We start from the raw sequence: 72089 nt of genomic DNA, 5'->3' as shown, positions 1-72089 counted from the left end.
TTAAGTCCTTTTTCCCAGCCACAGATAAATGCAGAAATAAATAAACTATCCTAACAAAGTTTCTTATAGCACTTCCATTAACCAAACAAAAAATTTAAAGTTTCAAAATAATTGAAAATTGTAGCAGTAATTCAGAACATCTAGCTCACTTGCACTGTTCCTGAATGTGTACCACAAGCTGGGACAAACAATTCATTTATGCAGCAATTATCAATTTCAAAAAAGAGGACTCAAGAACTAATAACATCAAAGTCAGCCAGATTTTAAACTATTATACCCAATTTTCAACCTGATATATTATGAGCTTTAGCCAAGGTTCAGTAATCAAGTAATCCCATATGATAACAACCAGATTTGAAACTACTAAAACCAATTTTAACCTGACATAGTACGAGCTTTAGCCAAGGTTTAGTAATCAAGTAGAGTAATCACATATAAATCTATAATATCAACATGATGTCATTTAAAGATCTATATATTCATGTATAACTCTGCCTGCAGAGGTTACAGTTTCAAAATATTCACTTCGATCTGTACTAGCTAATAAGTCTCCAACTTTATCCTCAACTCCACAAGTACCACAGCAAAGTATGAAATCTAAAGAATGATTCAAAAACCACATAATAGGGTTATTGTTGTTTAACAGACACACACCACTTTGCAAACTCAAAGCTTCAGCTGGCAAGATTGTGAATATTGAAATTCACTTCCAAACTAGCTGACAAGTTTCAACCACATCCTGACCTTGCTAAAACCTACAATGAAACCATATAACGCTCATGGTACAGAAAATTCACATAGTGCAACCATTATTTTTAAAAATACAGTCAAACAACACTTAAAACTTATAATTCACCTATCAGTATAATGAGTTGTCAAAGAAATTTCCTTCCCAAGTAAAGTCCATAATACTACGAGAGTAACATACTACCTCTGATTTTTTTTAGTTGCAACTTTGGGGTATAATTTGAAAGATATAAAATATTCCAAAGTTGCAACTAAAAAAAATCAGAGGTAGTATAATTTTGAGTGTCACATCCAATGTTGCCAGTAATCTACCTTAAACTATATTGAGAGAATAGTTAAAACTAGATAGTATTCCTATATTACAATAAAGAGTACATCACATGACAAGACATTTTCGCAAGATTTGGGGGAAAATGTAATAAATTCTATGTGTCAATTAATAAACATTGTCACCTTTGGTCGGAATCCCAAAGTTTTGCTAGGTCTCATTCTGAAACATGATAAAAATCCAATTGGTAATGGGACTGAAGTCTTCTTGTATGACAGCAAATAAATCAATGAATAATGCTTAAATGAAACCTCTGAATACTTAATCAATTACAATGGCAATCATGAAATAGAACCTAAAATATTGGTGACAAAGCATTGTTTGGATTACATAAATTATTATCGATTAATTTTTATGTTACTCAACTCTTCATTTTACCTCAAGTACCCTTATTGATCCCTCAACACTCGGACATGGATATGGCAATTCATTTTAGTTAAAAAAATATAATTTATTCACGAGTCAAACACTTACACACGTACCCGTGTTGAACATGGGTACCTCAGTCCGATTAACATATATTAATTTTGTTACCAATAAGGAAGTTAGAGAAATCTGATAGATCTGTGAATCATGGTTTATGGAAGCTCAATAAACGATTACGAAGACTTTGATTGGAGAAAAGAAAAATCCATTTCATAGTTTTCCTTATGTTTATCAGATACATTTCTCCATGAAATTGTTAAAAATTCAATTTTGGCAGGTAATGGCTAAATTTTGAGCAACTTTATAAGACTAGAAGGGTGACCACTTCTGAAAAATCAGAGTCAAGGATTTTTAACTTAGGGAAGGCAATTCAATTATCACTGATGGCTTTTTATCAAATGCCACGGATCTGCACGATATGGATGATGAAGATTTGGCTATTACTTTTGCATCCTACATGTTTGAAAGTTTCGATATTGGAGTTATATTAAAGATAAACAGTGTAGGTATTAGATTTATTGGAGCAGGACCATTTAATTATACATACTAAAGGTGGTACTCAGGTATGTGAATTTGCCCCTTTATGATCTCGGTCTAAGGAATAAATTAATTTCTCTAGGTATAAACAATGGTAGCATATTCTGTGTTAAAGTTGGCATTCTCGAGGTGATCAAAGTTTGCTTTTAAAACTATAAAAGCTTGGAAGATTTTAAGTATTTGTAAATTTACTAGGAAGTAATTGATTTGATCACCCAACTCGGTACTAAATTTCATTGATAGGTTCAGTTTTGGGCAAGGAAAAACTTTGGGGACACAGGAAGCAAGGGAATCTTTCCAATTCTGTGATCTTGATTTTTATGGCATTGGATCTGTTGTGGCTGAATTTTCGTAAAAAAAAAAAAAGAAAAGAAAAAAAAAACAATCCGTCGTATCAAACTATTAACATTTCAATTTTCATGTGATTTATTTTCAATCCCAGGGTATTCAGGTCACCAAGCGTCAAACATGGATGAGGAAGCATACATAAAACCTTTCAGATCTTAAGACTACAGCCTTCACAGGAGGAAGAAAAAGAATTTAGGGGTTTTCCTTAGTTTTGCACTCACCATGATATGTGGAAGCCTGAGTACCAACATTTCTCTTGCAATAATTTTTACTGATTTTCTTAGACCATTCAGAATAATTAGAGAAAATTTTTACTTGCACCAGCTCCTCCACATCTTTCCATACAGCAGTATCATCAAATTTCTCTACAAATGGGCTTCTCTATTACAGTTCAGTTGTCTACCAAAGGTGATATGAGCAATAAACAAACTCATATGCACCATATAGCTTCTTCCATGCTGCTTATAAGTTTTTCTCAGAATATGTTGTTGTTTTAATGATATGATTGTTTTTCACACAAGGTGATGCACTAATTCATACTTTTAGATTAATAAACTCTAATAGATTATGAAATATGGGAACAGTAGGGTTTCTCAAATGAGTTACAGGAAAAAATATCCAAAGGTTTTAAACTATAATTATGAATTCACCCGTAAAGCCAATAGATAATGACAGCCAAATGGATTATGGTTGCATCGCAAGAAGAATCAGAAGAATAATCCCAAATTATAAGGTTACAGATAGCAGTGAACCCAGGTCCCAGGTCCCAGCTCCAAACTCTATCCTTGAGTTCCCACATATTTGACAATTTTACAATACCCTAACAACAAATTTGAGGATCGCATAAGAAACTGCACTATATGATAAACATACCTGACAGGGCTGACACTAAAGCGATCATTAGCTGGAGGTGCAAACGGAAATTAGATTAAGGCAATCCTTAGTGAACATCAGTACTCAATTCACATACTCTGGAATATTTAACCAGAATAACCTCAGTACTGTTACCCTCCCAGATTATCTACACCAATTCACCAGTTTAACAAGCCTGTCTTCACCTTTCATTCATAGCATAGCTATAATTCACCAAGAGCTATCTTTCTATCACAAAAGACTAATTTGATTGAAGCAATATTGATGACATAGTAGATCATCTGATATAACTTGGTTCATAAATCATAATTACACAGAGGATCCTTTGAATCTTTGCTACTTCTTTGAGCTTTTGGCACCTCGGCTTTTCCTTCCCCCTCCCCTCTCTAGTCTGACACAGGATGTATATGATGATTTTGATTCATTAGCAGGCTTCACAAATTTTATAGACCCAACTTTCCAATGATGACTACCTTCTTCTGGCCCTTGTAACAATTTCTGGAGTGTTGAATCATCTACAAAGCCATTTGAAAGCATCTCAGTGTAAAATTCCTTAGCCTTCATCAAACAGCCGCAATTTGCCAAGCCATGCACAACAGACTGGTAGTGTCCTGATTCAGGATCTACTCCAAAGTGTCTCATTTCAACCCACACCTTCAACACATTTCTGGGTTCTCTTAATTTAAAAAACCTATCAAAAATTAGTAGAAATGTACAATTGTCTGGACCAACTTTATCGTTTTTCATCTGACTCAGAATTTTAAAAGTGCTTTCCAAATCAGCATCTTTCAAGAATGCTTGATATGTCTCAATAGTTGGAAGGACTTGCTCTTGTGTCATAATGGACAACAGATTTTTTTGCCTCCTTGAATTTCCCAGCTTCACATAGAGGACAAATCAAGCAATTGTATGACTTAGAATCTGGTTTTAAACCCATCTCTTTGATTTTCTCAAGAATTTTAAGAGCTTCACTCAAACAGTTTTCATGAGCCATAACATAAATCAGTGAATTATAGACATCAAGGCCAGGGATCCAGCCCCTTTTCTTCATCTCATCATAGAGTCTCAGAGAATCAAAAAGGTTTCCAACCTTCGAGAAGCAGGAAATCATGTGTGTGTAAGACATTGCATCAGGTGTAACACAGCAACTTGCCATCTCTCCAGACTCTCTTTGCTTCAACAACATCAACAATAATATCGCACCAACCATGAAGAATGATATTAAAGCCCTCAGTCTCAAGAGGAAATAGCTCCTTATTTTTTAGCATGAATTCCTCAGCCTCTTCAATATTGCCATATCTGCATAGGGCACTAATGACAATATATAATGCATTCTGAACTGGATGCAGTGTCAATTTCTCCATGAATTGAAATGTTTTAATGGCCTTCTCATGATTATTTGCTGCTGCATATCTGGAAAGGAGCTATTTAATATGATATATCTCTATCGAGCTCAAGACTTAGTATAATTACAGAAGCAGGGAGATAACTTAGATATTGAAGGGTGGTGTAGGCAGGTAGAACTAGACCAAGCACAGAGGCAACTAGGCAAGCATGGCAGACAGGCAGATACATCAATTAGTTTCAATTACTGAAGAGAAGTAGCATGATTAGTATCATGTAGGATTCTTTAAGTGTTCGCCTTCTTTTTCAAAGATATCTTATCACAGAATCACAGGTAGACTTCCTATAATTTTTTTTTTAAAAAAAAAATAAATAAATAAATATAATAAAATAAAAGCATCATATATTGAATTTTGTAGTTGCTAAAATCTAACACTAAGCAATTAGATTTTTGTGTCATCTATAAAACTTGACATCATTTATCAAATGGATCATTTCTCTTTGTTAATATCTTTATCACGCATAATCAAGTCTAGATATCATTAATTAAATATTGTTCCTATTAATTGAATTGAAAGTCGGCTTCCATCACTAACCCTAGGCACTTTCGTGTGTCAACACACTGTGTAAGAACCACACCCACTTGCAAACCCATAAAAACTCTGCAGAACTAACATTCAGAAGCACCTCAGTTGGATTTGGAAGGCATCAGCCAACTATTGATTTTACTTCAAACCAAACTGCACTAATTTGACCACCAGAGGAGCAGGCTACTTGCTACTAAACAAAAATTAACGCAATTTTCATATAGAAGCTGGTGAAAAAAGAGCATTAGATGAAAAACACATAAATGATAAAGGAAAAAGTAAAACTTTGCAGCATCATTGGTCTTTAAGACCTCTAAGACTTATCAGTCACAATCTCTAACACTTTGTTTGGACAGAAGGAAATGGAAGGAAAAGAAGGGAAGAGAAAGGGAGGGGGGACAAACACTCTTGTTTGGGTAAAGGATTGGGGGAAGGAAGGGAAAGGACAGGGAGGGATCCATTTTCCCTCTCTCTTTAATAAGCATAATCCCTCCAAATTTGGAGAGATTTGGAGGGAAAATGGAGCTCACCTCCCCCTCCCTTTCTTTTCCCTTCCCTTCCTCCTTTTTCCCTCCCCTTCCTTTCCTTCCTTCTTTGCTATCCAAACAAAGCGTTATATACAGTTTTTGACAGGCAATTACGAGTTCAAACCATTCAATCTTAAAGTAGTATTTGCAATAAAGAATCAACTCGGTCATATGACAAGATAAGTCATGTCATTGTACTTATGACCAAAATCTTAGATAAGTATACGCTTACATATCACATGTACGCATATACTTATCTAAGATAATATATCAAGCTATCAATGCTTATAGGAATGTAATACTAAAATCCGATCACATATTTGACTTAATCAATCTCTTGATCTCATCCCTTACATTAACATTAACAAAAAAACCAGAATGTAACAATTTGCACAGCATAATAGGTTCTGCTATCGTAAAAACAAAGTATTCGCCTATTGCTGAACATAAACATAAACATAATCACAAACATATTGGCAGTAAACATAAACCTCTATTCTCAAAAACTAGTTACCAGCAAAGAACTACGAGTTAAACTCACCTCTCTATGATAGCAAGCATTGCTTGTCGAGTATCCGCCGACCCGTGCAAATCACGAATCAAAGACCAAGCTATAAGATAATAGAGTATGTGAGAAGTTGATAATATTCTCATTATGTTTAACGTGTATTTATACACCCAAGAAGTATTGTAACCTAGGTTTACAAAAGATAATAACAAGCTAAGAGGATATACATACAAGCTATTAAAAGAGATAGATATTAGTGAATATTCACAAATGATAATTAAGAGAAGATTTCTTCTCTAACTACTTTTGACTTGGTCATCGTTATCATGCCCCCGCAAGATGGACGGCCGGAGAGAAAGTCCAATCTTGGCAAGTAACATTCGAAGTCGAGGGCGAGAAAGCGGCTTAGTCAAGGCGTCGGCTAGTTGGTCATCATTAGCCACCGTTGTAACTCGTAAAATTCCAGCTTGAACCCGTTCACGAATAAAATGATAGTCAACACCAAGGTGTTTCATTCGAGATTGGAAGACTGGATTTGCACTTAGTTTAGTTGCTCCTATATTGTCACAATAGATGACTGGTTGTTTTGAGCTAGACACACCAAGTTCACCAAGAAGATGACTGATCCAATCTAAGCTAGTTCAGATGCAGTTTGAGCAATGGAGCGATATTCAGCCTCAGTTGAAGATTTTGCCACTAACTTTTGCTTCTTAGAGCTCCAAGATATTGGGTTCTTCCCTAAATAAACAATATAAGCTCCAGTAGATACAAAATCATCATGATCACCCGCCCAATCCGCATCGGAGAAGGCATGAAGTCGGAGAGGAGAGTCATGATAGAGATTTAAGCCAATGTCAATGGTTCCTTTGAGATACCGAAGCAAACGTTTTAAGGCTTGCCAGTGGATTGAAGTTGGACGATGCATGAATTGGGACAATTTGTTTACGGCAAAGGCAATATCCAACCGAGTGAGTGAGAGGTATTGTAAGCCACCAACAAGAGCACGGTATTGAGTAGGATCATCAAGAGAGGTACCTGCACCTAAGGTGAGCTTGACATTGAGATCTAATGGAGTGTTTACCGGTTTGGTGTCCGACATGGATGCTCGGTGTAATAAGTCAGAGATATACTTGCGTTGACTTAGGAATAAACCATGAGAACAATGTTGTACTTCAACTCCCAAGAAATAATTTAACTCACCGAGGTCTTTGAGTGAAAAGCGCATGGCGAGTCGAGAGATGAACTTGGATATTGATGTGGAACAAGGTCCTGTGATAATTATGTCATCAACATAGACAAGTACATATATGGGTGTTGGAGTACCTTTTGTAAAAAAAGAGTGATGTGTCCATAACCGAGTTGGTAAAACCAGCTTCAAGTAAAAAATTTCGTAGCTCGTTGTACCATGCGCGAGGTGCTTGCTTGAGGCCATAGAGAGCTTTACGCAAGCGACAAACATGGTGAGGACGGTCTTTGTCAACAAAGCCTTGAGGTTGAGCCATGTAAACTTCTTCGGTCAAGGTACCTTGAAGAAAGGCATCATTGATATCAAGTTGCCGGAGTTGCCACCCATTAGTGACGGCAAGAGTGAGGATCAAACGAACTGTTGATGGCTTAATAACTGGGCTAAAAGTTTCTGAGTAGTCAAGCCCGGGCCTTTGATGAAACCCCTTAGCCACTAAGCGAGCCTTAAATCGATCAATAGAGCCATCTTTCTTGTATTTTATACGAAACACCCACTTACAACCAACCATATTGTAAGTAGAAGATGGTGGTACAAGTTCCCAAGTACCATTGCTAACAAGAGAATTATATTGAATAGTCATAGCTTGTTGCCAGTTCGGATCGGTAAGGGCTTGTTTAACAGTTGTGGGTTCAGTTGGGGTAAGTTGGGCAGAAAGGTTCAACTTATTTATGGGCTTGAATATATTATTTTTGGCTCTAGTTGTGAAAGAGTGAGATGGAGGGGGTGGAGGTGGGTTTATTATGGGCGTTTGTTGGGTGGAGGGTTCATTTGTTTGAGAATTAGGTGAAGGTGGGGTCTGTATGGAGGGTTGGTCAGTAGTAGGAATTTGAGGAATGGCATGGTTGAGTGTGCACCATTCACTTAGTGTATCTTGATTATTAATAGGGGCGGAAGCATTGTTTATAGTAGCAAAAGGATAAGTATCCTCCACAAACTTGACATGTCGTGATGAATAAACTTTTAAAGTAGTAGGATCAAGACATAAAAATGCATGTTGTGTAGGGGAGTAACCAATAAAAACACAAGCAATAGACTTCGGAGCCAATTTGTGAGGTGTGTATGGTCGGAGCCATGGATAACATAGACAACCAAAATTGTGGAGATTGTCATACTTGGGTTTGCTACCAAATAACTTTTGATAGGGTGACAGGTTTTGAAGAGTGGGAGTTGGCATACGATTTATGAGATATACTGCCGTTTGAATAGCCTTAGACCAATAGGTAAGAGGCATGGAAGCATGAGTAAGGAGAGCTAGACTAGTTTCCACTATGTGTAAATGACGACGTTCGGCATACCCGTTGTGTTCAGGTGTGTGAGGGGGACTCGTAAGATGAGAAATACCATGTTGAGCTAGGAAGGGATCTAACTTTTGGTATTCTCCACCATTGTCAGAGTATAAAGTTTTTATTGGTTTACCAAAGTGTTTTTCAACTAGTGCTTTGAAGGTGGGAAATATAGTGGATGTGTCTGACTTATTTTTCATTGGATAAAGCCATATATATTTAGTATAGTGGTCTACAAAGACTACATAATATTTGAAGTTATCGAAAGAATAAACTGGGGAAGACCAAACATCACTAAAAATTACTTCAAGGGGAGAGGATGTAGTGAGAGTAGATAAACCAAAAGGGAGTTTATGACTTTTATTAATTGAACATGAATTACAATGAGAATCATGAACATGAGAATCGGAAAAATTAGAAAGTAATTGCTTTAAAATGGAAATGGAAGGGTGTCCTAGACGATGATGCCAATCGACTTGTTTGGTGGTGGTGTAGACTCTAGGTGGAAGGGACTTTGGCCACTCATAAACTCTGTCCTTAGATGGTCCTTTGAGGAGAATTGACCCCGAGCTACGCTCCTTGACACAAAAAAAAGAAGATGAGAACCCAATGGTGACATTATTATCAAGACAAAATTGATGAATGGAAATAATATTTTTGTGCATGGAGGGAACACATAAGACATTAGTTAAGGAAAAAGATTTAGAGGAAGAGGGGAGAAGAGTAGAACCAATATGTGAGATGGGGAGTCCGGAGCCATCACCAATTACAATCTCATCTGTACCATCATAATGGGAGTGGAGAGACAAATTCTCCAAGTCTGATGTAACATGGTGACTTGCACCACTGTCAAGCAGCCATTGTGGTGATTTTTGTGAAGAGGATGGTGGTTGGGCAGCAGTAAATAGTTGAGCAGTGGCTGCATTTTCTTGGGGAGAGTTGAGTCGATTGTTGTTGCGGGGGTGGAAGAGAGATAGATGGGTGTACCTCTCAAAAGTTTGGGCAGTATGCAAGCACATGACCCTTGACATTGCACCATTGACATTTGCCCTCAAAAGGCTTGAAGTGCTTAGGAGGTTGAGGAGTGTTTGAGTTAACTGAAGTAGGAGGGCGATTAGATGCACGTTGTTGTCCATTTTTGGTATTCCACCTAGTGTTGGTTGGATTTGCCATGGGTGGAATAGCAAGAGAAGAGTCACGAGCCAAGGAAGCATCATTGAGAAGCTCCTTATTAATGAGTTTTTCATGGAGCTCTTCAAAGGAGATAGGAGTGTCACGAGCATGAACGCCATCGATGACAGATTGAAAACTTGAGTCAAGTCCTTCAAGAACACGATCAAGGACATCTTCATGAGGGATGATAGTACCCAAAAGAGTAAGCTCATCCACAATACGCTTTATTTTCTGCATAAAATCAGAGACACAAAGAGTACCCTTGGAGATATGACGGAGTTGGGCTTTAAGTTGTTTGACATGACCACGAGATGGGTTTGCATAAGTGCTTGCAAGGATGTCCCAAGCAGCCTTTGAGGTCGAAGCACGAGTGATAAGAGGACTGATGGAGGAGGAGAGAGTACCCGAAAGAGCCCCGAACAGGAGTTTATCCTAACGAAACCAAGTGGTATACGCCGGATTGGGTTCAGTAGTATCACCTTTAGTTATTGTTTTAGGAGGAGGGGAACACGTACCATCAACAAAATGATACAAATCATAACCAATAAGAAGAGCCTCCACTTGGGATTTCCAAGTGAGGTAGGTGGAGGGCGTGAGTTTTTGCACAGAGTGAACATTCACAATCACAAAGGGTTTGGTGGGATCATTGCCATTGGGAATTGTGTTGACGTTGTCAGGAGCCATAGAAGGAGGATTAGAAAGAAATAATAGGAGGAAAAAAAATCAGAGAAGGATCACTAAGCTCTAGATACCATATAAGATAATAGAGTATGTGAGAAGTTGATAATATTCTCATTATGTTTAACGTGTATTTATACACCCAAGAAGTATTGTAACCTAGGTTTACAAAAGATAATAACAAGCTAAGAGGATAGACATACAAGCTATTAAAAGAGATAGATATTAGTGAATATTCACAAATGATAATTAAGAGAAGATTTCTTCTCTAACTACTTTTGACTTGGTCATCGTTATCATAAGCAACATCAAACTTCTAATGAGTACCCAATACCCAAACTATCAAACCTAATGATTTCTCATTTTCAAAACCCCATTTTAAATTCAATTCAAATGCCAATAAAGCCAACTTCCAATCATTCCTCAATTCCCAGATAGCTAAATAAACCTTGTTGGCATCAGGATTAATACTAGAACCAGCATCAAAATCAATAGCTTCCTTCCTAGAAGTAAAATCCTTGGTTTTCTGCACTAATTCTACTAATTCAACAACACCCAATTCATCTTTCTGGTTGTTTTCGGTTACAATTGCATTGAAATCAATAGGGTTATAAAAAGATTGTATTAAATATGGTTGTAATGTTGAGGAATACAGTGAATGTTGTTTGTGTAAGGGAGTATGAAAGTGCATTGAAAGTGTTCGACGAAATGTCTGAGAGAAGATGTACAAATACCCATTTGAAGAAGAGGGAAACTGGGGGCGAAGAATAAGTGTTGATAGCAAAGAACAAAACTGAATTTGATGGGAAATCAGCTGCCTTTTAGCTAATACAAAGAATGCCATGATTTAAGGATCAACCTAACAAAGCTTGTATAAAAGTTTAAGAGTTCAAGTGTTAATACATTGCAATTTTGGGGTGGAGCACTGGAGTTGGCTCTCAGATACTTGGCGCGGACCAAACTATTGATCTTAAGGAGGTTCACTGTTCCAAGACCGGACCGAATGGGACTGGACCGAATATCAGAATTTTAAAATTCAAGATTGGGAGTACGGATTGGTTAAATCTTACGTGGACCTGGTCCACAATACTATTATTGTAGACCTAAGGTTTATATACACACGTAATCGGCATTATATTCAACATAGTGACCATTAATTTTAATATACTAACCTTATTTTTAACATAGTATCCTTTTTAAAAACTTGTGTGACCTTTAATGTTAGGATTTTTTGTAAATTACCACCCTAAAATGTACCATGTGTTGAAATAACCACCCATTTTTGTTGAAATTAAAAATAACCACCCATATTTTACAAAAATGTAGGTTTTACCACCTCGACCTATACTCCGGCCAGTTTTCTGAGCATGTGCCCTACAATTTCATTATGAACAACCCTAATTTCCAATTCAAGTCAAATTGAATGAATCAAACAATGATTACATCATTAAATTCCTAATAAAACACATTCCAAACAACAAATATCGTATAACTTGAATTTTATTTCATAAAACATTGCAATATAACCAATAAATAAATAAAAATTAAGTGCGTTCTTCAATTACCTTGCTGTACAAATTGTTGCAAAAAATTTAAGTGCGTTCTTCAGAGGATTCGCTTGTCAATTTGCAAAACTTGGTGTAAAAATTGGTCCTAGCAGAGGGCCCCAGATAGATAAGGGCCTCATAAACCAAAAGCCCAAATTTTCAAATTTTCTTTAGCTTTCTGTCTTTCTCATTCAAAGCTGCTAATAAATTACCCTATAAATCAATGCTTTAAATATCTGTTGAATTTACCCAAAAATGTGCTTGATTACTTATTCTCTTTCCAATTCAGATTTTAATTACAAACCTTTTGTATTCTAACTTCCTTAATTGTACTCGTAAAAAATATTTTCTTCTTATAGCCAAAATTACCAATAAAGGCGTACTCTCATCTAATTATTCTCAATCAATTTGCTACAAATTTGAATAATATTTTCTCATTTCCTTTTTTTTAAAAAAAAAAAACGTTTATATCTTTAAATTTTTTCAATCCTTGAATTACTATGAACTGAAATATTTTTCTATGCTTTTGGATTGTTTGGAAAAAGAAAGCCACCACTCCAATGTACCAAGTAAGCAAACAAATTGCATACATTTTTTTTCTTCTGATTCTTTTTTAAAGGGGTTGTTAAACATCGCTCCCTTTTTACTAGGCATCGCTTGCATTTTTTTTTAGGATTTTCCATTTTTACCCCTATCAAATAAATACCCACTACTCACTCCACGGCACTCACAACTCTCATACTCTCATTTACTCTCATTTTATCTCTCTAAAAATAAAAATAAAAATTAAATAAAATCAGAGGGGAAAAAAAGCCACAACATTGATCAGAACAACAATAAAAGTACTAATACTAAACTCAATTAATCACAAAATTAATAATAATCATAATAAGAATTATAATAATAATACAAAGTTTACAATAATAAATTTGATTAATTAATCAACTAAAAAAAACAAACAAACTACATACTTCCGCCCAAAAATTTTGGATCCACCTAGGTGGATTCACTTAAAATTTCCGGATCCACCAAGGAAGATCCGGAAATTAGATCCGCCTAAAATTTCCAGATCATCCTTGGTGGATTCGGAAATTTTAAGTGAATCCACCTAGGTGGATCCTAATTTTTTAGGCGGATGTTTTATTTCAAAAAAAAAATTTTAAAAAGTACGACGACTTAGAATCCTCCGACGAAGCTTCCGGTGTCCGAACGTTGTCATCATCCATCGTCCTAAACCCGTTGCTAATGCTTAATAATTTCTTTTTAAAAAAAAAAACTCGGATTTTTAGTGGTAGATCGAATGTGGTGGGGTCGGATGTGGTGAGCCGGGGTCGATTGTAGTAGTGTCGGGATATTTTTTTTACCACGTGGTAGTAAGTGGAGGGGTCGGGAATGATATTATACCATTATTCACAACAACTTACATAAAAGAGCAATATCGTCCTTACATGTCAAAAAGGGAGCGATGCCCTGTAAAATGGGAGCGTTGTTTAGCAGTTCACTTTTTCAAAGATTGAGATCAATGGAAAAATTTTAAGCTTCAAAATTATGAGCTTTTTGGAACTTCATTCATTTGGCAGATATAATAATAATAATGATAATAATTTGAGTATTCTATTGTTTTATTAGGGCCCAATATTCAAGTTTAGAACAGGGCCTCCAAAATGTATAAGACGACCCTGCCCCCACCAACCAACCTCCATCGCCGAACCGACCCCTCCCTTTCCCCCTTTATCCTCGCCTCGACCACCCTCCTAAAATCTAACCCAAAAATTCCACCCAAAGAAACCACCAACACTAGATCTTCTTCTCTCTCTCTTAAACTTGATTTGTTGATTTGCTATAGTTGTGATGACATTGTTGAGTTTTATTAGCTTTTTGGTTGATAAAGATTCATGAGCAATCCTTCGGGGAGTTGGAGCGTGATGCGTGGTGAAGGGGTGGAGAGAGAGAGGATTCGATGGACGAACTTGTGGATTTCGAAGTTGTAATTAGATGGGAGGAGAGAGATTGCGGCATTTAAGAAGGGATTGTTGAAGATTGAGGAGGGGATTTGGTTGCATATGAAGCGTTTTGGTTGGGGGTTTTGGGGTGGTTTTCTGGGTTGTGGTTATGGCAAAATGTGGTATTGGTGGGTGGTTTTTTCAGAGGAGGGTGGTCGGCGAGGGTAAAGAGGAAATGGAGGAGGTCGGTTTGAGGTTACAGGCATTGGCTAGGGATAGGGGAGGGGGAGAAGGAGAGGGTGGCTGACTGGTGGTGGTGAGGGTGGGTTTTTTTTTATTATTTTTATAAATCAACTTAATTATTAAATAGTTAGTGTTTCGGGTATTTTTGTGTCCCTTGGGAGAGTTACAACTCGAAGACTGGATCCAACGAAGCCGCCTGTACCTGCAAAAGAACAGAGCTCTGGATGTTCGGAGGTCCGCCTCCGAAGATTAAGTTAGTACGGATTCGGAGTAAAACGTGCGGAAAGTAAGTATCTTCTCGGATTCCGAGATCAAGTGTTCTCTGTTTTCGAGAGCAATAAATGATGTAGTGATTAAGACGTGCCCCAATAAATGGAGGGAATCTCCCTATTTATAGGGTCCTAGAAAGGTGTGCCTTGTCCTAAGGTTTGGTGACCTAGGATTTAGGGCAACGTCGTTTTGCGGGTCGATTTGGGCCTTGAAGGCCATCACTCCCAGGGGCCATATCTGCATGACACGTGTCATCATCTGGGTAGTCCATTTGGATGCCTCTTTTTGTGACATGTGTCGCACTCTCATTGGGCCACTTGGCGGGGTATAAATACCCAAATCATTTGCCCCTCACAGGGGTGACGTGGCTCGCCACGTGACACCTGTGACAGGTGTCCGCCTCTCATTAGAGCGGCTTTTTACCGTTTACCATGGGAGAATCTAGGGTTTTTACCCTAAGACTTTTCACCCTTTCTATAAATAGGGGCTGACCTCTTCATTGCGTTCACACGTTTGCGTGAATCTTGAGAGAGAATCTTGAATCTTTGACTTCTGAGAATTTGTTTTCTTTTGTGATAGCATCTGACACCCGGCCTCTTATCCGCCTGTAAGCAGATTTCCAAACCAAGCGGCTCTCGTATCTTCATTTAAGGTACCGTCTGATCTTCTCTTTCCTTATTTTTGTTTTTTCTTTTTTCAAAAATGGTTTCCCAAATGCACCCGGCACGGCCTAGGTTAGCGATCAGCCAGTCACCAGGGACGGCTGAATCTAGAACTAAGAGTGTCGAATGCTCGTTCGAGGACTCCCCTTTGAGAACTTCTCCAAATCCGACTGTGTCTATGCCTCTGCAGGACACCATGGCCAGAACAAAGCAAACCAGTCGGACGTATAGGACGGATGGTTCTTGGTACCATTCGGAGAGTTCAACCGCATACTCGGAAGGCTCCGTTAGGGCGCCTTTTGCCGAGATTCGTGATCACTCGCCCAGCACCGTTAGCACCCCAAGCTCCTCGATTCTGGAGGAGCCAAATGATGAACAACAAATCCCCGGACCGAATGATTCGGTGCCAGGTGAGGAAATGGGGGAAGACACTGCTGGAACTAGCCAGCAGGCCCCCAACTTGGATGACACTCCGATGATGACTCTGAATCATCATCTTCTGACAGCGCCTCCACTGACTCGGAGGAGGCGCGCTCAAAATTAAACGCTACTAGAGAATCCCTGTCAGCCGACAAGGGAGAAGGATGGGCGGAGCCGTCTGCTTCGCGCCGGCTGGAACGTGCTCCTTATTATTTGCACGTTCCCAAAGGCAGGCGGAAGAAAATGACGGAGGATTTTGGGAAGTTCATTTCCAACCATGTCATGGGACATGGATTTCTTCTTTCTGTGCCGGACGCTGAGGATACATTCGTCTGGCCAGAGAAGGCCAGCTACGAAGACCAATGTTTTGGCTGCTATGAGGCGGCCATTCTAGCTAGTCTTCGCTTCCCTCTCCATCCGGCAGAGGAGAGAATTCTAGAGGGATGCCAACTGGGTATCTGGCAACTAGCCCCCAACTCTTGGGTCAATATCTTGGGCTACGTTGCCGCCTGTGAAATGCTGGAGGTGGATCCCAGCTTTGAAGCATTCGCTCATATGCATTATTTGAGAAAAACCCCCCAATCAAGCAGAGCCGGATGGTTCACCCTTACTAGTCATAAGGGTTTTATGATGACGGTGGGGAAGGAGAACAAATGGAAGGACTAGAGGATGAAATTCTACATAGTCTCCTCCTCCGACCGCCTGCGCAACCAAAGATACAACCGGTGGAACCGGGGCCCTCCTCCCCTTGCTGGGAAGAAAGCTCTGCCGCCTATCCCAAGGCAGGCGCAGGAGCAAATACTGGATCGAAGCCTTTTTACGGTGGGCGTTCGAACCAATGAAGAGACTAGGGAGAAGGAGGTCACCCCGCAAAGCTATATTCCCCGTCATGAGTGGCTATTTGACGGGACATATTTGACCGCTTGCGGTCTTAGTACTGAGAGACCGAGAGGTAGTAGGCCGCTTGGATTTATTTTACTTTGCTGATCTTGATTCTTTCTTTAGTTTCTAACTCTACTTTTTGTGCAGACAAAGCAATGGAGAAGTTCTCAGCCACCAAGAAGCCGGCTGCACATTCTGCAGCGTATTACCGTTCCTCCATCTTGGGCAAACGGACTAATGAGGAGCAGCCGACAGGCGGAAATCCTAAGGTAAGATACTTTCCCACTATACTTGGATTGAGATTCCTTGAGATCACAGGTATACTAACTTGTGTATTCTATGCAGGGTGGTTCGTCCAAACCTTCTCCCTCCAAACAGCCGGACTCGAAGCTTCAAAAGCAGTCGGGTGGTGATGTTGGCACTTCTGGGAAGCTTAGGAAGCACATCGCCCATAGGCCTTGGAAGTCTCATGACGGCTCCACCCCCAACAGGACGACCCTGAAGTCGGATGCCCCCAGGGTATCAAAGAGTGGCAAGCCACTCAATGCTGCTGTCGGCTCAGCAGCAGGCGGAAGTAAAGCCGCCCGGGAGGAAGAGGCGGAAGGTATAACCCCTTAAACCATTTCTCGATGTGGTTGGATTAAATAACAATTGCCAAAAAGGGCACTGGACCATTCGGAAAGTTACTTAATTCATGATGTTTGATCTGGCAGAGATTCCGCAGAGGCCAACTGTCCTACAGCTGGCCAAATAGATGATGAGGGCGCTTGAGCCTGAAGATAAAGCGTCTGTCAGAGGAGTCGGCTCCCTCAACCTCGGCGCCATCTTGGCGCTTCTTTGTGAGGTAGGATACTTGTGATTTTTATCCCGAATATGAGCATAGCCGCTTGATACCGATCATTTTCACTGTTGGCCGAATGTAGGCTATGCTGCGCTTGAACGGGCTTAAAAAGCCAATCCTTGAAAAGTCCAAAGAGGTAACGGATGCTAAAGCTCGGGTCGCCTCCTCCTTAGACACTGCTCAATTTGAGATTGCCCAAATTGAACTACTGACACTTGATATGATGTATTCCCAGGCGTCGGCCAATCTGTAGGTCAAGAAAGACTTGGATGCAGCGAGGGGGCGGAAAACCGAGCTCCAAGATGAGGTCAAGGCCCTCAAGGCTAAGCTGGAGCCCCTCGAGGAGGCAGACAAGAAAGCTGACCGCCTACAGGGGCAGGTTGATAAGCTCAAGGGTCGGCTGCAGAACCAAGAGACCCAGCTCAAGTCTAAATACAAGTCCTTGGCTGAGGAAGAGAAAAAGGCCCTAGTCCAACAAATGATGGAGGACTATGAATCCATCACGCGGATGGCTAGGGAATCATTGCAGCCGGGCTCTGACTACCAAATTTGGAAAGCCAAGTTTGATGTAGCCAATGATGAGTTTAACAACCGGCTCATGAAGGAGGCGGAAGAGGAGGCGGCCAAGGGCATCGAGGAATCTGACTCCTCGGACGAGTCGTCCTCGGAGGATGATGAGGATCAGGAAGAGGATAGGAACGACGATGAGCAGTCGCTAGGGAACAACAAGGATGATGCGGCTGTTAATGCTGAAGACCTCCCCTGATCCTTTTAAGCTTTTTAGGTATCTTTCTACGGCCGGATGGCCAAGTATTTTCATTTCCGGCCTGCGTGCTGAGTAACTATGTATCTTTACCGACCAGGGGGTTGGGTAAATCAACAATTTCTTCCGATTTTACTGGCTAACTTCTCCAGTCACCCACTGGGACGACTGTTTTTAATTTGAATGAAGCATTCGGCCATTCTGACCGGTTTTGATTATATTGGCGTTTTGCTTAAAAAATTTTGAAGCTCTTAATTTTATTTGATCTGCATAGATTTTGGCTAAGTATTTAACTTACTGTATACTATGCGATTGTTTGTTATACCGGATGTCGATTGGTTTCAAAGATGGGTTAATTAACTTAGAAGTTATTGATACTTTAAAGAGTATGATTGGTTTCTAAGTCAATCAATCACTATGGTGATTGCCCCAAATCAAGCGACAAATGGCCATTTTGAGCAGACGGATAGGCACTTGAGAGTATCCGTCCAAAGGTCTCGATTGGGCGTTTTGACGCTATTAAGCCGCTAAGTCCTTGAACTTAGCTTATTATTATAAGTATAGTTTGTCCGCCTGTATTGCCCCAGAGCAATAAAAGGCGGTGATACATGAATAGCGTAGCCTCTAAAATGAAACAGTAGCCGCTTTCCGTCTGCATTAGAACAGTTGAAAAACTTAACGCTTTTAAGATTTTAGATTAGATTAAGTCAAACGGCCGCGAGCGTCATCTTAATCCAGACAGTCGGTAGGGCCGTTTGTTTTTGATTTATAGAGCAATGTACCACCCAAATGGGAGATGCTCTCTTCGATGAATTCGCCCGAATGGACGTCGTCGGTTGTCTGACTCATATTGGAGCAGACGGTCGTACTCATGTTGGAGCAGACAACGTTATTTATAAAACATATCCAGCCTTCGGCCTCTTTTAAAAAAGTAGTTAGCCGCTACGTCTTTGGCACTTAGCTTATAAATGGTAAGTAGATTTAGGCCGTCTGCATATTGTGCAGGCGGTGCTTATAAGTATTCGGGCCGACTGCTTATGGTGCAGGCGGTCCTTATTGATGCATTTTACAAAATGCTAAGTGAGTTGGGCCACCTGCATATTGTGCAGGTGGTTCTCACGATCATGGTAGAATGGTTGGGTTTAGGTCGTCTGCACATTGTGCAGGCGGCACCCTATGATGTAACAAAATTTTGAGCTTGGTTCATCTGCACATTGTGCAAGTGGTGCTCTTGAAAATAAATAAACAGTCTGGGAAAGAAGGAAGATTTTTCATTAATGAGTTTGAATCAAAAATTTACAAAATTTCAGAAGTAGTACTTTTTCAAGTTATCTACATTCCAGGTTATGGGTAGCTGCTTGCCGTCTGGTGTCTCCAGGCGGTAGGTTCCGCCTCTTAATTCTTCATAGATTCGGTAAGGGCCTTCTTAATTTGGGGTTAGCTTCCCTTGTTCATTCGCCCTACCGACTACCTCCATTTTCCGTAGCACAAAGTCCCCAACCTTAAGGGGGCGCTTGTGCACTCTCTTGTTGTAGGCTCTAGTCATTCTCAGACGATAGATCTCATGGCGTAGGGCGGCATTGCCCATGCGTTCTGGAAGCGAGTCCAATGCTAGCCGTATGGCCTCCCAATTTGCCTCTTCGTCATACAACATGATTCGAAGAGTCGGCTCATGGTGTTCGATAGGCAAGACGGCCTCTACACCGTACACCATGAGGAATGGGGTCTCTCCAGTTGCCCCTTTTACTGTTATTCTAATGGCCCATAGGACGTGTGGTATTTCATCCGCCCATAGGCCGCCGGCTTTTTCAATCTTCTTTTTTATACCATCTGAGATTAACTTGTTGAAGGCTTCAACCTGGCCGTTTGCTTGGGGTCGGCCAACTTATGCAAAACAGTGTGAGATCCCTTGATCCCCCAACCAAGTCTTGAGTTGAGGCGTCTCAAACTGAGGACCATTGTCAAAAACCATAGACATAGGCACCCCGAACCGGGTGATGATATTCTTCCAGATGAAGGAGATAAAGTCCTTAGTCTTGATGTTTTTGACCGCCTCTGCCTCTACCCATTTGGTAAAATAATCTACGGCAACAAAGATATACCGTCGTTCGCCTGACGCAGAAGTATATGGCCCCAGGATGTCCATGCCCCACTTGGCAAATGGAACTAGGCTATGAATGGCCGTCAGATCTATGGCCGGACTATGTATAAGTTTGTCGAATTTTGGGCATTTATTGCACTTTTTCACCAATGTCATGGCGTCTTTCTCCAAGGTAGGCCAGAAGTAACCCTGTCGCCTGGTCCTTTCTTCTAGAGACCTGCCGCCTATATGTGAGGCACAAAAGCCCGCATGTAGGTCTTCCAGAATTTCTTGCCCCTTTTCGGGGGTGATGCATTTTAAGAGTGGTTGAAGGAACCCTTTCTTAAAATTCTCTCCTTTATGAATTTCAAAATTGGCCACACGTTTTTTCAATGCTGCTTCTTCTGGAGTTGAATCCGGCAGCGTTCCATCTAGCAGATACGCCCGGATGCTATCCATCCAAGTAGAAGTTCGATCAAGTACTCCAATGGGATCTTTTTCAATGCTTCATTTTTTCATTACTTCCTAGAAGACTGACCGAGGAGTATCACATGAGGCGGATGATGCCAGCTTAGACAGAGCATCCGCCTGATTGTTTTCGGACCGAGACACTTGACTTAGATTGAATTCTTCAAGTGTCTCGGCCTCAGCTTTGACCGCCTGTAAGTATTTGATCATAGATGGATGGGTGGCTTCATAATCACCATGGTATTGGCTCACGACCAACTGAGAGTCAAAACAGGCGTCAATCTTGGTTGCCCCTGCCGTCTTGCACATACGGATGCTGGCTAGCAGGGCTTCATACTCTGCCTCATTATTTGAGGCCTGGAACTTGAACCGTAGTGCATGCTCGTACTTATCCCCATCATGGGACTGATATATAACTCCTGCACCACAGTCGTTCATAATGGAGCTCCCGTCCACGTACACTTTCCAAAACTGATCAGTGTTATCCGGTGATATGTCTATTTTATATAGTGATTTACCCCCGTCCCTTGGTCATAATTAGTACTGCTTTTGGCTCTTTAGAACCACTTTTATTACTAATTTGTGTTTTCTAGTGTTTTCGTAGTTTTGGTTGAGTTTTGTAGGGAATTGCACATTTGGAGCATTTTTTCCCGAGATTATTTAGAGCAACTACGAGCATTGGAGGAGCACGACCACCTTTCGTAGCCCAAGGCCAGTTAGAGTCATCAAACCGGTGATTAAGGGCTCGACATATGAGATACCGAGGCATTGGACCGAGTTATCAAGTCCCAAAAGAAGTGTAGGGAATATTTCAAGCATCCCACACTTGAGCCCCACTGTGATCATACACTTAAGCATGGTGGCGTCCAAAGGGAAGGAAGCTAGAGTAAAAGAGTCGCCAACAAGTTTTAGGAACTTGTAAACCGTTCACAGGGTGAAGGTTACACCCCTTCACGATCCATGAGATCGCTAAATATATAGTGGTCCTGAACCATGACTGGATATTAGGGGATGAAGGTACAAATCCAACCTAAAAGAGATTGAACCTGCCCTAAAAATAGGCCTCTACTTTATTCTTCTCATATTCATGTGCGCTTTCTGACTAACATACAATCAATGTATTAATCCTAAACCTGTTTAATCTATGTTGGTTGAATATTAATGCATAAACAAATCTATTATTGGCGATCACTTGAATTATAATCATATTAGCCTAAACAAGATTATTGATTATCTTATTAAGTGTGATTACAAGTACAAATTCCCTTTAAACCTACAAAAGAGGGCGTGATCAAGCAACATAATAACAACAATCATCATCATCAAAATATTCTCAATAAAGCATAATAATAATAATAGCAAGATCCTAGGCATGATACTAACAAGATTAATGACAAATCCTAGCATGTCACTAAACAATAAAGATCAAAGCTTTATCCCTAACATGATACTAACATGATAGAAGAGATAGGAAGCAACCTAAGCATGATACTAGAAACATACGTGATATTAGGAATTAATATAATCTAAGCATGATTCCTAAATCAAAAGAATAATTAAGCAATTAAATTACTTGCTTCAATGCTTCGTATCTCTTTCTAATAACAAAATACACGCTTTAGTAACTTGAAGGAAAATATTAAATCAAACAATTAAATTAAATAATTGAAATAGGGATTTGGGACTAAACCCTCAGAAATTATCAACCTTTCACGTCGATGGCGAAGGCAACTTCGAACTTGGCTAGGTGTGTCTAGAACTCGTGAATGCGGAATTTTGTAAAAGGGAAGGCTTAGAAAGAAGGAGAAGAATAAGCTACTGCTTAAGAAAGAGAGAAAGATGATTGTTCGTTGATTATTGTGAATGATTGTTGATGATTGAAAACTGGGAAATACGACCCTGTTTATTAATTTTAAATCAGATTTGTCATAATAACACACCTGTTTTATTTCAAATCAAATTCATTATTTTTCTAAAAATATATAATTATTAATCCTAACTCTATTAAAACTCAAAATAACCTTCTAGATTATTCTAGAATATTAAAATCAATCCTAATAATTTTAGGAATAATAATTAATGGGCCCTCCACTAGATCATTGGGCCATAAAACCATTTCAAGCCCAATTTAGTATTTTGGCCATAACTTCCTCATTATTCATCGAAATTGGGCTTATAATATATCATTGGAAATCTCTTTGCGAAACCGATCCATCTACACCATCATTGGACCCTTATCATAGACCAAGCTAAATTGGACTGGCTATTTTCATAAAATAGAGTAGATTTTTTAAAAACAGAAAGAAAGATTTTGCATTAAAACAACCACATCACAAGACTTTTCACACTTTCACTTCGTTCGATTAATCAAGTGACGTGAAAGGTACTCATCAGTGGGTTTGGTTTTTGGGGAGACACATTTGGGTGTCTACAAGAGGAAATCCGAATTGGGCTAAGGTTCGAAGCCCAATCAAGAGTGCATGAGCCTCGCCCGTCCGGATAGGGCCTCGCCCGAAGGCGCGCCCGACCGGGCGGGGCGGATGAAGAAGAGAAACACTCTTCGCTCGAGCTTGCGCCGGACCGGCGCGAGAGAAGCTTCGAAGACAAAAAGGCGCGCCCAGCCGGGCGGTGCTTCGCCCGACCGGGCATGTGTTTTGGAGAGGCGTTTTCGACGTTTTTCACTTAGTTTCTAATTAGGATTTTTAGGAGTTTGTATAAATACGTTTTAATAGCTTTAGATATAATTATCTCTCTCTTTCATTAGTTTTAATCTTCTCTTTAGCTTAAACTTCTCTCTTGTTTTTCTCTCTCGACAACTTTGTTCCTTAATTCAACTCATTATTTCCGTTAACTTTGGTAACGATTTCTTCCTTATTAATTTCAGTAATTTAATTTCTTTAATTCATCATGTCTTGTTTATTTGCTTTGATTAGTTTAGATTTAATTATGTGTGAGTACTTTTCTTTCTAGGATTTGTGGGGATCCATAAATAATATGAAGGGGTAATTTATTATTGTTCATTATCAATGCTTGATTAATTTCCTATTGATTGATTTAATGCTATGCAATTAGATTAGATCTGGTTTAATTGTATGAGTTTAGCAATATTGATTCGAGATTCGAGAGATGAGAATTGATGTTTAGGCTTAGTTTCAATAGGCAGACTAATTTATAAATGGTTAAGTCGAGATTCGAGAGATGAGATTTAATACCGGTAAATTAACTATGTGATTGTAGTACGTAGCGAAAGCCCTTTATGATCTGATTAATTGATGCATTGATGATTGATTATTATGTTTTACCCTGAAATATTATTTATTAGTGAACCTATAACCTAGGCTTTTATTCATTGATTTCTCCCTACTTTTATCTCCCTTAGCTTACTTCATCATATCTATAATTTAGTTACTCTATAATTTAGACTATATTAATTAATTAGGAATAGGAAGACTTGTTTCCCTGTGGATCGACCCTTCTTCCCTATCTGCATAGTTAGAGGAACTTAGGAATTATTTTTTACTAGGTGATACGACTTTATCCTGTCATCCGGCACAGTCGGCCTTGTCATTTCGACAATAAAGTCGGCGAATGCCTACCCCTTTACTGCCTTCCTTGGTTCGTAAGTGATTTCCAGACCTTGTAATTCAATAGCCCACTTGAGCATTCGGCCTGATGATTCCAAGGTCGTCATCGCTTGATCGGTTGGTTAGTGTAGACCACTACCGGATGTGCCAAGAAGTAAGGTTTCAAATTCTTAACAGCCATGTAAAGAGCGAGGCCAAATTTTTCAACCATGGGGTACCGAAGCTCTGCGTTTCTAAGAACGTGGCTAATGAAATAGACTGGGAGCTGGGTGCCGTCTTTTTCAGCAAGGAGAACGGCACTGAGGGCATGATCTGAGACATCTAGGTACATGTAGAGCGTCTCTTTGGGCAGAGGGTTGACCATCCTTATCAAAGAGTACAAATGTTGCTTCAATTTTTAGAAGGCCGCCTCAGCATCATCCCCCCATTCAAACATAGTCTTCTTCCTGATCACCTGGAAGAAGTAGATGAGGCACTTGTCACCTGAGCGGCTAAGGAATCTCCCCAGGTCCGCCAGACAACCTATTAACTTTTGTACTTCTTTGACAGTGCAGGGCGACTGCATGTCAATGACCGCCTGTATTTTTTCAGGGTTGGCCTCTATCCCTCTTTGGTCAATCAAGAATCCAAGAAACTTCCCAGACTTAACACCAAAGACACACTTCTTGGGATTGAGCATGACCTTGTGCCGCCTGAGTGTGGCGAATGTTTCTCGAAGGTCAGCGAAGTGACCCAACTGTTTCTCGGATTTGACTATCATGTCATCGATGTACGCCTCTACATTCCTCCAAATCTGATTAATGAAGACCGTATTAATTATTCGTTGGAAAGTAGCAGGCGCATTTTTCAAACCAAACGGCATCACAGTGTGATAGAATAGCCCCTAATCAGTAATGAATGTCGTCTTTCCTTGATCCTTTTTCCATAGGGGAATCTGGTGGAAGCTTGAGTAGGCGTCCATAAAGCTCATCAGGGCATGTCCGGCTGTAGAGTCGACCAAATTGTCGATCTTTGGAAGTGGATAACTATCCTTTGGACATGCTCTTTTCAAGTCAGTGTAGTCAACACACATGCGCAAGGTACCATTCGGCTTCTTCACGAGCACAACATTCGCAACTCAGTCAGGGAAGTTACATGGTCGAATGAACCCAACGTCTAACAGCTTTTTTACTTCGGCGGCTGCCGCCTGACTTCTCTCCTCGCCATGATTTTGGATCCATGGAAAGTTTGTGGACAGCAAGATCCGGGCTGATGCCTCGCATCTCTTCCACTTTAAAGGCAAAAATGTCTTTGAATTCTTTCAGTAGATGGTGCAAGTCTGCACCCATCTTTACAAAAGCAACCATCCCCACCTTAACAGTTCGCACTGGACGACTATCGTCCAGAGGAATATCTATGAGCTCACCAGCCGGCTGGGGACGGAGATCATCTAACCGTTCCCCGATCAGGGATTGCTATTGCTTCTCTTTTTTTACCACCACCAGCTAATCAGTCTTCCTTTTATTTGAGGCTAGTGGGGCCGGATGGTCATCCTTGATATTATCAAGGTCTATTGGCTCCTTCCCCCGTCCGGCTGCAGCAGCCGCAGGCTTGACGTCTGAGAGATAGCACACTCTAGCCGTCTTCTGATCCCCGTTCAAGGAGCCAATAGTGCCATCATCCCTCTCATACTTGACCAGCATGAGAGAAAGGATGATGACGGCCTTGCACTCGTTCAGAGTGGGTCGGCTGAGAATGAGATTGCAGGCGGTCAGCTCTTCGACCACCAGAAATCGGATGGTCATGTGCCGACCGTTGCCCTTTTCTCCCAGCCGGACAGGGAGATCTATCCGTCTGACTAGGTACACCACTCCTCCCCCAAATCCGACAAGCAGATGGGAGACATCATGCATGCTATCCGGCTTGTACTTGAGATTGGATAGGCATTTGTGGCTGATGATGTCGGAGGAGCTTCCTGTGTCAATCAGAATGCGGCCAACTTTTTGATTGGCCACTTTGCATTTTATGACCACAGGGTTATCATGCGGCCGGCGAACTTTACCCCGGTCTTTCTCTGTGATGACGACTTCTGGGAAGGCGGATGTGCCAGCCGCCTGTCCCTCTTCAACAGAATCGACCATCTTTTTCAGATGGTCCTTGGTGCCTCGCATGGTCGGGTCACCTCCGGCGAATCCGCCTGCTATTGTGTAGATCGGCTCCTCATAGGTTTTGGAACTACCAATAGGCTAAGGAGTCTTCTTGGAGGACTGCCCCATATTCGCTTTTGAAGTCACTTTGGACTTCACATAGGATTTCAGCACTCCTTTGTCGGCCAGACGGTCAAGCGTCCGCTTGAGCCTGAAACAGTCATTGGTGTCATGGTCGACGTCCTCATGGTAATGGCAATGTTTGTTTTTGTTCCGATTTTCAGCGGAAACTTTCAATGGAGTCGGCTTCTCTAGGGTCAGTGATCCTTTATCTCCATGAGGATGGAGTAGCTGTCCTTGTGGAACTTGTACCTCGGAACGTACGGTTTCCATTCTTTTTTCTTCTTCTAGGCCGGCTGATCGGAGTTATCAACAGCCCAAATCTCTTTTTTCTTCTTGCTCTCTTCGGGTTTTTGAGCCGGCTGAGCAGACCGATTCTCCTTCTGCCAGTCAGACTTCTTAGAGTCCAACTGCTTATTTGAGGAGCAGAGTTCGATCGCCTGTATATAGGCTTCCCCCTCCATTAGGGCTCCTTGGAGGGTGACGATTTTCTTGCGGACGAGGTCGAACTTGAAGGTCGACCCGTCCTTCAGACCTTTGAAGAAATCTGTATAGGCTACCCCGTCAGACAGCCCTTGAATCTGGATTCTCACCAAATTGAACCGTCTGATGTAGGAGCGCAGCCCTTCTCTATCTCCCTGTTGCACATTTCTCAGGTCGAGACTTGTTTTCTTTGCAGGGATGTTCATAAAGAAGTTGGAAGCAAACAAGAACGCAAGCGTCTTGAAGCTGTTAATGTATCCAGCCGGCAGGTTGCCAAACCACTGTTGGGCTATGCCCTTCAGGGTAGCTGGGAGCAGTGATACCATGCGGCATCATCCAACCCCTGTAGATACATGAGGTGGGTGTATGCTAGAAGGTGATCTTCTGGATTGGAGGTACCATCATAGGTCCCTACCAATACATTTTTAACCTTGGCCGGCTATTCGGCCTCGGCTATCTCCCTAGAGAATGCAGAGGGTTGTTCTCCAAGGTTTTGTAGCCGAAGCTGCCAGTCCATAGGCTGGTAATTGTATGCCGCCTGTCCTCCAAAAATGGTAGACTAAATGTAAGGCAAAGTAGGCGGCCTGTATAATGGCTGGGCCATATATTGTGCTGAGTTGATTACATGGGGTCCCGTAAGGACGGAGGGGCCGCCTGACGGAGTCCTGTGTACAGATTGTGAATTCCTCACTAAGGTATTCTTGAAGCTATCTGGATAAGTCGACGTGGATGCCGACTCAGACAGCTGCTAGTTCTTCTTTTGCTCAATGTAGTGGCGAGCATTAGAGAAGGTCATTTTGCTGCCGTCCGGCTGCACATGCCGGATGTCCTTTCTTTTTGTCGTTTCTGGGAAACAGAATTTGGAGAGATCAATTTGGGGCCGAGCCTTCTCCTTCGTAGCAGGGTGAGAAATAGGCTGTCGGTCCCTGACCGATTTTTCTTTCTCAGCCTGAGCTGGTTTTTTGGCCGACTGTTCCTTCCTAGGAGCAGCCGTCCTATTAGTGATTAATTCCTTGATTTCACCCTTGAAACTTGTCATGAATTTCATGAGTTCGTCTCGGATGACTGGGGCTGATCCTACCACCTGAGTCTGATCAAACGGCTGCCTAGGGGGCTTGCTTGTACCTTCCTGGTCAATGTTCCGCTCCCGTCTCTCCTTGTGACGGATGCTCTTAGAGATGAATGACCATCATGGGCCACATAGGTTTCGACGTCACAGTCGTCACCAGAGTCATGGTCCGAATGGACCTCTCCATCAACCGGAGGCCGGTTGGTCTCTGGAGGCGGTATAGGTTCTTGTGAAACATCTTTGAGGTACTCTCCCCACAGACGGCGCCAAATGTTTCGGGTGTTTTTGTGTCCCTTGGGAGAGTTACAACTCGAAGACTGGATCCAACGAAGCCGCCTGTACCTGCAAAAGAACGGAGCTCCGGATGTTCAGAGGTCCGCTTCCGAAGATTAAGTTAGTACGGATTCGGAGTAAAACGTGCGGAAAGTAAGTATCTTATCGATTCCGAGATCAGGTGTTCTCTGTTTCGAGAGTAATAAATGATGTAATGATTAAGACGTGCCCCAATAAATGGGGGGAATCTCCCTATTTATAGGGTCCTAGAAAGGTGTACGTTGTCCTAGGGTTTGGTGACCTAGGATTTAGGGCAGCGCCGTTTTGCGGCTCCTTGGGATTTGGGCCTTGAAGGTCGTCACTCCCAGGGGTCATATCTGCGTGACATGTGTCATCATTTGGGTAGTCCATTTGGACGCCTTTTTTTTGTGACACGCGTCTCACTCTCATTGGGCCACTTTGCGGGGTATAAATATCCAAATCAGTTAGTGAGAATTATGAGTAATTAGAAGAATTAAGGGGGGATTAGTGGTTAATTGAGTGATTAGAGATCTCAGGTTGTTTTCAACAAAAATATTTTATAATCTGATTTCTCCTTGCCAAAAATTTTTTATAAGGTTTTTTTCTAACAAAATAGTTGTTATAAATGGTTTTTTCTGACAAAATTTCCTTATTTAGGAGAATTTGTAATGAGAATCCCATAAAAATTTGATTCATTCATTAAATTTGTTCGTTTTCTCTATGGGTACCTTTTATTTTATTTTATTTTTTTTAAAACAAACTCACATTTACTATTTTGCCCCCTATTAGAGTCCAAGTGGACTCCAGTTATTCGAGTCTTACAATTCCTATAAAAATAAAAAAAAAAGGCCGCTTTTGGAAAGCGGGGCACATAAAAATGAATGGAGTAACTTTTAAACTACTCCCTCCGTTTTTTTTTTTTAAATGCATCACTTGAGAATTTGCACTATTCATATGTTACATTTGACTTAATTTTTTCACTACTATATATAATTTATAAACACGGTCATGTAATATATTGTTGGATTTGTTACAATGTCTACTATCATAATATAATTTTGTTATAATTTTTACTAATATCTAATTAAAGATATTAATGGTCAAAGTTGTGTCTCGACAAGTGTGAAAACTCAAGTGATGCATTTAAAAAAAAAAACAGAGGGAGTATATTAATATTTAATTTGTTACCAATTGGATGTTGATACAGTGGTGATTGGGACTACACTTGGAAGGGAGGACCTATGTTCGATCCCCCGCCATAACGATTGGGAGGGGATCGGAACCTAACCACCCAAAACTGATCCCCGAATCCGGATTAGCCCAAACGGTGAAGCAGGTGGAACACCAAAAAAATATTTAATTTGTTAGCCTTTAACTCTACTTAATAATATCTTTTTTCAATTTTGTCCATATCTTTCCTCGTATGTAAAATTCTCCCAAATTTTCTTACACATATTCCTAGCATTTATTTGCTTTATTTATGGGTTTCGTCCTTATAGCTACTTGTCCTACGAAGTATATTGGAAAATCGAAAAGAAGACAAGTATTTCTAAACAGTCTAAAATTATAAATATTGTGAGTTGATTTTGGAAGGAATAATTCAATGAGTCTAACAAAGTATGAAAAGCCAATTTCCTAAAAACACAAAAGAGAAGAAGGTATGTTCCTTCCTACATTTAGAAAAAGGGTAGATAAAGTTGACTCATGAGTCATGACGGAGGGAATTGACTTTGCATCATTGGCGGAGCCAGGATGGACAACTATCGTATTTACAGTTTAGGATGGACAATTATTATATTTAAAGTTTAAATGCGACAGTTTGTGCAATATAATTTGTTGCAAATTAAATGGTTCAGTGGTGCAAGCATGACTTGTGGGAGCCAGAGAACACGAGATCAAACCACCTGTTTTTTTTTTCAATAAATACTCCGTATTTTGAATTTTTAAAATTGTAAAACTTCAACCTTTTTTATTTTTTTTATTTTTTTATTTTTATTTTTTTTGAGGAAAGTAAAACTTCAAATAATAAGTACTACCTCTGTTTCACATTTTTCGCAACTTTAAAGCTTTTTTTTTTAGGAAAGTAAAACTTCAACTAATAAGTACATATTTGTTCCAACATTTTTGTCAAACTAAGTAATGACGTCCACTTGTCCCCCCCCCCCCCGGTTTTAAATTCCTGGCTCCGCCACTGTCTAGCACCTATGCATGGGCAAGTTTCATCCCACGAGGATAAGAATACTTTTCAAAAGTCCTATATATTATCTGATAATTACTATGCTTCCAACATCATCACAAAATCACGAGATCCACGTACTCCAAACTTCATGGAGTATTCTAAGCAAAAGAAACAGTTTACCAAGTCAACAATTTAGGAATCAATACAGTCAATATCCAAGTGTAACACCCTAGAAATTCCTTTCCTTTAAAATACTTGTTTTTGTCCTGTTTAAAACTTTAATAGGAATATCTAAGACATTACCGCCACCGTGATAATGGGTAAGGCAACTATCAAAGACACACAGCGGAAGACTAATTTCAAAACCTTTCAAAACAAATCAACTTGAAAAAGTCAAGCAACGAAAGTAAAGACAAACCAAAGTCAAACGAAGTAAAATAAAATCAACCTACAACTTGGAACCATTATAGGCCCTTATTAAAACCAAACCAAACTCAAACCTTTTTGTTAGTCACGCATAACAATATTATCATAAATAATTAAAGCAATAAACACATCATATACTTATGAAAACTAGCATGATTCGCTCTTCACTCATGCCCATTCATGAAAATGCTTCATCACCTGAAAAGCTTATCTCTACCTATTTCCACTACTCTCCATTAAAAATGGGTCATCATAGGGCCATGATAAAGACAAGGCCAATAACACACAAAACACACAATCAGCAAAGCTGAGTACATAAGCGTAATTAACACACTAGCATACAATTCCCTATCAACACACTACTTACCTTGTTGCACCTGTTTTTCAAGCATACAACATTCAATGAAAATTCTCACTAAACACTAAATAATTTATTTAGCGTTGATTACGCATCGAACGGGTTTCCCACTAACCTCCCCTAATAAATTGAGGTTACTGACACGGGAGCTAACCATGCCAGCATCAAAAACCACCCGTAAGTGGCGGAATTCCTGCGCATAATAATAATAAAAGGAATGTACAGCGTCCTGTACTCCAATAGAAGTTATGGTTAAATATAAAACCCCATAACTCCCCCCATATGTTCATACTCAAGATATGCACGTTCCAAGAGTTTTGGTGCGTAATCTCTTTCACTTTACGTTATTTACATATTATTAAACTTGGTGATGACTCTCAACTATAATCATTCAATCAACAATAATTATTCAAACAATCAAATATACCAATTTAATTCTTGAATAATTAGTGACCACATAATATTTAATGTTGAACCCTTTTTAATTCTACCTCGGTGCCAATGACACCTTAAACGCATAAAGCGCCACAAATCCTATCCCTCGGTGTTAAAAACACCTTAAGTGCACTAAGGCACCAACATACAATTTATTCCTCGTATACATAGACACTTATATAGCTCCTTTCTCATGCTTAAAGCATCAATAGAAATTATATGAACCATAATAAATTCCTTTTCAATATCTTAAACCAAATTAAACATTTAGTTTAATTAAACATGCTCTCTAACATGCCACAAATAAATATGTGGTTCATAAACAATATTTCAAACCATAATTTTCCATCCAATAATCCATCACAATTAAATCATGCTTCATAATCCAATCACCAACAACATCCAATTCATAATTTTCAATCCAAATCTAGCATGATACTACTTGTAATCAATCAAACATATTTAGCATGCCACTACATCAATATAATTATGCTAAGTACGCGAATGTATCTTGTATACGATCTTAATATCGCCACAATTAATAAAAATCGCTCACTTCAAAGTCTCCTACAATTTAAAATTATAGAAGAGTATTAAAATCCACTCTACACAAATTTCCAGCAATATATACTACTATAAAACCCTTCATAATTTATTTAAAATAAGCTGAAATTATATTTAAAATATCATACTTTAATTCCAATTAATGGGTAATTAAAATTCCTTAAAGAAACTTGATTTCTAATGCTTTACCAAAAAGTTCAGCACTATATTTTCATTAAAACTTGCTGTAATTTAGTCTTAGAACACTTTAATCAAAGGTTTACACCATTTTATATCATAATCCTTCAATAATTTATAAATCAAGAACCTAGGGTTTCAAAAATTGAGGCTTTTTAATTAAAAACATAATCTGAAAATTAATTAATATATTACTCATAATCAAACATCAAAAATCAAATCACAAAACCCATAATTAATATTTAGATCTAAAATTAAATTGGTTTTTAAAACAAAGAATAATTTTTTTTTTTTTACATTCGTAAAAGGGGAGGAAGAAGGCAACGGCAGCCACCACGCCGGCCAGCAGCGCCGGTGGCCGCCTGCTGTCGGCGGCTAACGCTACTGGCGGCAACAGCCACCTGCTGCCGGTGGTTGACAGTGGTGGTGGGAGGGCAGCTGAAAAAAAAAAAAAAAAAAAAAAAAAAAAAAAAAAAAAAAAAAAAAAAAAAAAAAAGGGGGGGAAGGGAAAAAGGAGAAAGAAAAAAAGAAAGAAAATAAGGAAAAAGGAGAGAGAAGTTTACCTTGGGTTTTCTCCACTCTGGACAAAGTTTGATTTGCCTCATATGTGGGATATTTATACCCCTTCTCTAAGACCCTTCTCCCTAAACTTTCCTTTTTAATTTTCCTAATCTCATCCCTAATAAAACTTTACTAAAATAAAACTTTCCTAAATTAAACCCCAACTTAATTAAAATAATTAATTAAATAAACTTTCCTGTTATAAAATATTTCCAAACTTATTAAAATAAATAACTAAAATACTTTAAATAAGACATTTCAATTCAATTAAATACTTCTCAAAATACTTATTTTAAATAAAATACGTATAAAAATACGAGGTATTACACCAAGACAAGCAGATATTACATCCGACAAAATTTGCTTCTCAACATAACAAGTCAACATTACTAACTTCAAACAGATGCCAATCTTGGCTAGAATAGATACCAAATTGACACATTGTATCCTCTACAATTTACTCTAATACCTAGGATATCTGCATGATTCAAATCTAAACAGCCCTCCTCTGCATCTTGAATCTAGATACCGGCTTTGAAGGCTGAGGATTAGATGGCTGCATTACATAAACATAACTTCTTATTAAATGAATGAAAAGTAAAACATGATGATTAGACCAGAGAAAGACATAGTTACCTGATGTGGAGAAATTTGCAAATTATCTGTCCGCTCTATGATAGAACCAGTGAAGGCCTGCAGTGAATGAAAGATCAGTACTTGGCAACAAGGAGAGATGAACTATAGGGGGAGACGGTCAAAAGACATACCTTGAGACTATCTGTATTGGGTCTAGAGTCTCTAGACAATCGATTGCTAGCATCTGGTTTAGGCGTTGGAACACATATCTGAAGGTAAAATAGGAAGGGATGGGATCAGTTATCATATAGAGAAATCTATATTACTGCAGTTCACCTACTTTATGTCTTTATATAAGGAAATCTATATCTGACAGCCTGAAATCTAGGTTTATATTACTGCAGTTTATCTAGGTTTATATAGAGAAATCTACATTACTGCAGTTTATCTATATAACTAGAGTTTAAATAGAGAAATCTAAGAAATGGGTTTGAAATAAGTGCATGTACCATATTACTGTTCTAGTGATATAACCAAGCGGTGTTTAGCAGTTTATCTAGGCTATAATCGCAAAGCAAGAGACTTTTAGTCTAGTCATGGAAGATACTTCCAACCACCTAATTAGCATGTCCACTTAAGACCTACTCCAGATAATTTGAGCCTGAAATAGTGAAAATGAAAAGGCACAACAATCATCACGCAACCAAACGCAGAAAATTGACAGCCACACCAACCATCCAATTACAAGAAAATACAACAGAAATTAGGATTTGCATCTACAAGGATCAGCAAGCTAAACACGAGCAGGTAGTGCTATTACCTATTTATCGAGCTAGTCACTAGAGCCTCTACCTTGGACAACTACAATTTTTCATAGGCACACTTAGCCTCCCCAAATCCAACTTGAGGTACGTTGTATCTTCTCTGCATTCATCTAATCACTTTACATGCCCTCCAAAGGAGGACTAATCTTCTTGAAACTTAGACCTACTTTCAACAATCACATTTAGGGGTGGTTTAATTTAAGTTAGGTCAATTGAAAACGGTGCAAGAAATGGGAATAACATGCAAATGAAGAACAAGCCTACCCATCATCAAAGCAAGCCCAAATGCTTGAATGACCTCATTGTCCCAGGACTTGAACCTGCGACCATTAGGTTAAAAGCCCAATGCTCTACCAACTGAGCGTGCTCCTTCGCGAAGTAGCCGAGCTTCGGAAAAGTTCCTTAGCTATATGCACATTCAAGTATCCTTCCTTTTATTATTTAGCATAATATGTGCTAAGGTAAGGAATTATACCCCCCAAGCACATCCCCACATCTGTTGCTCCTTTCTCACCCAACAAAGAAAATATTATGTGCTAAGATAAGGAATGAATACACCCCAAGCCATCCTTGCATCTGTCACCCCTTTCTCACCAAACAAAGAAAAACCCTTTACCATCAGTGAGAGAGTTCTCACTGTCACAGTGAGTCTTACAACACCTCAATATGCCTTCTTTGAACTCCCTTCGCAATCATGTTGTGTCCCTTTTATCACCTTTTAATTCCCTTCACAATCATGTTGAAGGATAGGTTATGTGAAGCACTGGTCAAAGGCTCAAAGCAACTGATAGGATGGAGGTCTGAGTGAAGTGCTGGAAGTTCCCTGAGACAGCTACATGTGTGGGGAATTCCAAATACTAGCAAGACAATGTGCAAAGAGGACGGAGTCGAAGGAAAAGAAGAAGCTTGTAGATTTCAATCAACTAAAAGCAATAGACAAATTTCGACCAATACCTAACAGAAATTTAAGAGGCCTCCTATTCTTTCTCCAGTGACATTTATTTTAGTCAGACTGCAGCCTGGTTACTTTACTGGATGGATGCAATTAACAGTCATAATTGGAAGCTGCTTCAACTATTCACAAAATTCTGAGGAAACTAATTTCCTTATCATTCTTTTGCAGGGAGAGTATTAAGAGTTTGAGAACTAAGACTATATATGTAGTAGATTTCAATAAGGAGTAAATTTTTTTTGAGGTCACTCTTAAAAGCATGTATTTTACCTGGGAACTAGTGGGACACCTCTGAACTTTTGCACATTTTATATGATGCCTTTCACAGTTTCACATCTTACTTTGTGCACACTATATCCTTGAACTTTTGAATAACGCACAATGTATGCAACAACATAACTTTTTTTTTTTTATTTATTTTGTGAACAATATTTGCTCGTCCCTTTTTGAACGATTCCATATGATGATTCATGTTAGCCGACCCCAAATCATTTTGGACTAAGGCTTTGTTGTAGTTGTGACTTGTGAGCAATGTTGACTTTAAAAAGGAGTTCTACTTAATCAGTTATTTGGACACATTTAGTTACAAGTTTTTCAGAACTTAACAAATACTTATAAATACAGTTAAATACGTTAAAAAACTATGCACTCTCCAGCCGTGTAAACATGATTTGAAGGAAAACATTGACATTGTGCTTCAAATACATTGTGCATAACATAGATTTTTTTTTTTTTTTTTTTTTTTTTGACTCAGCATAACATAGATGTTAATTAGGAATAAACTGTGCATAAAATTAGATCTTGAAGGCATCACCTGATTTTCAAAAGTACAAGATAGCCCATGAATTTTTCCCAAAAAATCCAGTAAATATGATACACAGCAGAAAGATGTGTATTGGGCATAAAGAAAAAGCCATGTATACCTCAGATTTTGACTTGGACTCAAATGGAATACTTGTCTTCATCACAGGAGGGGCATAATCTTCCTCTGTCGATCTTTCAACAAGATTTTGCAGCAAATTTTTTCCACGTGAGGATTCATCTGACCATAATAATAAATGTGAGAGTATCAGCATCGATACAATTGACAGAAAGAGATAGGACAGCAAACAAAGCTGAATCAGATACCCCAACCCTGCAACAATGTCCAAACCCAAACACAGACTGCTTGGAAAAATAAGCAGCCTTTAAGGTCTTTCTTTCACAGTAAGTCCAGACAGTCACACCTGCCAGAACCAGGGCCGGGGTTGGGGCCAAGTGCTATTTTGCACTTACATCATACTTCAAAAGTAAACTCTAATGGAGAAAGAAAAGGTACCTTTATGCGTAGATTGCAAACTCAAACTTTCATGCTGCACGAAAGGGATGCCAAACGACAGATGTAAGCAGCTTGCAGGAAGAGTCAACATGCACAACAAAAAATAGTCTTCCAAGAATGCATATAATAAGAATTCATAACAAGTCTTACAATTATGTTATCAGCATCATTTGGTAGAGTATTTCCGTCCGGGAGTACTTTGGCATGATGATGGTCTTTAGATTGCTCCTGGTCCTGATTGGTCAACAGTTTAGATGTAAAAATAGCTCCGGCAGCAAGATCTAGTACATTGATTTACTAAATTCTCCAAAACCTATTGCTTTCTACAAAAAGTAATTAAAACTGATTAGTGATTTACCAAGTTATTGAAGTTAACATCACGTATAACATCTTCAAGCTCTTCAGTATCTTCTTCTTCCTCCTCAAGTTCTTCTTTCTCAAGTTCATCCAACCTGGACATGATACGAGCATATTCTTCATCATCAACTGCCCCAGGTCTACTACGATTACCAACTTCACACACACTAGCAGCCTTTGCCTTTTCTGGGCCTGATATTCCATGCGTATTAAAAGTGAGCAATTCCTTTACTGACAGATTTTTATGCTAATGCAAATTGCAAACCTAGGCTACCAGCATAAGGTAATGGGAGGAACAGGGTAGGTCAAACAACTCTTAAACAAAAGTCATTAAATATCTGTTAATATGGGAATCAGCATGCAGCATCCAAAAATCCATCAAAATAAAAACAAAAACAAAAAAAGCACCAATTTCAACTTCCAATACATTAAAATAGAAGTGCTACTCTGTTATGTACAAAACATATTCTGGTATACCTTATGATATCTTAGAAATCTTAAGAATTTGAATAAACTTTGGAGGTGTTTTGTGCAATATCTGGGCTTAAAAACAAATACCTTCATCCTAAGCTAGTTAAAAACTCAAATAATTGATATGATAGGTTAACCCGATCCCCCCCCCCCCCCCTTCTCCTTCAAAAGTACAAAGAGGCAGAGACTAAGAACAGATATTAGAAGAAAATCCTTCGGTGTAGTACATGTCAGGACGTAGTTGAGGGCCATGGGGCTAATATGTCCATACTGCCTTTGGTTAGAGCACGTAAATGACACTCCTCGTTAATGAAGGGAAAAAAAAAAATCCTTCAAGCACAAACAGGAAAAAAAAAAAAATCATCCCTTTAACAATGTGTGCCTCAGGCCAATTAAAATAAATATATTAGCAGATAACCATGGAAAACATCATAAGACAATGCTTCCATCAAAGAAATTCATCGTCAATTTAAGAAAGAAAATTAGCCTGTTTGGACATACTTCCACCAGCATCTTCATCATCACTTAACTCTTCTCTGATCTCCACAAGACCCTCCTGCAATATGCACAGGAAAGCTAAACTGAGAAAATATAAAAATAAAAGTTAAAAACACATGGCCTTGTTTGGCAATTGGCTGTTGACTGTCGGCTGGTTTGATTGGCTGGTTTGACTGGCTGTTTGTATTGGCTTTTTTGTTGGCTGTTTGACTTTTTATTAGTCTGTAAACATGTTTGGTAAAATTGGTTGTTGAATGTTATTAGTAACTTAGAAAGCCAAAAGCCAAAAGCTACTCCAAGTAGCTTTTTCATTTTGGCTTAAAAGCCAGCTTTTCAACTAGCTGAAAAAGCCATTTACCAAACACGAATTTTGGATGTTTGACCAAATGAAAAAGCCAAAAGCCAATAAAAAAAGCCGATGAAAAGCCATTTACCAAACAAGGCCATTATAGAGGACAAGTTGCAACTTTCATCCAAAAATCACCTCAGATTCAGCAGCAGTTCTGTCATAAAATGAGGCCTTGGCTTTGAGGTTTTCAATCACAGCCTTAACAGAGCTAACTTGTGACTCCAACGCCTGCCCTCTTCTTTTAAGAATGTCAACAGTTTGTTTGGCCGTTCTATCCACGAAATAATTCTCTCCTAGGAGAACCTGATACCCACTCAAACAGGCTTCTCTTAGTTTAACTTTGTGGATGAGAACTCAATTCTTACAAACAAAAAATGTCACACTAGGAGCAAAAGGCACAAGCTTACAAGTTACAACATTACATCGGTATATGGTTAACTACTCACATAGTGACTATTAAGCTAATATGACAGGTTAGTCATTCCAAATCACATACAATTCACCCATGTGTGAGGTTGATTTTTGACCAATTTGGGGTGGCAAAACACAGTTCTATCCAATACACACGATGAATACAGGCTTTTGCCTATGATAAATCAAGTATAAATTTTGCTCATTCCGAGGGAATAAACATATTAGTAAGTCGCACAGCTAGGGGAACAAAATTGCATTGCATAGATCAGCAATTCATGGACAAACAAAAGAAAAAACTAGATTACAGCTAAATTTCATAAATTTGTAAGCTAAAATGTAAGCTCCTTTGCACAGTACACATAATTATTGCAAACCCATTCATGGTAAACAGAATTCCAATAAAAAAAATGTCAACAAACTGAGCTCAATCTTCACCAATTCACATACACCCACAACAAATTAACTAACCATCAACATAATTACTCAATTTCCAAAATATACAAAACAAATTTAAAAATAAAAGATCAAATTACCAGAAATTCATTAGTATGAACCAAACGACCCGGAAAAAATGCTGCCTTCCCAAATGGAACCTGTAAATTCACCCCAAATAAACAATAATAACTCAAGGGATGTTCTATTCAACTTATATTACAATATAGTTCGGGTAAATTCAATTCACAACGAGGATACGGAGTAAGTTAAGTTGAATAAAACACACCCTAAACCCGTACAATATAAATTGGCTGTAGTACGATAAATTAAGGTGAATAGAACACACCCTAAACCCAAACGAGACCAAAAAGAGAAATACCTGAATATCGTGATGAAGTTCATCGGGAAGACGTTGTACAAGGTTGATAAGGTTAGTATTGTCAGCGACAAAGCAACTGAGGTTGCCGAGTTCTTTGAGCTTTTCCGAAATCGTGTCGTTGACGAGGTTTGCGGCTTTCTGAGCTTCCTCAGCAGGGAACATTGAAGATAGTGATGTCACAGTTCCCTTCCCACGCGCCGCCATTGTAGAGAGAGAAAGTTAGTGAGAGAAAATGCGATGTCTCCAATTTGAGTCTATTTATGAAATTTTTCTGCGTGATGATATGGCTCCCATGTAATGCCGTAAAACTTTCAAACTAATTTTATCCTTGATGTACGTGCAGGTTCGCCGCCGGACGATGATAGGTTGTCGCGGGTCTGAGGGAGAATTGGGTTTGACAGTTAGCGGCTGAGGGAATGATGGTGGAAAATAGGCGTTTTAAAACGTTTATAATTTTATTTCTGTACGTAAAAATTATAAAAATTTGATACTTCCTCGGCTTCATAATGTTAATCCCATATAATCTATACTATTTTGAGCGTTTTAAAAATAAATGTTACATTTTTAAATTAATTTTTTCGAAATTAATTGGTTGTGGGTTGATGACATGACTCTAATAAAACACATAGAGACAATTTTTTTTTTTTTTAACACCAACAAATCTAATAAAATTCTACATTTTATGTTGAGTGATGAGAATTTGTGATCAAAATTTTTAAAGTTTGACCCATTAATTTGCAATTGGGCAAAAAAATGGGGACAGAGTTAGTAATATAAAAAATCTTTTTATCTAAGGGTATAATCGCCAATACTTTCATTTAATTATGGGTAAATTTCAAGTAAAAAAATGGTTAACGTTGTCTACTTAATGAAATGTAATGAAGTTTGGGAGATGGATGAGCTTCCATGGAGAAACCACGTAGAAATCGATCTCATGAATTACATCGGCAAGGACGAAAGTCGTACCATTTGGGATTCATCATGCCCTTTATTTCTCTATTTTTATTAGGGTTTTTTGGCGGCTTTACCGCCGAAAAACATAGTGATGGAAATGGTGGTTCATGTGGAGGATGCTTCCATGGAGGAGAAAGTTTCAATGGTTTCGAACATCATAAAAAATTAGTACTCCAAAGATCAAAGTTAGCTAACAACTCACCATACACCTACGTTTATACTGTCATTAAATAAACACCTTATGTTTATTCAAAATATCAATTGAGGCTCCCCAACATTTGATTAAAATTAGTAAGGTGGCATGTCAATTAAGAAACGAGTCGTGTCACCATAAGACATTATTTGTGTCCATGTATCCAAAAAAAATTGGATCCTATTGTGTCTCACACGTGTCCATGTCCTACACACATTTTGACATGCTTCCTAATAAAGAAACATTAAATTTCATATCGAGATCTAAAAGAGAGGAAATTACCTTAGATATCCCACTTGAGTAAAGAAAAGGGAGAATAGAGAAAACGCCTGAGCCTAAGATGAAGCAAAATCGGTCAGGAGTTAGATCATATACTGAGTAGATAATGGAGTAATGGATGGAGAGCAATATAAAGGATTCTAGGGTTTTATCTTTTGTTCCTTTTATTTTAGAAATTACTTTTGGAAATATTTAAAGTAAGAGGGAGTTTTTCCACATTTTTTTTCCTTTTAAACAATTAGTTATGGGTTCGAGCGTGTTAGCAAAAATTGTTAGTAAAAACGCTTTTAATACATGTTTACTACAAGTTAATCAATAAGTTTATAGTAATTTTAAGTTACATTTGGTATGGTGAGCATTTATCTTGTTCTTGTATTTGTAACTTTTGTGAATTTGTTTTTCGATGGAACAAACCATGCTTTAATTAATAATGTTATTTGTTGTAAAGTTTTTTTTTTTTTTTTTTTTTTTTTTTTTTTTTTTTTTTTGCGCGCTTTAGAACTAATCCGACTTCGGGGTTTAATTCTAGGTAGTTAGGTTATAGTCCCTTCTTAATTGTTGTAGGGAATCGAATACACAGTCATTCTTATCACGTCAACTCTAATCACCATTGCACCAATACTCAATTGATAACTATATATATTTTATAAACTCAATTAAAAATTGTGGATATTTTATACACAAAATATCATTGGTCAAAGTTCGACATTTGAATTGTGTCAAAGCATTGAATTTGTATGACTTGAAAGGCATATCCGCATCTCTAAGACTCTATTTGGTTCTTGGAATATTGGTAAAGCCAGGTTTAAAATAAGATCAGCCAAATTCTCATCTCACCACTAATATAGTAGTAATATGTGTACTCCATTTATATCAGATAGAAAATTTTGCTAATCATATCAAATTATCAATCTACAAGAGACTAATAATGTACAAGAGAATAATAATACATTTATATTTTAAACTTCCCCTCTAGGTTTTCTCCTTGGGAGGGTTTTCTGGTTTCCTACGGGGTTTTCTCTTAGGAGGATTTTTCTAGCCTCCATTGCTGGACTTTTTTTGTTTTTTTGAAGGTTTTCCTTCACTCTTCTCCTTTTTTCTGTTCTCTTCCATCTCTTTTCTTCTAATCTCAATTGTAAATTTTTGTAGGGACTTCCAACGGTGATTTTATCGGTGATAAGCCCCAAAAAACTTTTTAATTGCTTTCAATAAATGGATTCCATCTTTATGACGGGATTTATTCAATTAGGCTTATATTTTTTGTTTGTTCGTGTACTAAAGATTGAATATTTAGGGTTTCATCGTCTCCGAAAGTATCTAGAAGGTCATATGAGTTACTTCACCCAAACAATTACTCATCCGTGAATTTCAAGCCGAATTAGAGCTAACTCACATATTGTATTGCTTCAGATGAAGTTTTTTTATTTCAGATGAAGTTTTTTATTAAGACGATCGTCGATCAATGTAACTAGTTTAAGGTGATTTATACTTGTATTGGAATTTTAGATTTCCTAGAAATTGTGCCGTTTGGTTATCTTTCATTGATGAAATCCTTTTTCTTCTTGTGAAAAAAATAAAAATAATGTACAAGAGACTAATATGTACAAGAGACTTATAACAACAAATTGATCACTGATTTGGTTCTCAAATCTCATAAAAGTAAACATATAAATTATTCAATTTACAGTAATCAACCATTTTCGTTTAATCAAAGACGAATATGTACACTTGATCAGATTAATTAATCAATCTAACATCACCTATCTCTAGAAAAATTAAATTAAATATAAGGATTAACATGAGAAGAGTAATCTCTAATTCCAGCACCTTCCCAACCCATCCACTCCTCCCATAATTCCCATTCTGAATCATTGTCTGTTCCTCTAAATCCTTCATCTGGATCATAATATGCTTCCACTGCTTCTTCCTCTTTTGTTTCGCCTCGAAAATTACTCATTAACATCTACATTAACACCAAATTCAAAGTCAATTAAGCTACGTTTGTTCAAGCTAAGATTATTGTGCTGTGAATTTTTCTATCTGAAAATTGAATAATAGAAAGAAAAGAATCAGTATTGCTTACATCATAAGCTTCATTGATTTGGTGAAAATTGATTGTGCAATTATCTCCTCTGCATACATCTGGATGATACTGTAAATTATACAAATCCAATTAGATTTACCATAAAAACACTCAAATTCCACAAAAATCAACATGATCAGTAAATTACTGCTGAAATGTCTCAAATTAGATCCAAATTGATAAAATTTCTCAAAATCAGACCTCTGCAAAAAAATAAAGCAAATTTCATTAAACTTAACAGGAAAAAAAAAACATAATTCATTGGCGAAAACCCTCAATTTCGCAAAATTCGCACCAATAAGGAAAACTATAATCAACTCGGCAGAAAAAAACATATTAATTCAACAGATAAAATACGGTTAAAATTTCTTAAATTAGACGAAAACCGATTAATTTTCACAAAATAAGCATCTACAACCAGATTAACAGTAAAACAAAATTAGAAAAATCGAAGATATTAAAGCCAAATCAAAGGAAATTACCTGCAAAGCAAGGCGTCGGAAAGCTTTCTTAACCTCAGATTCAGACGCTCCGCGGTGAACGCTAAGAGTCTGATAAGGATCAGCGTAAGTAGTAGCAGCCGAAGCAGAAACAAACGCAACACGATTTCTGCTCGTTTTGTTCTTCCTCTTCTTCATCAATGGAGAAAAAGATGAAATCGAAGAGGATAAACCTTTCACTGCTGCCGCCATTAAAACAAAGCAGATAATTCTTGCAAAATAGATAATTTCGGATAAAAATTGAGAGAAAAAAAGATTTGGATAGAATAAATAATTGTAGGAAGAAAAAGGGTTGGTAAAGTGGTATATATAGAGGAAAAAAAGGGGAACAAGGATGACGTGTAAAGACGTGGATTGTGGAAAAAGACTGAGTCTCGCTCGTGGTGCTAGATAAGGATTTGCAATGATCTTATCCGTGTAATAAAATTAGGAGTTTTGTGGTTTTATTTATTTATTTTTTTTAGCTCGTTTTGTTTTTATTTTTTTGGATTATAATATGTGATAATGATCTGTTTTGAACGTGGCAGTCCACCGCGGATGACATAATGCCACGTATTTAAAAGTTGAAGGTTAAATTGTTTGGATAGGGTACTTTTTTGCATTATTAGTTTTATCTAATAAAAGAGCGGTATTGTCGGTTTGGAAGCTGGAATGAGCCCAATGTTTTGCACAAAACTGGTGTGTGCAATGGTTTTTCTTCTCGTGTGCAAAATTGCAAATATGCAAGGAATTGAGTACAAGTAGGAAATTGATTTTGATACATCCATCCTTATGTGAGAAAAGCATAGAAAACTGTGATATCATACAAAGATGTGCCAAAATCATTTAAGATAAGATGTTTTTTTTTTTTTTTTTTTTTTTTTGATAGACCTTTGTCCACAAAAAAAAAACCGAAAGCTAAGAAGTTGACAATGACGAGCCCAAGTAACTAGATCATGAGCAAAGGCCATAGATTGACGAGTAACTTTCAGAATTTGGCAAATAATTTAGGAAAAGTTAACACTCTACAAAATGAAGAACTGGAGATAGGACATAAGAGCGGTATGGTAAAAACATATCATGAAGTATTGTGTGAGACTGGACTCACCGTAAGTCTAGTGTATTGAGTTGTAATAATATCGGCAATTGGTTTTTTGCCTAACTTTTGGCTTTTTAGTTTGGTCAAACAGCCAAAAAAATTGGTAGTTGGATTTTTTTGTTGGCTTTTAAGCTAGCTTTTCCGCCAAAAGCCAAAAGCTAATAAGAGTAGCTTTTTCTATTGGTTTTAGCTTGTTGGCCCACTTTATCACTAATAAACAACTAACAACCATTAATAATTTTACCAAACACTTTTGTAAACAACCAGCTTAAACAATAACTTAAAAAGCCAACCCATACAACTAATACTTCCAGCTAGTCAAACAAGCCAAGCAAACAAGCCAACAGCCAACAGCCAACCGCCGATTGTCAAACAACCCCTATATGAGAAAAATTGATTTAATAATCTCAACTTTGCTAGATTTTCTATTATTAATCTCAATTCTGGGGTCATGTTCTTTCTTCAATCCCAAATTGGTCAACAAAAACCAATGACTTGCTATAACTTACATGACATGTGTCAAGCCGTGATTAGTCCAAATGATTTTTATAAAAAAATAAATAAAATAAAAACATAAAACAAAGCAGCTCCACATGAACCCCTCGGAAAACACCCCCTGGAAAACCATTGACGGGTTTTTTGATGTGTAAAGAAGGAGTGGATGTTATGAGTTGTTGTTTGTGGGGTTGTGATGTGGGTTTTAGTGATGATGGGTATTTTATTGTCATTATGATTGAAGAAAGAAAACAACCCCCAAAGTTAGAATTATTTTAGAATAATCCAAAATTGGGATTATTAAAAGAAAATTGAGCAAAGTTGGGATTGTTAAAACCAATTTTTCCTATTATGTTTCAATTTTTTTATCAGATTTTGATGTTCTAATATCATATTTTAACCATTTAACATGAGATTTTGACATTGGTATATCATATTTTGATTATCTTAAATCATATTTTGACATTTTTAAATTAGATTTTAATATTTTTATATCAGCTTTTGACATTCTAATATCAAAATTTGACATTCTAATATTAGATTTTGATATTTCTATATCCAATTTAAATATTTGTATACCTAATACCAACCCTTTAACACCTAACCAACCCTTTAATACCTAATATCAACTTATTATTCTCTAGTATAAACCATTTCATCAACTTACCCTTTTCTTCTCTTTTGTTTTATCATTCTTACCTTTGTCGGTAAATCCATCAACCGACCCTTTTCTTTTCTTCTATTTTAATTTCTAGGGCTTTCAATTCAAAACTTACACCCAATTTTAACCCCCAAATCATTCAAAAGTCATCAGTTAATCATAGGAAAAATTGCAAAAAACCACCTTTTATAACAACTTTTTGTAAAAAAACACCTTATATATATATATATATATATTTTTTGTAAAAATACACCTAAAACCGTTTTTTTTCTTTTTTTTTTTTTTTTTTTGCGAGGTCACACCTTAGCCCGGTTTTCGACCTTTGACTTGGTTTTCAGGTGTTAACCTACACGTGAGGAGCACGTGTTCCGGTCACACCCCCCTTTTATTATTTTTTCCCCTCCAACCTACCTCCTTCTCCAATTGAACTTTCTCTCTCCTCCCTTCTTCTCCATCAAATCCCCATTTACTCACCGTTGACGAAAGAAATTCAATTTTTCGCGTGAATTTGTCCAATTAAACTGTTTTCGAGTAAGGTATGTTGGTTTAATTATTGAAATTTCGTGTTGTTAGGTTGTATTTTCGATTTTTCCCAAATTAGGAATTAGGGTTTGAATTTGAGGTTTCGTTTATTGGACTAATTTTTGCCCTCCAATATTTATAGGATGGAATTAGAAGTTGTTTCGAGGGGTCAAAAGTGTTATTGTGGCATTCCTATTGCTATTAGGACCTCCTGGACGCATGAGAATCCCGAGAGAAAATTCAAAGCTTGTAAATTCTACAACTTTGAGACAGGACACAAAGGGTGTAACTACTTTGATTGGGTAGATGAAGACATTTTGGACTGGCAGAGGGATGTCGCCAATACACTTGTTGCTGAGAAACATAAACTTGTAACTAATTTGAAGTTGGTGCAAGCCAAATTGGACTGCACTGACAATATGAAGAGAAGGATTTCCAAACAACTTGATAACATGGAGAGGAAGCAGAATGAGGTGGCAGCAAGGCAACAAGCATTGGAGAAGGAAAAAAAAGGGGTGATGTGATGGTAGAACTGAAGGATTTATGTCTTCATCGTGTGCAATTACTAGATATATAAATGGATCAAATTATGGAGATAATTAAATTCGGACATTTGGGTCGTCGTTTTTATCATAGCTAGAAATACTAACGATCTTTGGGCTAATAAAATAGCCCAAAGCCCAATTGGACGGATCCTATAAGGTCACACAAAGGGTCTAGATCGAGCACGAGAGGACAAGGCCCATGATGGGCCTCATCCTCTAGTATGGCCGGCCACATGGAGTGGATTGAAGGGTTTTGGGCTTCCTAACCCTAGTATAATTATAATGTGATTATAAATAGACTAGGTGCCTAGGGTTTGGAGAAATGCAATTAACTGATCAGTGAGATCAAACCCTAATTAGCAAACACGAGACCAAGCTCTCTCAAACTCTCTCTCTCTCACAGCCCTCTCTCCTCCCTCGGTGCCAGAGTGGTGGTTCGTGGTTGTGGTGGATCGTGGTGGTCGGCTTAGTCCATTAAAGGTGGTGATCGCGGTTTTCCCTTTCACTCGACCAATCTAGTATTGGTGGACGGCTCGTTCGAAGCTCGTGGACTAGGTAGAGGAGCAACGCTTGGGGCTCTATCCTCTCCCTGATTTGTCAATAAAATTGCTACGTGGAATTCACGCTTCAAAGATATGATTATGTGTCTTGTGTGTTATGCATGTGATCTTGGGATTAGGTACTTTTATGAATATGATTCATATATGATTTTCCGCTGCGTAGTACCTATAATTTCCTACAGTGGTATCAGTTAGCCTCTTGCATGAACGCGCTTGATCATATTAATACGATTAATTTGAAGTCCATGTTAATTTTATAATCAATTAAGAGGGAGAAATTGATTTAATTATGGTTCAATTGTTATATTTAATTTGATTAAACTTTTTGAATTGATTAAATGTGATTTAATTATGCTCAAAATAGCCATAAAGAGGACCGAATTAAGCCCTAGATCATTCAAAAAATTCAAACACCCTAACCCTAATTTTCGGATTTTTCGAAAATTCAAAGCCTTAAATATGATTTTGTGCTTGATTTTTTAATTAATTCGATTTGTTTTATGATTCATAATTTTAATCGGATTGATTTATGCATAAAAATGTTTTATGTAAGATTATTGATTTAATTTTAAGAGTTAGAATTAAATTGGGATTAATTTTATGATGAACCCTAATTTTAAAGTTGAATGTGATTTAATTTTAATTTTTGGACTGATTTGATTTTATTTGTATAAAAGTTATTTTAATTAAATTAAAAACAAAAAAAAATTGTTTCAAGGCCGGCAGCCGCGGCTGGGTGGCGCATCCACGGCGGCTGCCGACCTGGTGGTAGTCCAAGAGGGAGGGGAAGGGAGGGCGGCGGTCCAGGGTGGCTGGGGAAGCAGTTGTGCAAGCGTTGCATGCTGCCGTCCTTTGCGGCAGTGGCTGATTTCGGAAGCCAGCCACCATGGCTAGCTTCGGCTAGCCAACCACGGTGGCCGGCGAGGTGGCGGCATTTTTCAATTCAAAAAAAAAAAAAGTTCTGTTTTTTGAAAAATATTTCAAGATAATTACAAAATTATTTTAGGATAAAATCGGTTTTATTTTGGATAAAATCTTTTGTTTTAGGATAAAATCAAATATTCAAAAGTTGTTATATTTGATATTATCCATATTTAAAGTTGTTAAATTGGTAATTATCCATAATTAAAGTGGTTAATTTTGGATAAGATTGATTAGGATATTCTGAGCATATTCCAAAAGGAGATAATTGGTTTAAATAATGTGATTATCCCATAATTAGATTTGGATATAATTGATTTTAAAATTATTTGATTGACTAATAATTAGGATAGAATCTCCTAAAGTTGTACTGTTAGGATAATCATGGAAGATTAAATATGATTTATCTTTCTAGATTAAAATAAGATTTGATTCTATCTCATACCTAAATTAAAATATTTGATATTTTATGATTGGTCATGAATAATATATGATATTATCTAATTATGATTAAAATATGAGATATTTTAGGAAATGCGTTGCCTTAATTATGAACATTCGATGTTGTACTTTAGACAAACATGTTGAGTGATTTATTATATGGCACTTTTATATAATATATGATATCATGTTGCTATATATATATAGACTAGTGTGGCCCATAGATTCTAAAATACGATCTGCGCATCGTGATGTATTTTTGTAATCTAAAATACGGTATGCGCACCGTTAAGTATTTTTGTAACTTTTATTTAAAGTAAATAGATTAGTTATTTAAATAGTGTTAGTCCATAGAAGCCCATGAAGTGAAGCCCCAAAGGAGCAAGGTGGATGGAGATCCATGATGATTCAAGTGGGAGCTTTTCATTTCTAGTTTTCTTAGGACTAAGGGGCCATACTATGTCATGTTTTATTGCATTAGTAGATTATGCATGTTAGATTTTATTTATGTTGATTGATGATGCGCTAGAGTTCACTATATAATCACAACGTAAATGAATCTAGGTCCCAGTAATATTGAGATTGCTTTTCCAATTAAAAACCCGACAAACCCATGATATTTATGATAGGTCATGCTAAAACTGGGTGTCATTTTATATCTTGGGAGACTTAGGGTAAATCAAGTTTTACAATTTTAATTGGTTATGCTCAACAAGGTTACCTAAAGAGTTTAGAACCTTGAAGCAAAGGGAATTAATTAAACATGTGATGGTTAATTATTCAACCAAGAGTTACAAGAGTTGTAATCAGTAAAGAGTTTACTCACCTTGAAAATGTAATGGTTGATGGCAGGGCCAAAGTCCGGTCAATTATTGCACGAATAAAGAGTCTTGGAATCACTTAAAATTCAATTAGGATCATTTAAATATTGAATAAAGTGCTTTTAAAGTTACCTATATTATTCGTATATGGTACTTTAATGATAAATTAAACATAATTATTAAACTTTGCCTTATTTTAACTTAGTTGGGTAGCCGTAATCACAATGACAACAACATTTACAATCTTCGACCATTCCTTGAGAAGGATAGGTTGACAGGAGAAAACTTTTTCACTTGGGAAAGAATGCTAAGGCTCGTTCTAAAATCTGAAGGTAGAGAGGATGTCATTGACACCCCATTGCCAGGACCTCTGCCAGAAACTGCAATTACGGCAGAAGTCAAGAGGCACAAGGAAGCTCATGATAGAGTTGTGCCTATCACTTGCTTGATGATTGCTACCATGGAACCTGGTCTTCAAAAACGTTTTGAAGATCAGGATGCGTACACAATCATGCAAGAACTCAAAGCCTTGTTTAAGAAACAAGCAAGAGTTGAAAGGTACAAGCTTCATCATGAGATTCTGGATTGTAGGATGGAGAAGGGTGCCACAGTTCATGATCATGTTTTCAAAATGATCGGCCTTATTCAAAGTATGGAGAAACTGGGGCACCCATACAGTGATGAGATAGCAACAGACATCATTCTCCACTCACTTCTAAAAAATTTCAACCAGTTTATCATGAATTTTAACATGACTGCGACTGCAAAGACTATGAATCAATTGCACGCAATGCTGGTTAGTGCTGAAAAGAAAATCCCTAAGGAACCTAAGAAGGAAGTTCTTATGATTCAAAAGGGAAAGGGGTTCAAGAAAAGGGGGCAAAAGGCTAGCGCCAAGAGCAAGGGCAAGCAAGTTTCCAAGGCTCCTGAGAAGCCTAAGGCGAATCCAAAACCCAAGGCTGCAAGTGAAAGTGAATGCTTTTACTGCAAGAAGAAGAGGCATTGGAAACGCAATTGCCATAAATACCTTGACTTCCTCAAGAAGAATGGAGCATCAACCTCGGGTATTATGTTATAAACATTTTAACTTTCACTTAGGTATGTGATACCAAGTTGCAGTGCTTAACATTATTAATGTTATGCAGAAGCTGTAAAGAAGTGAGGCTAGCATGGAAATGGAGCTTGAAGGTGCACTAGAAGTGTTCGAGTGGCCAGAGATAGTTTCATAGTTTTAATTTCTGAATATTTATCATGATTTTAGAACAATTTCCAGTTTTGATGAGACAATTTTCAGTGTTAGTTTGAATACTGATTCCTTTTTTACTTGGCTTGGACAAGTGTTGATCCATGACCAAGGTAATAAATTGTTTTCATTTTGCTAGATACGAGTTAATTTTATTATGACATTGGTATAAGTAGATCACAAAAGCAAAGTTAGATGATAAACTTACTTACAACAAAGTAAGGTTAGGTCACATAACCATTATGCACATCTAAAGTTACATTGGATGGACTCTTATTCTAATTTGATTATGAATCATTTGAGAATTAGAACTCATGCTTGATAAGGTAAGATGACCAAGTTTCCTTTTAGTTGAAAGGGTAAAAGAGCTAAAATGACCTTTTTGGAACACAAACATATGATGTGTGTGGACCATAAGTTCAAGAATTAGCAAAGAGATTTAACTATTTTATTGCTTTTACTAACGATTTAAGTAACTATATTGATAATTACTTAATGAAGTAAAGCTTGGAATCATTGAAATGTTCAAAGTTCCAAAATGAAATGTAAAATCAGTTTGAGATGAGTAATTAACACCACAATATGATTGTTGTGATAAATATTTAACTCAAAAGTAAATGATCATCTAAAGGGGATTGTTGAATTAGTTCACAATCTAGAAATATTACAATTAAAATGTATGTTTAAAGAAGGAATCAAACTTTGCTTGCCATGGTTCGATCCTAGCTTAGCTTTAATGATTTACGAATATCGTTTTGAGGACATATATTACAACAACAATTGCGAATATACTAAATAGGAAACTTAACCAAAGCAGTAGAAAAGATGTCATAAAAGTTATGATTTAGAAATGTTCTAAAAGTTATCCTTTCTAAACAGGATTAAGGGTTATGAAATCAATGTAAAATGTTTACAAAATGACATAATGCACCCTAAATCAGAAAAATAGTTATTCATGGGTTTTCTCATGGAACTAAGAGATATTATTCCTACAATCGCGTAGAAATAAAGTGTTTGTTGCTCGCAATAGTGTCTTTATAGAAAGAAATATCTTCCTACAAAGCCAAGTGGGAGTAAAGTTAGATCTCGATGAAGATTCGAGACGAGCAACAAATGGATGTGGATAACACTACATCAGAGACGAAGGCATATGAAATCAGCTAATTTGATAAACCATGTGTCGAAGCAAGCTAATTCCACTAGCGAGGCTTCTATCGTCCTACTTGAATGAAAGGCTTCAAAGAGTTGAAGAGAATAATTCTATTGTTGCTTATACCTATTGTAGGTTACTTGGGATCAAAACAAACAGTTTGTTGAAATTTTGAGAAAAGATGGATTCTAAAATTCTCCTATTGGAATGGTTGGAATCCATGCCCTACAAGCAAGTTTTGGATAAGTGCCAACTCAGGAAGTGGCTTAAAGCCATGAAATCCAGAATGGACTCCATGTCTATAAAGATGTGCTAGTCCATGATAGTCTTACAAATAGGGTCAAACCTATTAGATGCGTAAGCCTATTCGGATTCTTCTAGTGATTGCTGATTTCGATTACGAAGTTTAGAAATGGAGATCAAAATCACCTTCATGAAATGTTCTTGATGGAGGATATGTATATGATACAACCTAAGAATTTTGAAATCCAGAAATCCTAGAAAGTTTTGCAAACTTCAGAAATTCATTTAAGGGATTGAAGTAAGCATCAGAAGTTGGAACATTCTTTTCGATTAGGCAATCAAACAGTCTGATTTCCTAAAAGAGCGAAAGGGAATCTTGTAGAGATAAGAAGTTTAGTGAGAGCAATTGGTCTTCTTGGTCATGTATGTAGATGACATACAGTTCGTATGAAATGACATATCAATGCTTGAATAAGTCAAGCAGTGGTTAAAAAGTTATTTCTATATGAAAGACTTAGGAGATGTTGAGTACATATTGGGAATTAAGATCCACAAAGTGAATCTTGAAGAATGATTAGAATGAATCGAGAGACTTATGTTGATTAGGTTCTTGACAAGTTCATGAAGCAAGACTCTAAGAGAGGATGTCTTCCCATGTTTCATGGTATTACACTCAATAAAACTCGGTGCCTTCAAAAGCTAGTAGAGTCGAGTTGTACGGATAATGTACCTCATGCTTTTACAAAGGGTCCATTATATGTACAAAGCAAGATGTTACATATGACTTGTGCATATGTAGCAAGTTTCAAGTAAATTTAGAATAAGCATACTGAAAGTTGCAAAGAGCAAATCCTTGAGTACTTGAGAAGAACTAAAGAAATCTTTCTGGCTAATGGTGTTAAAAGTGAATAAGTTGTCAAAAGTGAATACGGATGCAAGTTTCCAAACAGGCAAGATGACTTTAGATGGTGATCTAAATACATTTTGTGTTTGAATGGAGAAGAACAGTAAGCTTGAAGAGTTCAAAGCAGAATGCTGTCGCATACTCAGAATATGTGTATATAGCTACAGTAAGAGTAGTTAAGGAGGAAGTTTGGATCAAATTGTCCTGTGACTAAAAGGACACCTTTGCCATAACGAAGGAGTTAGGGTCACATCACAAAATTAAACAAATAGATATGAGATATCACCTCATTTATGAGATCAATGACAAGTGGGATGTCATGATCTGCAAAGTTTTATTATGAATGAGAAATCACTAAACCCCTTCCATAGACTAAGATATGAGAGTCATATTAAAGACTTGGATTGAAGTAAGTTATGTAATTCAAGTTGTATATGTTTTGAGAAAGCATGTTACATAAGGAATGCATCAATTTGCAGAATTATGTTTAAACAGAAATTATCATTTCTCTGATTTAATTATGGTTTTGGAAATTAAATAAAATGTCCAGAATAATTATGAATTGATGGGCTCATCAGGTTGATGACCTGGTGAATGAAACCCCACAGGTGAACAAAATTCATATATTATTTAAGTTCCTAGTTCGAAGTCATTAAAGTGAACATAAATGATTTCAATAAATGGACTAGCACGTAAGATTGATTGGATAGCGCAGTTTCATGGGCTATAGGGGCATAGAGATGCTCGGTCAATCACTTGGATATGCATGAATGATGCATGATCGAACATATTGACCTACTTTGAAGTTCAAGTATAGAGCTTCCGGATATATTAGTGGATTCCTTTGACATGAATGGAACATTGATTTCATTCAATGATTGATTTAACTGTGGTACACTCAAACATCTGCCCGTAACTGGAGATTATAAAGTGTGTTTCCCGGTTACTTCATGAGTCGAGTGGGAGCTTTGGTTGCCACAAGATTGGATTGAGTCTACCTATTAAATTAGGGAATGTGTCATGGCCGCTTGAAGAGGGAGAATTCAGAAAATACGTGGCCGCGTTCAAATGCATTACTCAGTAATCATTTGGTTTTGTAATTCTAACTCAGATTTCAAGAAACGATTTGTAGATTAATATGATCTCGACATGTAATGCAATCATATTATCAAATCGACACATATTGACTTAAGGAATTTGAATATTGCACACTTGTCTCAGACAAGTGGGAGATTGAAGGATTTATGTCTTCGTCGTGTGCAATTACTAGATATATAAATGGATCAAATTATGGAGATAATTAAGTTCGGACATTTGGGTCGTCGTTTTATCATAGCTAGAGGTACTAACGATCTTTGGGCTAATAAATTAGCCCAAAGCCCAATTGGACGGATCCTATAAGGTCACACAAAGGGTCTAGATCGAGCACGAGAGGACAAGGCCCATGATGGGCCTCATCCTCTAGTATGGCCGGCCACATGGAGTGGATTGAAGGGTTTTGGGCTTCCTAACCCTAGTCTAATTATAATGTGATTATAAATAGACTAGGTGCCTAGGGTTTGGAGAAATGCAATTAACTGATCAGTGAGATCAAACCCTAATTAGCAAACACGAGACCAAGCTCTCTCAAACTCTCCTCTCTCTCACGGCCCTCTCTCCTCCCTCGGCGCCAGAGTGGTGGTTCGTGGTTGTGGTGGATCGTGGTGGTCGGCTTAGTCCATTAAAGGTGATGATCGCGGTTTTCCCTTTCACTCGACTAATCTAGTATTGGTGGACGGCTCGTTCGAAGCTCGTGGACTAAGTAGAGGAGCAACGCTTGGGGCTCTATTCTCTCCCTGATTTGTCAATCAAATTGCTACGTGGAATTCACGCTTCAAAGGTATGATTATGTGTCTTGTGTGTTATGCATTTGATTCTTGGGATTAGGTACTTTTATGAATATGATTCATGATTTTCCACTGCGTAGTACCTATAATTTCCTACAAGAACTCCCTTGCAGAGTAGTAATGGTGATGTGAGAAGACAGAGTGAAGTAAAGTGGGAAGATAGGAGAGAGAAACTAAAATTAGTGGGGGTAAAATTGGAGGGTAAAATTAGAGGGAAAAAAAGGGGGAAAAATAATAAAAGAGGAGTGTGACTGGAACACGTGCTCCTCACGTGCAGGTTAACACCTGAAAACCAAGTCAAAGGTCGGAAACCGGGCTAAGGTGTGACCTCAAAAAAAAAACGGTTTTAAGTGTGTTTTTACAAAAAAAAAAAAAAAAAAAAATTATAAGGTGTTTTTTTACAAAAAAGTTGTTATAAAAGGTGGCTTTTTGCAATTTTTCCTTAATCATAAAATCTTTTCATGATATCATTCAATTTACTCATATAATCCCTCAATTTCATCCAATTTTCTGAACCTAATTAATGTCGACGAGCCAATCGAGAGCGGTGTTAGAAGGCAATTTAGATCGAGATAGTTGCAGTAGAAGATAAGTCGTCATGTGTAGATCCCAATCACCCAAAAGCCATCATAAGCAACTACAATTTCTACTTTAAGTGAAGCATTCCCTCAATGGAGGTAGGAAAAGGAACCATCACTAACATGAGCGAGTTATGGTGTGAGGGAGAAGGGAAATGAGGAGTTGGGCAGTTTTTGTTGATGCTTATGTAGAGAGTGAGAAAGCTTGATTAACATAGTGATAAGAAAATTAGTCAGAAAAGGAAAGGCGGGATGGTGAAGTTTGGGGGAAGAAATAATTTTGTATCTTGGTGGATCGACTCACCATGAGTCTGACTCACCCAATACTTTACAAATACGTACATAGTGATCCCTACCTAAGAAAAGGGAAGAAAGTGAAAATTGTGCACATAATAACAATGATAATATCATCATGGCGTCATAATTTCATGAGAAATAATAACTCATGAGCACTCTAGTTTCTTAAAGATTTTCACAATCATTTTATGGCTTAGGTAGGTGGTCATCTTCTTGTTCGAAGTGATTTTTGGTTGACATTGGAGTTAATGGAAAAAAATCTGCTTAATTACTATAATAGAATAGAAAATGATCTTAATTCACATGATTGTACAGAGGAATTTATTGTCAATCACTTATGGAATTTGATATAGTTGGTCTTTGCAATAAATTTTAATTTGATCAAAGAATTTGAATGATATGATCGGTTAGTTTAAGTAACAAAATATGCATGAGCAATTTTAAAGGATAGACATTGTATTAGAATTTTGTGCTCTTTAGTGTGGGATATTGGCTTGAAATATACAAAGAATATAAATTTTGAAGAAATGGTTGCAATATTTGTGGACTTTATTGCCTACGATGACTAAATTCAAGAAATAAAGTTTGACTTCAAACGATCTCAAAAGATAATAAGTAAATACTTTCACAGTGTTTTAAAAGCAATTTTTAAGCGGCTTTAGAAAGTCGACTTTTGTCACCATATTTAGGGTCTATTCTATTCACCTTATTTTCACTTATTTCAGATTAATAAGTTCGGATAAGTTCAGTTCAGAAAAAATAAGTTTTGATAAGGATTACCCAAGTTCAAATTATAACTAAAATAAGTTTTGATAAGGATTATCCAATTTAAATTATAACTAAAATAAGTTTTAATAAGGTCTAATAAATTCAAATAAGTAAAAATCAGGTGAATAGAATACACCCTTAGAGAATCTCGAATGGTGTATTTTAAGGACCTGCTTGCAAATTTGAAAAATATTAAAATTGTTGCTTGCCCATTGGAGCACTATTGAAATACCTGCTTTCTTGAGTAATGCTGCTGAGTTAAGCAACACTGCTTGGAAAATTTAAGCAAATAACAGTTAATTTTATAAAATGGGGCATGGGGTACATGTTTGATTTTGTATCAAATGTGAAGTACAATTGTTGTACAAGATAAGAGCAACATCATTTTTTAACTTATTTCTAAAAAAAAATAAAATTATATGTATTATATTCAACCTTATCAATTGACACATAGTTCAGATGTTAACTGACATACATGGTATTAATCCTACATTCCTAAAGTAGGTAAACTATTGTAGAGGACCTGGATTTGTACATGTGTTGTACACATCGTATGTTTTATTTATTTATTTATTTTACAGTATTTAAACTTAAATTTATTTGATTATTTCATGTAGTAACAAACTAGACTTTTCAACAAAGGATTTTGCCAAAATTTTAGCTAACGTAAAGTAGTTTGTAACCGCATTTAGCTTTGAGTTGTCTTTAATTTATGAGCTAATGCATCTATAAATAACATTCTAAAACTTAAGAATACATCCTGCATATTATTTCATAGCAATATAATCTTTAAATACTTTCATATCTACAATTAATTTCTCACAAAAAAATAGATGGATGATACGGAAATCCATTTAGTAAATATTTTGGTTATTTGGGAAATTCATCACATCGAAAATTATACTTCCAAAAATTCACACCCTCAAACACACTACCATCCTAGCTACTATTACCCCAATATTACAATTGTCTATTTTTATGACACTATCGAGCAACTATCTTCAACCTTCACTTTCGAGTGAATCTTATGTGGTTCATGATGCTACAAGAAGAGAAAGTGTAGGGGTCTCTCTAGCATGCATCATGAATCTTCCCTTCGAAGGTCTCAAATGGAGTCTGACTGTAACACCCTAAAAATTATTTTCCTTTAAAATACCTGTTTGCTCTGTTTAAAGATCAAAATAGGAAAATCAAAGACATTACCGCCACCGTGAAAACGGCTAAGGAAACTATCAAAGACACACAGCGGAAGAATATCTTTAAAAACATTCAAAACGAATCAACTTAAAAAGTCAACCAACGAAAGTAAAGTCAAACCAAAGTAAAACAAAGTCAACCTACAACTTGGAACCATTGTAGGCCCTTATCAAAACCGAACCAATTCAAAACCTTTGCGTTAGTCTCACAAACATAATATAATAAAATAATGAAAGCAATAAACATATCATAAACTTATGGAAACTAGCATAATTCTCTCTTCACTCATGCCCATCATGAATGTGCTTCATCACCTAAAAAGCTTCTCTCTACTTGTTTCCACTACTCTCCATTAAAAATGGGTCATTATAGGGCCAAGGTAAAGACAAGGCCAACAAACACATAAACACATAATCAGCAAAGCTGAGTACATAAGCGTAATTAAACACACTAACATGCTTTCACCTATCAACACACCACTTATCTCGTTGCACCTGTTTACAAGCACACAACATACAACGAGACTTCTCAGCTAAGTAATTAAATATTTATTTAGTAATGATTACGCATCGAACGGGTTTCCCCCCTAACCTGCCCCAATAATGGGGTACTAACATGGGAGCTAACCGTGCCAGTATAAAATAACCACTCGTAAGTGGCGGAATTCCTGCGCATAATAATAAAAGGAAAATTCAGCGTCATGTACTCCTAGTAGAAGTTATGGTTAAATATAAAACCCCATAACTCCCCGCATATGTTCATACTCAAGGTATATACGTTCCAAGAGTTTTGGTGCATAATTTCTTTCACTTTACGTTATTTACATATTATTAGACTTGGTGATGACTCTGAAACCATAATCATTCAATCATAATAATTATTCAAATAATCAAACATACCAATTTAATTCTTGAGTAATTAGTGACCACATAATATTTAATGTTGAACCCTTTTTAAATCTACTTCAGTGTCAAAAACACCTTAAACGCATAATGCGCCACAAATCCTATCCCTCGGTGTTGCAAACACCTTAAGTGCACCGAGGCACCAACGTATAATTTATTCCTCGTGTTCAATGACACTTAAATAGCTCTTTCCTCATGCTTAAAGCATCAATAAAAATTATATGAACCATAATAAAATTCCTTCTCTATATTCTAAACTCAATTAAACATGTAGTTTAATTAAATATCCTTTCTATCATGCCGTAAATAAAAGTTTGGTTCATATACAACATGCCAAAGGATTATTTTCCAATCATTAATCCATCACAAATAAACCATGCTTCATAATTCAATCACCAATATCAACCAAATCACAATTTCCAATCATAATCTAGCATGATACTACTTGGGATTATTTAATCAAGCCTAGCATGTTACTACATCATCAAAAATATGCTAAGTACACGAACGTACCTCGTATACGATGTTAAAATCGCCACAACTAATAGAAATCGCTTACTTCAAAGTCTCCTACAAACCAAAATCATAATATGGCATTAAAATCTACTCCACACAAATTTCTAGCAATATATACTCTTATTAAACCACTCATAATTTAATTAAAATAAGCTGAAAATTAATTTAAAACCTCATACTTTAATCCCAATTAATGGGTAGTCAAAATCCCTTCAAGAAACTTAATTTTTAGCTTATTAACAAAAATTCCAGCAATATTAATTCATGAAAACTTGCTGTAATTATACTTTAAAACCCTTAAAGTGAAGGTTAAACCACCCTAAATCATATTCCTTCAATAATCAATTATTTATAAATCTAGGGTTTCAAAAATTGGGGCTTTTTAATTAGATTAATCTGAAAATTAATCTGCACCATACTTAAAACTAATCATCATAAAATCATCAAAAAACTCATAATTTATAATTAGATCTAGGATTAAACAAAAGAAAAATAATTTTTTTTTTTCAAAGGAGGTGGCAGGACAGCAGCCACGACACCACATCCGGCTATTGGTGGCACTGCCGCTGCTACCGGCTGCTGCTGCTGGTGGCCCACCGGTGGTGGTGGTGGCTGGCGGTGGTGAGTGCCGAAAAAAAGGGAAGGGGAAAAAGAAAGAAAAAGAAAGAGAAATAAAGGAGAAGGGAGAAAAGTTTATTTACCTTGGGTATTCTCCACTCTGGGCAAAGTTTAATTTGCCCAAGTGTTGAATATTTATACCCCTTTTCTAGAAACCCTTCTTACCTAAATTTTCCCTTTTTAATCTTTCCTGATCTCTTTCCTAATAAAACTTTTCTAAATTAAATCCCAACTTAATAAAAAAATTAATTAAATAAAACTTTACTTTTATAAAATATTTTCAAATTTATTTAAAATAAATAATTAAAATGCCATAAATAATTCATTTCAAATTATTTAAATGCCTCACAAAATACTTTTTTAAAATAAAATACGTATAAAAATACGGGGTATTACACTGACACTCCTCAAAGTGATAACATACAAGAGGCAATTGCACAAACTATTAATAGTTGATAGATGATAACCCAATACATGGACAAAGATTTATGCATGAGTTGGTTAGATTTCACAACTGATAATCAAAGGCACCAATCAAAGTAAGGTGATTATTGGTATTGTAGAGTAAATTATAATGAGTGGAAAAGGGAAAGTCTTTCAATAACCATTGAGCAAGCTACCACTACAAGAAAAGTGGCTTTGGGCGACGACTAAAAATTTCGTGGCCTTAAAAGGACAGTTTAGGCGACAAATAATATTTCGTTGTCCAAAATAGAGCATGCGCGACGAATAGTACTTTTGCTGCCCAAAATATTATTTTGTGCAACGATGTTTCCTCAATCGTAGCCCATATCATCATATTGGGCAACGAAATATTGATTTCGTCACCCAAAATAATGGAAAAAAAAGCAGAAAATTTTACACTAAAAATTTCACCACCAAATTTGAATTTCGAATAACTGCCAATAACACAAATTATGCTCACCCATGTACCGCCAATACCCATATCACATTCCATAATTATCTTCAGCATTCCTATATTCCTTTCTCACCTCCATTAAAAACTCATTCCTCAACGACCTTCTAGTTTAAATTATATCCAAAATTATAAACTTTCTTTCTTCCATCATCTTTTTGAAACCCAGTTGTTTAATAACCCTTTTTACTCTGTATCCCCTTCTTCTTGGATGAAATGTGTTGAACTAGAAGAGGAAAAACAACATCAAACTGCAATTGTTTTCAAATTTTGACACAAATTTCAATCCGCAATAATTGAAGGTGAATGGTGATTGTACTGTTGTACCTTACAAATAGCAAATCAAAAAATGAATTATAAAAACTGCAAATTTATGTGATTTTTTTTTTTTTTTTTTTAATGGATCTTTAAAGATATACTTAGTGTAGGCTTTAATATTATTGTATTTTTTTTTTATAAAGTTATTTAGGTAGGATGAATACGGAGGAATTCCATTATTTTTACTTTTGTAATTTAGATTATCTCATTTAAGAGATGAAATTGTCATGAATCACATGATGTTTGTAAGTAGCAGGTTGTATATCATGAAAGTTATTCACAATAATTTTCTAACTAAGACGTGTTTTTGCATTTCTCTTAATTTGGATAACAAAATTGTATAGTAAAAGAATTGTGCTAAATATATGAAGAATATATTGTAGAAAAATACATAAAAAAATAATATCAAAAACTCACATGTGCAATATATGGCCACAACTAAAATAATCGTTGCACAAAATACAAACGGGCGACAAAATAAGTGTTGCACATATTAGAATGATTTGGCTCATATTAAAATATAAAAATAATGTTAACAATTATGAATGAGAAACTAACATATATGATAGATAATAATTTAGATCGAAATAATTTCATAATTCTTTTACAAAATACCCATAAACACCAATTTTAATGTTTGGCCAAACAAGATAATAATCCAAATTAAAACAAAATCAAGTTCGAACTCTAGCTTAAAAAAAGTGAGAAAATAAGAAACAGAAGCTAGCATAACGGCAACAGTAACAACAGAAGCTTCTAGCAGACATCATGTAGCAGCAAACATCAGTGGCAGCAAACAGAAACAAACAGCAGTTACTATGTTTGGCTGTTATAGTTGTTCAGAGTCCACAAATGATTCCGACCGAGCCTTCCCAATCAACTTGAATGCACCTAAAGCGCCAAAAATTTTTTTGCTTCCAGTTTCTTCAGAGCAATATCCTTGGCCCTCAAGGTCTCTTCTTTGTTGCACTCCATAACTGACCACAATTGAACAAAGTGAGCCAAACTAATCCTTCTAGCATATATATTCTGCGAAATTTAATTAACTGTACTACCTTAGTATCTATGTCAAAACACAAGAAATGCAAACCAATATCCATGAGCTTATGGATCCTCCAATTACCTCTGCACATTAGTTAATTCTTTAACCTGGGTATCCACATAGAGACTAGGGCCTGCAAAAATTCAAGCTGTAATGTTCAATAACACCAAGATTATGTTTCACCATGAGGGTATAAAATTTCTCCAAAGAGACTAATTTACAACGAGAAAAACGGAAATTTTGTCAACAATTACCAATTAAAACACGTGTTTTGAAAACAACTACCTATTAATTTTTTTTTTTTTTAAAAGAACTACCACAAAGTTGTAAAAAGTTTAAGTAGCACTACGACTCTAACAATTTTGGCTAGAATCTCAGACATTTGGGTTTCACTTTTTACCACTTTTAACCTTTATGAAGGGTAATTTAGTCAATTTAGATGGTTATTTTATGAGGTAAAGGTAAAAAATGGAACTTATATGCCGAATATTCTAGTTGGAATTATTAGAGTGGTAGTGCTACTTAAACTTTTTACAACTTTGTGACAGTTCTTTAAATTTTTTTTTAATAGGTAGTTGTTTTCAAAACACGCGCTTTAATTGGTAGTTCTTAACAAAATTTCCGAGAAAAATCAGAAAGTAACTAAGTGACTCCAACATGCTGCACAAGTAAATTATCATATGCATATTTCATATAAATACATTGCAAAATATTTTAACACCATGTGCAGGCATTAACTTGCAAAATTTCAATGCAAGATCACTCCTTCAATATACAACCCTGACGCACTTGCCAATAAAGTAAAAGGAAAGAGCAACAAGAATCATTCCCAAGATAATGAAATTAGGAAGAGCAATAATAATAAAGAGAGGGGGGACCCTAGAAGCATAAAACCCTCACAAAAAGCCACATAGATACAACACAAAATTTTGCTTTTAGATCCTCTACCTGCATAACTGTGCAGGTTAATATTAGTGCATTTAAACCAAACATCTATACGAAATGCATACATGAATAAAAAAGGAACAATTTGAATAGTATTTACTTACATCACAATTTTAAAAGAACTTACCAAATCAGAATTTTTAAAGCAATTACCAAATACTACGTAACTATTTTAATATGAATTACCAAATAACTATTTTTCAACATCTAAACCACATAAATTCATCTATGAGCTTGATACTCATCCTAAATTTTGACTTTTAAAAGTGTGTGCAGTCTACCTACACAATCAAGTCTTCGCCATCTTATTGCCTCCTGCCTACTAGCCAGGTTGTTAACTAAATTTCTACAGCTGATTTGCTGATAATTAAATATCTTGGTGCCAAATTAGAATACAATTCACTAATTTGGCCTCACCAAAACCTTATTAGCCATTATATCTGCCCGATTTCGCTCATAGAATCCAATTCAACAACTACTTGAAAGAAAAGGGCTTAATTGCACTTAAACAACACCAATCAAACTCACCAAAATCCCACTTTTTAAAACAATGCTCAATAATTGAAATAGCAAACAGAAAAACTCAAGAAACATAAAATAGGTAAAAATAAAATGAAATAAAATAAAAAAGCATTAAATAAAGGTGAGATTAAACTTACATTTTATTATGATTTGCAATGGTGTATTCAGCTGGTTTCAGAATAGGAATCAAAACCTATGCAACATTCAAATCAACAAAGTTTAAAATTCATCACCCAACTTGTTCAAAGCAAGAAATTAGATTGATTAAAAAAAAAAAAAAAAAAAAAAAAAAAAGGAAAAATAGTATACATAAAAAGGGGGCATGAAATTACCTCTCGATTAACAGCAAAAAATAGAGCAATTAAGACCAACTATATCATGCCAAATAGCCTTTCAAATACAATCAATAAGCAATCAAGAAAGCCAGTAATTAGAAAGAAGAGGAGAGAGAGAAAACAAACAAAATGGTATTGACCCATCGTACTCAAAGGGATAATGTCGCCAGGTTTGCATGCGGCAAAAATACTAAAATAGTAGCTATAGATAGCATGTTTATTGAGATTGCGCCAAAGATTGCTGCTCCATTTTTCGCTTTAATGGAAGTCAGAATTTGACTAAAAGAAAAACCCAAAAAACGAATTTTATTTTACAGAAATCTAACTAGTAACTATGAAACAATTGATAATCAAGAAAAAATCGCTAAACCCTTATACAAATCGAGAATATAAATCTACCCAAAATCCCCCCAAAACCCAATTAAAACAACAATTCAACACCAATTACTCTATAAAATTCATGAATCAAAAGCAAAATTTAGCGCTTTTTGGTGAGAAACAAACCTTAGAATTGAAGAATAATGAACTATTTCCACCAGGAAATTAAATACGACAGCGAAAACCAACAAGATTTGTCTGCTCACCGGGGAGTTGCAAATTGCCGTCGAAATTTAGAGGTTTTTGATTTCAAGAAATTTGGGTATGAGACTATGAGTGTCTCTTTGAGTACTCTTTTGCAGAGAATAGGGAAGGGGAGTAAGGGTTTGTGACTTTGCGTGGGTAGAGTCTGTAGAGATTGACAGATTCCTAGGTGGTTTATTTATTTATTTTTATTTTTTTGAAGCCTATCTAATTACGGTTGTCTTGTTAAGACAAACAAGTGGGATTAAGTTTCTTTAAAAAAAAAGGGTTGGATAGCATTTAAATAAGATTCGCTATTATATGTTATATTCTTTTCACCTTACAAAAAATAATATTTATAAAAAGAAGTTAAGTTCAGTAAAAATCATTAACTGAAATGAAGAAATACAATAGAGAAATAGTAAAAATAACTTCATTTCGGTAAAAAAATATTATCATTTTAGGAAAAATAAGGTTCAGTGATCTTAACAATGCTATATACAGTATAATTTATAATAAGGGTAAAAAATACTGCGAATACAAATAAAAAATGCTACGAATAAAAAAATGAAAATCCTTGTAGTGATAAATTCAAGTTCATCATTATAATTTGGTTAGTTAAAGTGAAAATCCTAATAATGATTATTACGAAGAAAAAAAAATAACATTATACTATGACAAATTATTTATGTGTTACATATAAGTGTTACCTATAATCAAAGTGTTACATGAAAGTGTTACTTTTTAAAAAGTGTTACATACCTATAATCAAAGTGTTACATGAAAGTGTTACTTTTTAAAAAGTGTTACAAATTATCAAAGTGTTACAAATTACCTAAGTGTTACATACAAGTGATACTTGTTATTTAAGTGTTACAAAAGTGTTACTTAAGAATCTTTTTATTTCTGGACATATAAAGTGTTGCCACAAGGTGTTACGTTAGGCCTACTTTGTAGTGGTGTGATTACACTACCTCTACTTCTTCAAATCCTGATACTAGTGAGATTATTGATAACATGGAAGTGAGAAATAAATGACCAATGGGACAAAAAGAGGCTAAAGCGGTTGCGAGGAATAAAAGCAAAGTAAAAAACAAAACAACTCATCTTGGCGAGAGACGGGGTAATTATCAAGATATACAATAAAAAAAAAGACTTATATGCAATTAAAGAACACATTTGACAACAAGATTTCGTGTTGCTTTGCAAAGACACGTCTAAAATGGACTTAAAAGTTAGATAAAATCAAGAGCAAGTATGCGAAATCATTAAGGCCAATTAAGTAAGGAATGTATGTCATGATCATAAATCAGATTAATAAATATGATGAGTGAAGTATTTTAAGATTTATTTTTTTGTTAGAGGGGAGTAATTTAGGTACTTTTATATTGAACTCAATAAGTAAGTTATTAGATTTTTTTTTCTTTTCTTGCGTAATGTTTAAAGTTTTATTATTCTTATGTATTAAAGTTCATAGCATCATTGTTCTCTTTGTTATTTTTCTATTATTAATGATTAAAGTTAATCTTTAATTTGTTATTTCTTGTTTTCATTTAATTGTTATACATTTGAATATTCAAAAACAAACAATTCTTATATATATATATATATATATATATATATATATATATATATATATATATATATATATATATATATATATATATATATATATATATAGGATCATGTGAGAACCAAGTCCTATAATAGGAACTAGGAACTCATCATGATCGTTGATTGCTCTCAATCCGACGGCTTGTGTTTCACCCGCCTTTTTCAATTTCATTAAGGGAATTTTGGTAATTTCGGCGGTTGGATGACCTTCCTCCTTTTTCATTTCGCAGCTCATTTGTTTCTCTTTCCTCTCTTGGACTATCTCTCTCTACTCTCAAATCTATCCTCTTTTGTACTCTCAAATCGGGACTTTCTTCTTCGCTGATCAATTTTTTTGTTGTAATTCTTTGATTTTCGTCATTGTTTGAGGTAATTTTTTTTGATTTATTATACTTTTTGTGATTTTTTGAATTTTTTTTATTGATTTGCAATCTGTTTTGTTCGATTTTAGATTTTTTGTTTTTTCGTTCGATTTATTATTTTTGAATTGTTGTTTTTGTTTTTGTTCGAATTTTCCAGCTTACTTCTGTTTTATTTAGTGATGTTTTGTTATGCATTTGTGTTTTTTGAAGTATTTTCTACGATTTATGGTTCATACACTACGATTTAGGGATTTTTTTTCAATTACTTACTACATTTTAGGGTTTTATATTACGATTTAGGTTTTTTTTTTTTAATTTTGAGTCTAATTGTATTATTTTGTGTTGTTTTGAGTCTTATATTACGATTTATTGTTCATTGCATTATATTATGATTTTGTGTTGTTTTGAGTCTTATATTACGATTTTGTTATGCTGTGATTTACTTTTCATTATTAATTTTGCTTAATCTTTATAACTTCATGTTTTTTACTTTGTTTAATTTTTTCAATTTTTTTTTTTTTTTTTTTTTTTGAGTCATTAACTTTTTGGTATACCTCTAATAATTTTTATTAGTATACTTTTTAAAATTGGTTTACTTTTTGTTATTGTTTATTTACTTTTTTCTTTGATTCATTTACTTTTCAGGAAGATGACGGAAAGTGTAGAGCATTGTTCTGCTGCTGTCACTAATGAAGATATGAATGTAAGAGTTTTTAAAACACCCACTCAGCCAGTGCTTCCTAGCATATATTATAATTCTAGAGGTGATAAAGAGTATATGCCAGGTTGTTCTTTGGAAAACAAACCCTTTATTGGAATGAAATTTGATACTCTTGAACTTGGTATTGCCTTTTATTACAAATATGCCAATAAGTGTGGATTTAAAGTTCGTTCTAGTAATACTAAAGTACAAAGAATAAGGATGATTCTAATGATAAAGGAGTTATTGTAATTAAATATTTATTATGTAGCAAAGAAGGGTATGTGACAAATAACAAGAAAGCTGGTAAACAAGTTGAAGGTGCATGTTTAAGGAAAAAGTCTGTGAAGAGAGTTGGATGTCCTGCTAAGATTAAATTTAGGTTTGTAAATGGTGGTTAGTATATTGTTTATTATTTTTATGAGCCTCATTCTCACCCTTTTTCTACACTTATTACTAGGCAGGTTACCAAATATGAAGTTGGTTTAAATTTTGCTAATAAGAAGTTCATTTTTGACAATTCAAAGTTAAATATAGGGGCTGTTATGTCTTATAGGATCATGAAAGAACTTTGTAGTGGGTTTGAAAATGTCAGGGGTAGTAAAATGATTTCAAAAATTTTTCAAGGGACTTAAAAGTGTATATCTCTAATGCTGATGGTGCAATGTTTGTTCAAATCTTGAACAAAAAGTGAAATCCAGAAAAGGGGGTTATTATTTTGATTACTGTGTTGATGAAAGCAGGCACTTGACTCGTGTTATTTGGGTTGATGCTATTGGTAGAAGAGATTATCAATTGTTTGGGGACTCTCTATCTTTTGATTCTACCTATGATACAAATAAATATTCATTGGTTTTCTGTCCTTTTACCGGAGTTGATAATCATAAGAGATGTGTTACATTTTGTGCTGCTTTATTATCTAAAGAAGATATAGAATCTTTTGTGTGGCTATTTCAAACTATTTGGAAGTGTATGGGAAGAGAACCCTCTTGTATAATCACTGATCAAGACCCTGTAATGGGTATTGCCATACAAAAGGTTTTTACCAAGACTAAACACAGGTTATGGATGTGGCACATAATGAGAAAGGTACTTGAAAAGGTTGGAACTCAGTTTTGTAATGAAACTGACTTCTTGAAAAAGCTAAGTGCAGTAGTTTGGGATAGAAAAATTGATCCCCATGTATTTGTTGATGGCTGGAACAGTGTTATCGAGGAATTTGGCCTTGTCAATCATGATTGGTTTGCATACATGTTCAAGATTAAACATCTTTTGATCCATGCATATTTTAGGGACTTATTTATGGGTGGGTTACTGTGTTCTACTTCTAGGTCTGAAGATGAAAATAGTTTCTTTTGTAATTTTACAAACCCCCATGTGACCTGTGTTGAATTTTTTGTTTGTTATGAAACTGCTCTTGATGCTCAAAGGCATGAACATGATGATTTAAACAGCCTTAATAAATCCGAGCCTCAATTGCTTACTCATTTACACTTGGAAAAGCATGCTGTTGTTGTTTATACTCGTTCCATCTTTTATGATTTTCAAGAAGAATGTCAGGTAGCCAGTTTCTCATGTGGTGTTGAAAGTTGTAGTTCTCTGTATGGAGATGGAGTGGAGTTTTCTGTAATTGTTGATCATGAGAAAAGGAAAAATTTTGATGTAAATTTTGACTTGGCTACATATGAGTCAAGTTGTACTTGTAAAATGTTTGAGAGTCAAGGCATCTTATGTAGACACATTCGTTTTGTTATGAAAGGCAAGTCTATATGTGAAATTCCTAATTTTTATATCTTGAAATCGTTGGAGAAAAGACGTTTTGAAGAAAGCTTCAGCCATAAATGTTGTCCTGGATGATGCTTCTAAGTATGATAAGAAGAAGCAATTGGTGAGTGATGTGTGGTCCAAGATTTTCAGTTGTGTTAGTTTATCTGACCAATCTGAGGATGATTTATCTGAGCTTATTAGGACATTATCTTCATTTGAGGAGCAGATGCTGAGAAAGAATAATCCTGAAAATGCAACTAGTTCAAAAGAGGTGAAAGATGCTGATATTCAGGTTTGGTTGGGTCAAATGAAGTAGATGTAAACATCTTGCCTCCAAATCAGTGTCTTAATAAAGGTTCCGCCATAAGTTCAAAGCGTTTGAAGAGTGAAAAAGAAATAGCTTCCGAAGAAAAATCCAAAAAAGGCAGAACTTGTAGAGCTTGTGGGCAATCTGGTGTTTCACATGACAGTAGAAACTGTCCAAACAAGTAGTTCTTCAGGTATTTTACTTTTAAGTGTTATATTTACTTTAATCTGTTATTTATTTACTTTAACATTTAACTTGATATACTTTTTATTTTTGTGCAGGTATTATTATACTTGGTACTTTTTTTTTGTTATTTTACCTTTGTACTTTTCTCATTTACTTTAACTTGTAATTTATTTACTTTACATTGTAATTTATTTACTTTAATTTGTCACTAATTTTCCGATGTTTATTTTTGTGCAGTTGTTATAATACATGGAAATTTTAAGATGTTTTGGAAGATCAAGATCAAGATATACTGAACAAATATTTTTTTTTTTATTTTTTACTTTTATCATTGTAATATTTTTACATTTACTCTTAAGTAATTGTACTACCGAATTAAAATACAGTTTATTTACTTTTAGCTATTAGACATTAACTTTATGAAATATTTCATTTACTTTATGATATTTTATATTATATGAATTGTTTGATTTATGAAATGTCCTTATTTACAAAATTGAAGATAATATTCTGTATTACTCCCTTTGTCCCAGAATACTTGGCACGATTTCTGTTTTTGGTTCCAAAATACTTGACATATTTCTAAAAATAGTATGGAACCACATTTACCATGAGACCCCATGGTTCCATGGTATTAAAACTAACACTATAATATGTAGAGCTGTCAAAAGCTGACTTGACCCGAAATACCGACCTAAACTCGATTATTAACCGACTCGTCTGAACCTGAAAAAATGGTGACCCGAACCCAACTTAACCCGACCTGAAACCAACCCTAGATCCGAGTTGACTTGCGTATTTGAGACTCGAATCCGAACATGAATTGACCTAGAGATGACCCGACCTGAATGTAACCCGTAAATTATTGACTTGCCGACTTGAACCCGATAATGATTTGACTTGGAAATTAAATGACCCAACTTGATTATAACCCGGAAATTATTGACTTGAACCAAATCCGACTAAAACTCGAGAATGGCTTGATTCTAACTTGAAAATTATTGACTTGAACTGAACTCGACTCGAACCCGAGAATGACCCTATATCATTTTAACTCGTGAAAACCTGAATTAAACCCAACCTATTATTCACCCAACTGGAATGTAACCCGACCTGTTATTAACTTGAGCCAAACCCAACCCAAACTTGATAAGATGTAAGACCCAACGTATCCCGACTCAAGCATGACCCAACCCCCATAGGTTAGGTATTAACTCGAATTGACCCAACCTGAGTTGACCCGACCCATTCTTACTTGACCCAAACTTGACCCGTTCTTACTGAAATAGTGTTGTGCATGACCTTCTAACAAAGAATAATTTGGAAAATTTGTACTTTTTTTAATTTGAACCAGCATTGAACTACCACCTCCCCAACCACCACACAACCACCTCCACCTCTAAAATCACCTCACAAAGAATTTATTTTTTAATTTTTCATTTACTCTTAACTTTATGCCTTTTACTTTAACACTAATTCCTTTTACTTTAAATTAAACATCATATTTTTGACTTGAATCTTTTTTCTTTTTAAATTTTTTCTTTTTAGTTAAATGATAATTTACTTATTTTTGGTCCATTTTTTTTATTACTTTAACAGTATTGTTCTTCACTTTAAAATCGAACACCACATTTCAGAAAGATTTAATTTTCTAAAGTTTTTTCTTTTACCTTTAACATAGTTTTTGTTACTTTAACACTATTTTCATTTACCTTTTGATTGATTTATTCTACTTTTATATCAGCACTATTTTTCAAACAAAATAATTCTACTACTTCAACTAAGAGATATAATATTTATTCTTCATACAAATATACTACTTAAACATTCAAACAAATGTTTTGGATTAATATTATACAACTAAAGTACTCTAATGTCTATGATATATTCAAATCTATTAAAAACATTTACAATTCTTTAGATGCTTTCTTCTCTTCCCAATCCTCAACATTTGTCAGCAGTTTTTGTTGCATTTGATTGTTATCATTGAGAAGTAGGTCAAGTACTGTTCTTATATGATGGTGTGTCAATCTTGGAAATTCCTGTTAAAAAAAAACAAAAGATTAACCTTAGTTGAAATAAATTATGCTCTAAGTAATCCATATAAGTTAAAAAATTTAAGGACTTCAAAAATAAGTATGGTAACTTACCTCTTTTATGGTTCCCAATCCTATCCCATTAACACCATCATACACCTTCATGTGTAGCAGTAGATAACTTCTAGAGTAATTTTCTTCTTTTTCTTTTTGGAATGGAAGTTCAATTATTCTCAGCTTGTAGGACAGTATATCATTTGCCTTTGGCTGCTTTCTTTTCTTAAACAACTTCTGCATTTGTATGATCTGCAATGGAATGAATATTAATGTAATATGATACATTGAAAAATGAATTTAAAGGCGCTTTGTTAATCTATTGATGTTTTACCGTTTCTAAGATAAAACTCTATAGAGGCTCATATTCTTCATTGGTCTCATAGAAAGTGC

At 36.2% G+C, this 72089-nt stretch overlaps 3 protein-coding genes, 1 long non-coding RNA gene and 1 pseudogene across 6 annotated transcripts in view; 1 reads left to right on the top strand and 4 right to left on the bottom strand.

The window, feature by feature from the left end:
- LOC145566404 (pentatricopeptide repeat-containing protein At1g80880, mitochondrial pseudogene) overlaps window positions 1–11449 on the bottom strand; it is a 12090-nt pseudogene extending 641 nt beyond the window's left edge. Inside the window, exons 1-3 of the transcript XR_014095414.1 lie at window positions 10882–11449; window positions 6259–6328; window positions 3260–4672 (exon numbers count right to left, since the gene is read on the bottom strand). The product of XR_014095414.1 is annotated as a pentatricopeptide repeat-containing protein At1g80880, mitochondrial pseudogene (transcript). The remainder of the gene's footprint in view (window positions 1–3259; window positions 4673–6258; window positions 6329–10881) is intronic.
- Window positions 11450–33366: 21917 nt separating this feature from the next.
- LOC145568691 (uncharacterized) lies at window positions 33367–40089 on the bottom strand. Its single transcript, XM_081628113.1, has 11 exons — window positions 39674–40089; window positions 39393–39452; window positions 38581–38748; window positions 38100–38154; window positions 37129–37319; window positions 36921–37004; window positions 36771–36804; window positions 36376–36494; window positions 33868–33945; window positions 33737–33793; window positions 33367–33656 (listed from the first exon to the last, which is right to left on the bottom strand). The coding sequence occupies exons 1-11, from the start codon at window positions 39875–39877 to the stop codon at window positions 33594–33596; spliced, it is 1113 nt and encodes a 370-aa protein (XP_081484239.1). The 5' UTR covers window positions 39878–40089; the 3' UTR covers window positions 33367–33593.
- A 2622-nt stretch (window positions 40090–42711) lies between these two features.
- On the bottom strand, window positions 42712–43953 carry LOC145567467 (chaperone protein dnaJ 8, chloroplastic-like). The gene is made up of 3 exons (XM_081626756.1): window positions 43665–43953; window positions 43183–43251; window positions 42712–43062 (listed from the first exon to the last, which is right to left on the bottom strand). Exons 1-3 carry the CDS (start codon window positions 43872–43874, stop codon window positions 42880–42882), a joined length of 462 nt encoding a protein of 153 aa, XP_081482882.1. The 5' UTR covers window positions 43875–43953; the 3' UTR covers window positions 42712–42879.
- Window positions 43954–61811: 17858 nt separating this feature from the next.
- On the bottom strand, window positions 61812–64924 carry LOC145568689 (uncharacterized). 2 transcript variants are annotated; one of them, XR_014095891.1, is made up of 4 exons: window positions 64614–64924; window positions 63912–64388; window positions 62321–62440; window positions 61812–62242 (listed from the first exon to the last, which is right to left on the bottom strand). It is a non-coding gene; the product is annotated as an uncharacterized LOC145568689 (long non-coding RNA). The 2 variants fall into 2 exon arrangements; XR_014095892.1 differs by having other exon boundaries at window positions 63912–63967; window positions 64614–64918.
- A 2371-nt stretch (window positions 64925–67295) lies between these two features.
- On the top strand, window positions 67296–69868 carry LOC145566403 (protein FAR1-RELATED SEQUENCE 5-like). Its single transcript, XM_081625834.1, has 6 exons — window positions 67296–67594; window positions 68090–69055; window positions 69156–69405; window positions 69456–69601; window positions 69702–69716; window positions 69844–69868. Exons 1-6 carry the CDS (start codon window positions 67296–67298, stop codon window positions 69866–69868), a joined length of 1701 nt encoding a protein of 566 aa, XP_081481960.1.
- The last annotated feature ends 2221 nt before the right edge of the window (window positions 69869–72089 follow it).

Source organism: Chenopodium album, chromosome 11 (assembly GCF_948465745.1).
Source record: "Chenopodium album chromosome 11, dcCheAlbu1.1, whole genome shotgun sequence".
Classification (NCBI taxonomy): domain Eukaryota; kingdom Viridiplantae; phylum Streptophyta; class Magnoliopsida; order Caryophyllales; family Amaranthaceae; genus Chenopodium; species Chenopodium album.
This window is presented reverse-complemented; position numbering and strand designations above follow the sequence as displayed.

Bases quoted from the DNA above. Each gene is read 5' to 3' on its own strand.
- LOC145567467 (XM_081626756.1), bottom strand. From the start codon at position 43,874: ATGGCGGCAGCAGTGAAAGGTTTATCCTCTTCGATTTCATCTTTTTCT. The intron at 43,252-43,664 runs GTAATTTCCTTT...TATAATTTACAG, and splicing joins TCCGACGCCTTGCTTTGCAG to TATCATCCAGATGTATGCAG. The intron at 43,063-43,182 runs GTAAGCAATACT...GTGTTAATGTAG, and splicing joins AAATCAATGAAGCTTATGAT to ATGTTAATGAGTAATTTTCG.
- LOC145568691 (XM_081628113.1), bottom strand. From the start codon at position 39,877: ATGGCGGCGCGTGGGAAGGGAACTGTGACATCACTATCTTCAATGTTC. The intron at 39,453-39,673 runs GTATTTCTCTTT...GTGAATTTACAG, and splicing joins AACTTCATCACGATATTCAG to GTTCCATTTGGGAAGGCAGC. The intron at 33,794-33,867 runs GTATGTCTTTTG...CATTCACTGCAG, and splicing joins CCAATACAGATAGTCTCAAG to GCCTTCACTGGTTCTATCAT.
- LOC145566403 (XM_081625834.1), top strand. From the start codon at position 67,296: ATGACGGAAAGTGTAGAGCATTGTTCTGCTGCTGTCACTAATGAAGAT. The intron at 67,595-68,089 runs GTAATTAAATAT...TGATGAAAGCAG, and splicing joins CTAATGATAAAGGAGTTATT to GCACTTGACTCGTGTTATTT. The intron at 69,406-69,455 runs GTTTGGTTGGGT...CCTCCAAATCAG, and splicing joins TGAAAGATGCTGATATTCAG to TGTCTTAATAAAGGTTCCGC.